The 66,004-nt window shown below is 44.0% G+C and overlaps 2 protein-coding genes across 4 annotated transcripts; one reads left to right on the forward strand and one right to left on the reverse strand.

Annotated features, from left to right (window-relative positions):
* The first annotated feature begins 4,152 nt into the window (after positions 1–4,152).
* On the forward strand, positions 4,153–55,716 carry LOC124003638 (arf-GAP with GTPase, ANK repeat and PH domain-containing protein 1-like). 3 transcript variants are annotated; one of them, XM_046312060.1, is made up of 19 exons: positions 17,803–20,430; positions 38,478–38,536; positions 39,153–39,240; positions 39,548–39,633; positions 39,834–39,975; positions 40,624–40,758; positions 41,033–41,154; positions 41,375–41,539; positions 41,802–41,888; positions 42,102–42,206; positions 44,230–44,395; positions 44,708–44,824; positions 45,019–45,156; positions 45,523–45,582; positions 47,244–47,395; positions 48,291–48,381; positions 49,672–49,894; positions 50,203–50,554; positions 52,048–55,716. In XM_046312060.1, the coding sequence occupies exons 1-19, from the start codon at positions 19,251–19,253 to the stop codon at positions 52,282–52,284; spliced, it is 3,705 nt and encodes a 1,234-aa protein (XP_046168016.1). In that variant the 5' UTR covers positions 17,803–19,250; the 3' UTR covers positions 52,285–55,716. The 3 variants fall into 3 exon arrangements, with proteins under 3 accessions (XP_046168018.1, XP_046168016.1, XP_046168017.1); XM_046312062.1 differs by lacking the exons at positions 17,803–20,430; positions 45,523–45,582 and adding an exon at positions 4,153–4,556; XM_046312061.1 differs by lacking the exon at positions 45,523–45,582.
* Positions 55,717–56,388: 672 nt separating this feature from the next.
* On the reverse strand, positions 56,389–60,720 carry LOC124003754 (G-protein coupled receptor 182-like). The gene is made up of 2 exons (XM_046312306.1): positions 60,184–60,720; positions 56,389–59,139 (listed from the first exon to the last, which is right to left on the reverse strand). The coding sequence occupies exon 2, from the start codon at positions 59,134–59,136 to the stop codon at positions 58,039–58,041; it is 1,098 nt and encodes a 365-aa protein (XP_046168262.1). The 5' UTR covers positions 59,137–59,139; positions 60,184–60,720; the 3' UTR covers positions 56,389–58,038.
* Between the last annotated feature and the right edge of the window lie 5,284 nt (positions 60,721–66,004).

Below are 66,004 nucleotides of genomic sequence, written 5' to 3' on the forward strand. Positions count from 1 at the left end.
ATCGCTGAACAAGTATTTTCAGGTCTCTCCAGAGATGTTCGATAGGGTTCAAGTCCGGGCTCTGGCTGGGCCATTCAAAGACATTCAGAGACTTGTCCCACAGCCACTCCTGCGTTGTTTTGGTTGTGTGCTTACGGTCGTTATCCTGTTGGAAGCTGAACCGTCGTCCCCAGTCTGAGGTTCTGAGCGCTCTGGACCAGGTTTTCATCAAGGATCTCTCTGTACTTTGCTTCGTTCCTCTTTCCCTCGATTCTGACGAGCAGTTGTGTAAAGTAACGAAGTAGAATTACTTGAGTTTTTGATATTTAATACATTTGCAAACATTTCAAAAAACCTGTTTTTGCTTTTTCATTATGGGGTATTGTGTGTAGATTGATGAGGGAAAAAATATTTAATGCATTTTTGAATAAGGCTGTAACGTAACAAAATGTGGAAAAAGTCAAGAGGTCTGAATACTTTCCGAATGCACTGTATGTATGCAAAGACAGACCATCCATGATATCAACACTATAGTTTTAACCATGTTATGAGGCTATACAGTGGTTGTTTACATTTACATTGTTTACAAACATTGAAGTACAACAACTTTATTTTCATATCAGCATGCTGCAATAAACCTAAAGTACAGCCATCATGCTTGTAAACAAACTATAGTGTTTAAAAAAACTTTAATGTTTTGTTGTTGCATTTAAGTGTTCAGCATGTGGGAGAAGTCACGTTATTCAAAATGTTCTGAGTACTTTTGGGTGTCAGGGAAAATGTATGGAGTAATGTATGGAGTACAAAGTACATCATTTTCTTTAGGAATGTAAAAGTTGTCAAAAATATAAATAGTAAAGTAAAGTACAGATACCCCCCCAAAAACTACGTAACAAGTACTTTCAAGTATTTTTACACCACTGCTGCTTTACCGTTTATAAATGAAAGCACTTTATGTATCTATTCCCCCGTTTGAAGGTATTATAAGTACAGTGTCAAGAAAAAGTATGTGAACCCTTTGGAATTACCTGGATTTCTGCATAAATTGGTCATAGATGAAGATCAGATCAAATTCTAAGTCACAACAATAGACAAACACACAAACACAAATAATAACACACAAACAATTATATGTTCTCATGTTTTATTGAACACAACATATAAACATTCACAGTGTAGGGTGGAAAAAGTATGTGAACCCTTGGATTTAATAACTGGTTGACCCTCCCTTGGCAGCAATAACCTCAACCAAACGTTTTCTGTAGTTGCGGATCAGACCTGCACAACGGTCAGGAAGAATTTTGGACCATTCTTTACAAAACTGTTTCAGTTCAGCAATATTCTTAGGATGTCTGGTGTGAAGCGCTCGAGGTCACGCCACAGCATTTTAAATCGGGTTGAGTTCAGGACTCAAGACTGGGCCAATCCAGAAGGTGTATTTTCTTCTGTTGTTGATTTACTTCTATGTTTTGGGTTGTTGTCCTGTTGCATCACCCAATTTATGTTGAGCTTCAATTGGAGGACAGATAGCCTTACATTCTCAAGCAAAATGTCTTGATAAAACTTGGGAATTAATTTTTCCGTTGATGATCTCAAGCTGTCCAGGCCCTGAGGCAACAAAGCAGCTCCAAACCATGATGCTTGCTCCATCCATATCTTACCATTAGGATGAGGTTTTGATGTTTCTGTGTATTTTTTTCTCCACACATAGTGTTCCTTCCAAACAAAGCAACATTAGTTTAATCTGTCCACAGAATATTTTGCCAGAAGCGCTGTGGAACATCCAGGTGCTCTTTTGCGAACTTCAGATTTGCAGGAATGTTTTTTTTTTGGACAGCAGTGGCTTCTTCCATGGTGTCCTATCATGAACACCCTTCTTGTTTAGTGTTTTATGTATCGTAGACTCATCGACAGAGATGTTAGCATGTTCCAGAAATTTCTGTAAGTCTTTAGCTGACATTCTAAGATTCTTCTTAACCTCATTGAGCATTCTGCACTGTGCTCTTGCAGTCGTCTTTGCAGGTCGGCCACTCTTAGGGAGAGTAGCAACAGTGCTGAACTTTCTCCATTTATAGACAATTTGTCTTACCTTGGACTGATGAACATCAAGGCTTTTAGAGATACTTTTGTAACCCGTTCCAGCTTTATGCAAGTCAACAATTCTTAATATTAGATCTTCTGAGATCTCTTTTGTTCGAGGCATGGTTCACATCAGGCCATGCTTCTTGTGAATAGCAAACTCAAATGTTGTGAGTTTTTTTATAGGGCAGGGCAGCTCTAACCAACATCTCCAATCTCATCTCATTGATTGGACTCCAGGTTAGCTGACTCCTGACTCCAATGAGCTTTTGGAGAAGTCATTAGCCTAGAGTTTCACATACTTTTTTACAACCAACCTGTTTAAATGATGTGTTCAATATAGGTCCTTCTGTAGCTCAGTTGGTAGAGCATGGCGCTTGTAACGCCAGGGTAGTGGGTTCGATTCCCGGGACCACCCATACGTACAATGTATGCACACATGACTGTAAGTCGCTTTGGAAAAAAGCGTCTGCTAAATGGCATATATATATATATAGACAAGAAAATCCAATAATGTGTGTGTTATTAGTTTAAGCACACTGTGTTTGTCTATTGTTATGACTAAGATGATCAGATCAAATTGTATGACTAATTTATGCAGACATCCAGGTAATTCCAAAGGGTTTACATACTTTTCTTGTCACTGTATTTGGACAAATTCACTTACTGTATATTCAATTTAGTCAAAAGTTATGTTTGTGGGCCCATATTCCTAGCACGCAATGAATACATCAAGCTTGTGACTCTACAAAGTTGCTGGATGCATTTGCAGTTTGTTTTGGTTGTCAGTCAGATTATGTTGCGCAAAATAGAAATGTATGACAAATAATGTATGGTGTCATGTTGGAACCACTTTTATTGTAAATAAGAATATAATATGTTTTTGAACACTTCTAGATTAATGTGGACGTTGCGGATAATCATGAATGAATCGGGAATAATGATGATTGAGAAAGTTACAGAGGCATAAATATCATATATCCGGGTCCCCTCATTCCCAGCGCACCCTGGAGAGACGCGCTGGGAATGGACAAGTAAAATATTTTGCGCCTCTGCCCTTGACAAAGTGTGCACTGCTTATCAAAGTGTGGCATCAGCACTCACTTAAAAAACCCATATGCCACTGATTGACAAAAAATGTTCATTGTTTTGGGGCAGAATTAAGTGAGGTTTTATGTGTTGTTGTTTGAGGTTCGAAAATGCCAGTTTGGCCAGTTTAGTTCAGAAAATGCTGCCCTTGTCAATCTGCCGCCATAAAAACCCGCCTAATCCTGCCTAATGAGTTGGCTGGCCATGACTGTTCATGACAAAAACTGTTTACACACCTCTTAAAGCTTATTTCCTGCATTTCTATACATTTAGTCATGGGGTGTAAAATGTAAGTGTTCAGAAACATATCCTATTCGTATTTACAGTAAAAGTTATTTAAGATTAATTTATATTGGGCCCAACATAATTCGAAACACTACCAAAACAAACTGTAAATGCATCCAAGAAGTTTGTAGTCACATGCTCGATGTAATCATTGCGTGATAGGAATAGTGAATTTGTATAATTATCTATAACACCTTCAAATTGGTGGACTAGATATAGTATATAAAGCGCATTAGTTTCTAAACAGTGAATCGGATATGTATGAAAATACCCTCAAATATAAGGTGACATTATGTACTTTCACCTAATATAAAACATTCGATCTCAAATCGATAATTCTGGAGTATTGAGACAAATTAAACGTTTTCGCTTCAATGTCCAAATAAATGTTGGGTGTATTTCACTTGTATTGCTACAAAGCCACATACACACACAACCCACTGTGAAAAGACTGGTTGAATCAAAGTTGTTTCCACGTAATTTAAACCCCCCAAAATAAGCGATGACGTTGAATCAACGTGGAAAACAGATTGGATTGGCAAAAAGTCATCAACATAAAGACATTTAAGTCCAATGACATAGTGATTTTTATTTATTTCACAACTCAACCAAATGTACATCCAAATTAGACGTTGGACTGACGTCTGTGCCCAGTGGGAAACACTGTCTCCATGAGGTGTCATATTTTTTCAGAGGACAAAACGAGTCCGACTCATCAGCATTCTTCTTGCAGCTCTTTAAAATAAGGAAGTAGTCGTTGTAAGGCACAAACGGAACAAGAAATTTGCTCAAATGAATAAAGTACTTTTGATTGATGATGTAGGCTACTTTGCAGACAGAAGCTCTTATTAAACTGAATACATAGGTTCGATTAGCTTTGGTTGAACTGTTTGGAGAAGTGCGCGCAGATGGATAACGAATGTCAATCTCGCGCATGTAATCACCAGAGACAGGTGTCATTATGAAGAGCAGCAACAAGTTAGCGCTTTCCAATGCAATTCGGACCGAGGTACGGCGCTATGAAATTGTGAAGAGCAACTTTGCCAAACTTTTTAAGCAGTTGGAGAGCGTCGACGACCTACAGCTTCGCTCTGGTTTAAACGTTCACCTTCACAGCATCCAAGGTAAGCAATTCAATAGGCCTAGCCCCATGGCCTGCCATTGGCTCCCAACCCAGTTTATCATGCAAGGAGTTGTCCTGACAACCAACAAATAGTGGACGCATTTTCATTAAAATCAAATGATAGCCTACCTGTAATTAGAATACACCACTTTAAAACGTAATTTCAAAGTGCTGGCAACTTGATAGGCTATATATGTTCCTTTAGCCTAGTCCAACTGTTCCCAAACTTTTTCACTCGGGTCCCCCTTCCAGCATTGGAGAGCGTCCTGCGCCCCCAGCAAAACTAGAATAGTCCCACGAAGCAAAATTACTTGAAATGACTTCTAAAACATAACTTAAACGTCTGAAAAGACAAGTTCAACTTAGGTTCTGAATGAAATGTGAAAATCTATTTTCCGTATGTTTAAAATACTTATTTTTCAGGATGTTGAAAAGGCATATTTTCCGGACGTTGAAAGTACGTATTTTCCAGATGTTGAAATCGGGTACATTTTCGGTTCTGAATAAAAGTTGAAAATAAGTCATTTGTAGATGTCTATGTTTGGGCCGAATCAAGGCTGGTCAGACCGGACAAAATCTGAACCAAAAATAGACGTCTATGATTGGTTCAGATTTGGTCCGGACCGGAACAAAAAACAGTGTCTGTGGAAATCAAGGCCGGTACGGAACTGCAACAAAAAAATACGTCCAAAAGGTGTAGGCATCGGTACATGCTTACTGAGGTGTAGCCCACAGTGTTGTAGCCCTCATTGTTGTCTGAAATGGAATTTTATGAATGCCCGTCAATGTTATGTTGTCTATAAACACCAAGAAACGATATCCGGACAGGACCAAAAAAAGACGTTGGCTCGTGCATACTTGGGTATAGCCTACCATGTCTGCCACAATGGAATTGTATCAATGCTCATCTGTGTTGTTGGCACACCATTTGTAAAACAGGCCATTGTATTGGCTTTATTAATCTTAATTCCTGTGACTAATCAATTTGGTTACTTAAGTTCTGAATATAATTTACCCAACTTTATCAGGAGTTATCGTGAGCCTATTTGCAATGTGTTTACACAGCGGGAAATGCAGAAGTATTTTCTTTGTCGCTATGAACAACTTTCAACAACTGATCATGACAATGGGGTAAAAATCCTACACAACAGTTGTGATTGTCCATTCCATATTGTCTATTTTATTTAGTGCCATTTAGGTTAGGCTATTTGATCGGAGAAACCTGGACTAGTTGATCTGGACATTTCTGACAAGTATAAAAAGGTATCAAATCTAATTTTACATACACATTTTACATACAGTGGATCAAAAAAGTATTTAGTCAGCCACCAATTGTGCAAGTTCTCCCACTTAAAACGACGAGAGGCCTGTAATTTTCATCATAGGTAAACTTCAACTATAATAGACAAAATGAGAAAAAAATCCAGAAAATCACATTGTAGGATTTTTAATGAATTTATTTGCAAATTATGGTGGAAAGTAAGTAAATATTCATAAAATTATTAATAAATATAATAAAATTAAAATGATCCATAAAATATTTTTGAAAATTAATCAGTATATTTTTTTAATATTTTTTATTTATTTCACCTTTATTTAACCAGGTAGGCAAGTTGAGAACAAGTTCTCATTTACAATTGCGACCTGGCCAAGATAAAGCAAAGCAGTTCGACAGATACAACATTTTTTTTTGTGGGAAGCTTGTGGAAGGCTACCCAAAACGTTTGACCCAAGTTAAACAATTTAAAGGCAATGCTAGCAAATACTAATTGAGTGTATATAAACTTTTGACAGACTGGGAATGTGATGAAAGAAATAATTCTCTCTACTATCATTCTGACATTTCACATTCTTAAAATAAAGTGCCACCTAAGATGACACCTAAGACAGGGAATCTTTACTTGGATTAAATGTCAGGAATTGTGAAACTGAGTTTAAATGTATTTGGCTAAGGTGAATGCAAACTTACGACTTCAACTGTACCAGTCCCGTGTTTACTTTAATTCTACTAACTGTAAAGCTGTAAATGTGGTAGAGGATCTTGTTGAATTTACTATTCAAATATTGTATCTGAATCTAACGTCAAACAAACCTCCATGCCCTGAACTAACAATCGTGACAATATAACGAGCAATCAGGTTGATTGTGCATTTATGCAAGTTGTGGTTACCGATAGCGTGCCCCTTGAGACGTTTTCATGGCAGCGAGACTCGTCATCGTTGGCCCTATTTCCTCTGTCTCTCTGCAAAGCCACTTCCTGCCTCAAGGAGACAGGCTGAGTATGTATTCGTACAGCTTCCTCCCTCCCCTGTACTCTACTTAATTTACAATTCAAAATTTGCCTTACTCCCACAATGTTTATTTTATCACACACTTTTACAGTGTCTCCTCATGTACACTCCCTGGACTTAACCTAAATCAAGCACCTCAAAAATGCTCTCCCGCCCCCCCGTCTTATGTCTATCCTATCTCATCTCTTCTGTCCCTCCACCTTGTGTTGTCATTTAGCCTTTCCTCACAGCAGGTATCACTCCTCGTTAGGAGACACTATTCACCTTCAATAGCATCTCTATGAGACACAGAGGAAGAGACCGAGACCGAACTCACTACAATACACCACCTGGCTTCTCTCTACTGGTGTGGAAGTTAGATGATATCCTAATCTCCATTCCTAATCATTCAGATGCACACTTGTCAGCCTCGTCTAGTTTTTTTCTTTGTGTTATTGCAGATCTAATATTTTGCAGTTACGAGGCAATTAGGACAATTTGAAACACCCCGGATCTTCTCTCAAGAGCTCTGATTCGATTTCTGAACCCACTCACCCTCTCCATCTGTGTGTGTGAGTGTTTCATTCTGCAGTGTCTGTGTGTAAGGTGTGTATGCACATAATTTCTACACACTCATTTATGTGTTTTCCATTATTTCATTTGCATTGCGGAAGAGTCAAGTGGCATTAGTTTTGTATGTGCGTGTGCCCAATTTCTGATTGCCTGCGTAGGGGTCTCCTAAGTCCCACCCATCCCCCTGTCTACTTAACATTGCATACACACACACACACACACACCGCCCACACCCTTCATGGCAGGAGGATGTTAATCGTCATTACGATGTGGCCGGGGAGGCTAAATGTTGATTTAATTCCTCTATGGAAGGATCACATAATGCCCTTGTCACACAGCCGGGCCTAGCCTCCCTTCCAGACTTGGAGAAAAATAAACGTGTCCCTTTAAGAAAGAGGTTACACCTCAGGCCAAAATGAATGTAGTCTGATGCCGGTGATTACACCAGAATGCAGAACATGTGTCAACTATCAGATTAGCAAAAGGAGAGTGGTGGTGTGGCTCTCCAGAGCAGCATTTTAGTTATGCAGGTGGTGTGTTGGAATGCACAGGGCCGTGGTCCCCAGTGGTAAAGGAATGCACTCTTTCTTGGTGGTTGACTTGATAAATGTCACAACAGCATAAAAGAAGAATGACAACAATGGCTTCGTCACCCTTCAGTGGAATGTTTGGATTGTTTGTCTCCTCATTCCAGGGTTTTTCTTTATTTTTACTATTTTCTACATTGTAGAATAGTAGTGAAGACATCACAACTATGAAATAACACATGGAATCATGTAGTAACCAAAAAAGCGTTAAACAAATCAAAATATATTTGAGATTCTTCAAAGTAGCCACCCTTTGCCTTGATGGCAGATTTGCACACTCTTGGCATTCTCTCAACCAGCTTCATGAAGTAGTCACCTGGAATGCATTTCAATTAATATGAGTGCCTTGTTAAGCAATTTATGGAATTCATTTTATTCCTAATGCGTTTGAGCCAATCGGTTGTCTTGTGACGCGTATGTGTGATGGTATACAGAAGATAGCCCTATTTGGTAAAATACCAAGTCCATATTATGAAAAGAAAAGCTGAAATAAGCAAAGAGAAACGACAGTCCATCATTACTTCAAGACATGAAGCTCAGTCAATCTGTAAAATTTCAAGAACTATGAATGTTTCTTCAAGTGCAAAAACCATCAAGCGCTGTGATGAAACTGGCTCTCATGAGGACCTCCACAGGAAAGGAAGACCCAGAGTTGTCTCCTGCCGCAGAGGATAAGTTCATTAGAGTTATCAGCCTCAGAAATGGCAGCCCAGATAAATGCTTCACAGATTTCAAGTAACAGACACATCTCAACATCAACTGTTGTGAATCAGGCCTTCATGGTCGAATTGCTGCAAAGAAACCACTACTAAATGACACCAATAAGATGAGACCTGCTTGGGCCAAGAAACATGCACAATGGACATTAGACCGGTGGAAATCTGGAATTCTGGTCTGATGAGTCCAAATTTGAGATTTTTGGTTCCAACCGCCGTGTCTTTGTGAGACGCAGATTAGGTGAACAGATGATCTCTGCATGTGTGGTTCCCACCGTGAAGCATGGAGGAGGTGCTTGCTTGTGACACTGTCTATGATTTTATTTAGAATTCAAGGCACACAACCTGCATGGCTACCATAGCATTCTGCAGCGATATGCCATCACATCTGGTTTGGTCTTAGTGGCAGTATCATTTGTTTTTCAACAAGACAATGACCCAGCACATCTCCAGGCTGTGTAACAGGCTGTCTCCTATTCTCGCTATACACCAAGTCACTTGGCTCTGTCATAACCTCACATGGTCTCTCCTATCATTGCTATGCAGACGACACACAATTAATCTTCTCCTTTCCCCCTTCTGATGACCAGGTGGCGAATCGCATCTCTGCATGTCTGGCAGACATATCAGTGTGGATGACGGTTCACCACCTCAAGCTGAACTTCGGCAAGACGGAGCTGCTCTTCCTCCCGGGGAAGGACTGCCCGTTCCATGATCTCGCCATCACGGTTGACAACTCCATTGTGTCCTCCTCCCAGAGTGCTAAGAACCTTGGCGTGATCCTGGACAACACCCTGTCGTTCTCAACTAACATCAAGGCGGTGGCCCGTTCCTGTAGGTTCATGCTCTACAACATCCGCAGAGTACGACCCTGCCTCACACAGGAAGCGGCGCAGGTCCTAATCCAGGCACTTGTCATCTCCCGTCTGGATTACTGCAACTCGCTGTTGGCTGGGCTCCCTGCCTGTGCCATTAAACCCCTACAACTCATCCAGAACGCCGCAGCCCTTCTAGTGTTCAACCTTCCCAAGTTCTCTCACGTCACCCCGCTCCTCCGCTCTCTCCACTGGCTTCCAGTTGAAGCTCGCATCCGCTACAAGACCATTGTGCTTGCCTACGGAGCTGTGAGGGGAACGGCACCTCAGTACCTCCAGGCTCTGATCAGGCCCTACACCCAAATAAGGGCACTGCGTTCATCCACCTCTGGCCTGCTCGCCTCCCTACCACTGAGGAAGTACAGTTCCCGCTCAGCCCAGTCAAAACTGTTCGCTGCTCTGGCTCCCCAATGGTGGAACAAACTCCCTCACGACGCCAGGACAGCGGAGTCAATCACCACCTTCCGGAGACACCTGAAACCCCACCTGAAACCCCACCTCTTTAGGATAGGATAAAGTAATCCTTCTCACCCCCCCCCCCTTAAAATATTTAGATGCACTATTGTAAAGTGGCTGTTCCACTGGATGTCATAAGGTGAATGCACCAATTTGTAAGTCGCTCTGGATAAGAGCGTCTGCTAAATGACTTAAATGTAAATGTAAAATGTAAGGGCTATTTGACCAAGGAGAGTGATGGAGTGCTGCATCAGATGATCTGGCCTCCACAATCACCCGACCTCAACTCAATTGAGATGGTTTGGGATGAGTTGGACCACTGAGTGAAGGAAAAGCAGCCAACAAGTGCTCAGCATGTGTGGGAGCTCCTTCAAGACTGTCGGAAAAGCATTCCAGGTAAATCTGGTTGAGAGAATGCCAAGAGTGCTAAGCTGTCATCACGACAAAGGGTGGCTAGAATATAAAATATATTTTGATTTAACACTTTTTGGTTACTACATGATTCCATTTGTATTATTTCATAGTTTTTATGTCTTCACTATTATTCTACAATATAGTAAAAATAAAAAATAAACCCTTGAATGAATAGATGTGTCCAAACTTTTGACTGGTACTGTATGTATAAACAATCCCTTCAAAGTATTCACACCCCTTGACTTTTTCCACCTCCGTGAGAACGTAGGAGCACAGTTAGCAGGCACGGGTTCCCTCTCCAGAGCCTGGCGGATATCCACGTCTATGTCCCAAAGCACAGGGGCAGCGATTCTGGAGGGCAGTGTGATGGGCGCACTCTGAACAGGTACCTCTCCCGAATCGTGTAGACAGGACAGGGCATCAGCTTTGATGTTATTTGAACCTGGGCAGTATGACCGGATGAAGTTGAATCTAGTAGAAAAAATGGCCCACCTGGCTTGGAACGGGTTCAGCCACCTCTCTGTGGTGGCCGAGTAGATCAAGATGTCGTCGATATACACTACCACCTGATTCCCAAGCACCGACGGAGCATTGGCTAATCCATAAGGCATCACCAAGTACTTGTAGTGCCCAGCCATCGTGCTGAAGGCAGTCTTCCATTCATCCCCCCGGATGCGGATCAAATTGTAGCCACTCTGCAGGTCCAGCTTAGTAAAGAAAATGGGATGTTCGGTACTAAACCGGCACCAACGGGAGGGTGTATCTGTACTTGGTGGTGATGGCATTGACTCTGTAGTCAATACACGGATGTGACCCTCCCCCTTCCTTCTTGGCCACAAAGAAGAAACCTGCCGATGCAGGGGAGGTGGATGGGCAGATGAAACCCTGTTGGAGAGCCTCCTAGATGAACTCCTCCATGGCCTTGGTTTCAGCCACCGACAGGGGGGTAGATGCAGCTGCGCAGAGTCTGTAAGCAAGTCGATGGCACAGTCCCAGGGGGCGATGAGGGAGACCGGTGGAGTGGGTCTTGGCGAAAACCTCTGGGAGATCGGGGTAAACCTCTGAGATGTTGGCATGGAGAGCAACCATAAGAATCTTAATCGACGTGGACCCACAGGGTAAGAGAAAGCAGGTCTTCCAACATCAAATCAAATTTTATTAGTCACATGCGCCGAATACAACAGGTGTAGTCCTCACAATGAAATGCTTACTTACGAGCCCCAAACCAACAATGCAGTTAAAAAAAATATGGATAAAAACAAGAAATAACAGTAACAAGTAATTTAAGAGCAGCAGTAAAATAACAATAGCGAGACTATATACAGGGGGGTACTGGTACACAGTCAATGTGTGGGGGCACTGGTTAGTTAGAGGTAATATGTACATGTTGGTAGAGTTATTAAAATGACTGCATAGATGATAACAACTGAGTGTAGCAGTGGTGTAAAAGGGGGGAGGCAATGCAAACAGCCTGGGTAGCCATTTGATTAGGTGTTCAGGAGTCTTATGGCTTGGGGGGTAGAAGCTGTTTAGAAGCCTTTTGGACCTAGACTTGGCGCTCCGGTACCGTTTGCCGTGCCCGTTTACCAGGCAGTGATGCAACCAGTCAGGATGCTCTCGATGGTGCAACTGTAGAACCTTTTGAGGATCTCGGGACCCATGCCAAATCTTTTCAGTCTCCTGAGGGGCAATACGTTTTGTTGTGCCCTCTACATGACTGTCTTGGGGTGTGCTTGGACCATGTTAATTTGTTGGTGATGTGGACACCAAGGAACTTGAAGCTCTCAACCTGATCCACTACAGTCCTGTCGATGAGAATGGGGGCGTACTCTGTCCTCTTTTTCCTGTAGTCCACAATCCTTAGTCTTGATCACGTTGAGGGAGAGGTTGTTGTCTTGGCACCACATGGCCAGGTCTCTGACGTCCTCCGTATAAGCTATGTCATTGTCGTTGTTGGTGATCAGGCCTACCACTGTTGCGTCATCGGCAAACTTAATGATGTTGTTGGAGTTGTGCCTGCCCGTGCAGTCATGAGTGAATAGGGAGTACAGGAGGGGACTGAGCATGCACCCCTGTGTTGTGGATCAGCGTGGCGGATGCATTGTTACCTACCCTTACCACCTGGGGTGGCCCGTCAGGAAGTCCAGGATCCATTTGCAGAGGGAGGTGTTTAGTTCCAGGGTCCTTAGCATATTGATGAGCTTTGAGGGCACTATGGTGTTGAACGCTGAGCTGTAGTCAATGAATAGCACTCTCACATAGTTGTTCTTTTTGTCCAGGTGGAAAAGGGCAGTGTGGAGTGCAATAGAGATTGCATCATCTGGGCGGTATGCCAATTGGAGTGGGTCTAGAATTTCTGGGATAATGGTGTTGATCTGGGCCATGACCAGCCATTTGAAGCACTTCATGGCTACAGACGTGATTGCTACGAGTCGGTAGTCGTTTAGACAGGTTACCTTTAGTGTTCTTGGGCACACACACTATGGTGGTCAGCTTAAAACATGTTGGTATTAAGGACTCGGACAGGGAGAGGTTGAAAATGTCAGTGAAGACACTTGCCAGTTGGTCAGAGCCGGTGTAGTACGAATCGATCTTAGTCCTGTATTGAAACTTTGCCTGTTTGATGGTTTGTCGGAGGGCATAGCAGAATTTCTTTGGGTTAGAGTCCCGCTCCTTGAAAGCGGCAGCTCTAGCCTTTAGCCATGGCTTCTGGTTGGGGTATGTACGTACGGTCACTGTGGGGACAACGCCATTGATGCACTTATTGATGAAGCTACTCAATTCCATTGGAGGAATCCCGGAACATATTCCAGTCTGTGCTAGCAAAACAGTCTTGTAGCTTAGCATCTGCTTCTTTTTTTATTGATCTTGTCACTGGTGCTTCCTGCTTTAATTTCTGCTTGTAAGCAGGAATCAGGATATAATTATGGTCAGATTTGCAAGATGGAGAGCTTTGAATCCGTCTCTGTGTGTGGAGTAAAGGTGGTCCAGAGTTTTTTTTGTTGTTTTCCCCTCTTGTTGCGCATTTAACATGAAATTTGGTAGATCGATTTTAAGTTTCCCTGCATTAAAGTCCCCGGATATTAAGTGCCACCTCCAGGTGAGCGTTTTTTTGTTTGCTTATGGCGGTATACAGCTCATTCAATGCTGTCTTAGTGCCAGCCTCTGATTGAGGTGGTATGTAAACAGCTATGAGAAATACAGACAAACTCTCTAGGTAGGTAGTGTGATCTACAGTTTATCATGAGATACTCTACCTCAGGCGAGCAATAGCTCGAGATTTCCTTAGATATCGTGCACCAGTTGTTATTTACAAAAATGCATACCAGACAAATGGCGGCGTGCCCAGTCAGTCAGTGATCTCCATCCTCGACTAAGATGTGGTAGGGGTCGTGGTTTTGGAGCCACGCGAGGCCAAGTTTGACTTTGTGTACGGGTGCCTAGATGATGATGATGATGATGATGATGAGGAGGAGGAGGAAGGGAAGGCTTTCTTAGTGCAGGGGTCCCACGGTGATGGTGAGGGGTGCTGTGATAGTCGCAGATCCCAGTGGTTTGTTATCCAGCGCTTGAACGGAAATGAGAGGAGTGCAGGTATGATGTTATTTTCAGGGAGGAGTCAAGGGCCTTATCAATAAAATTCCCTGTGGCACCAGAGTCCACAAAAGCTGTAGAAACAACACGAGGGAAAGCCAGCTAGTGATATTGGTACTAAAAAGGGTTTGGTGGAGAGTGATTATGATGATGGAATATTCATACCTACCAGGACACCTCTGCTCTAGTGGCTCCCAGGTTGGGATGTAGCGGACACCGTTGAAGCTGGTGTCCCTGCTGACCGCAATAGGGACAGAGTCCCAGCTGTCTCCAACAGCATCTCTCAGCTGCGCGGAGGCGTTTGGCCCCTACCTCCATGGGTTCAGGCTCTGACTCAGAACTGTCAATGAAGGAGGGAGAGTCGATGGGGGTGCCGACCATCCTGAAGGAGTTTATCCAGACGGATGGCCATCACGATGTGTGTCCAATGAGAGGGTGTCGTCTCGACATGCCAAGTCAGTATGGACCTCTTCACGCAATCCTTTTCTGAATAAGGTGCAGAGTGCCAGCTCAATTCATCCGCTGGATGCTGACACTGTACAGAAGGTGAGGGTGTACTCCGCAGTGGCCTGGCCCTCCTGCCGTAGTTGGAGTAGGTGCTCACCCCCTCTCTGCCCTCCAGTGGAAGATCAAATAGTCCTCTAAATAGAGCAAAGAACCTATCATAGGAACCCAGCTCCTCCTCGCCTCCCCAGACGGCCGTAGCCCACTCCAATGCCCGCCCAGTCAGCAGGGAAATAACCGTGGAAACCTTGGACCTCTTGGTGGTGGGGGCACTGGGTCGACTCATGATATAGGATCCTCTGCTCGTTGGAGGATGCCGCTTGAGGAAGATCTAGATGTTGAAGAACGTGTGGTGTTGGCGAAGTAGGTCTCCCTGTTCGCCGACCATCTGGGAGATGTCTTGGTTGTCTGCTGCTTCCATTTTGTGAGGCATTATTCTGTAACGAAGATGCAGGGAGTTAGGAAGCAGGTGCAGTTGGTGAGTTTAATAAGAACAAACGTAGAGTGAATAAACAAACAAGCGTAGTGTCTGAACATGAACACGGAAACAATACTACCTGATGGGTGATAACAGAGTGCAAGATTAAGGGAGAGTAATCAGGGAAGTAATGAAGTCCAGATGTGCCTAATGATGAGGCGCAGGTGTGCGTAATGATGGGTTACTAGACTGTGCCAGGGAGCGGGAGTAGACGGGACCCTAACATTAGGCTCCTTAAGAGTATTTGTATTAATTATGGAGCCCCATTAGCTTCTGCCAAAGCAGCAACTAATCTTCCTGGGGTCCAGCAAAATTAAGGCAGTTTATACAATTTTAAAACATTACAATACATTCACAGATTTCACAACACACTGTGTGCCCTCAGGCCCCTACTCTACCACTACCACATATCTATAGTACTAAATCAGTGTGTGTGTATGCATGTTCTGTGCCAATATTTGTGTTGCTTCACAGTCCCCGTTGTTCCATAAGGTGTTTGTTTTTTTATCTGTTTTTTAAAATGTAATTCTACTGCTTGCGTCAGTTACTTGATGTGGAATAGAGCTCCATGTAGTCATGGCTCTATGTAGTACTGTGTGCCTCCCATAGTCTGTTCTGGACTTGTGGACTGTGAAGAGACCTCTTGTGGCATGTCTTGTGGGGTATGCATGGGTGTCCGAGCTGTGTGCCAGTAGTTTAGAAGGACACCTCGGTGCATTCGGCAGGGTAGCCTAGTGGTTAGAGCGTTGGACTAGTAACCGGAAGGTTGCAAGTTCAAACCCCCGAGCTGACAAGGTACAAATCTGTCGTTCTGGTTGATCATTTAATAAAAACAAACATTTTGTTAAAGAAAGCTTCAATTCCACCGCATTTCATTGTTGCTGTTCTTGCCAGCTAATGCCATTACTTAGCTGACAGAAACCATCAGAACAGTTCTGAGGGAAAGTTGGTTATGATTCGTAAACAATTTATCAGTCTGTGCTTCCAAAATAAAAGTACAGGTCCAACAGCAAAACATTTTGTGGCATGTGGGCACTTTAGAGCCCTGAAAAAGTCAGTCAAGTAACATAAGTAATAAGAGAGATAGTATGCATTGTAAAAATGGACTGTATTACATTGTATTTACAAATATAAAGTGGGTAGTTACATGGTCAAGCAGTGGCATAAATAGTATATAATAGAACAGCAGCATTTGTGTGTGTGAGAGTTTGTGTGTAAAGGTTGGATGTGTGGGTAGTCAGTGTAAATAATCTCTAAGGAGCAGATGGTGTGTATGTATCTATAAGCAACTGTCTGTGTATATCACAGTAAGTTACACATTATAATTTCAGTTTAGAGGGGACATGATTCATCATACTCTGTGGGTGTTCTTCCTTCACAGATTTCAGCCAATTAAACAAGAGACACAGGTGGGTAACACATACCTATACACACAATGAAGCCCCACCCCCACTGTGAGCACACACAACATACAGCCACATACATTTACACACTCATACAGTACACATGCTGAAAATCACGTGGCATGTATCATTAAGTCATGCGAGTATATTATGGGCTACATTTTGTATTTTTATTTATTTAACTAGGCAAGTCAATTATGAACAAATTCTTATTTACAATGATGGCCTACCAAAAGGCCTCCTGCGGGGACGGGGGCTGGAATTACAACAACAACAACAATGGGACAAAACACAGATCACGACAAGAGCGACACCTCAACACTACATAAAGAGAGACCTATAAGTCAATAACATAGCATGGTAGCAACATGACAACAACATGGTAGCAACACAACATGGTAGCAGCAGAAAACATGGTACAAACGTTATTGGGATAATTATGATAACGTGTTAGTTTCTAATATTGGACCCATGGTTTCTCTTAATTGTGTGTGTCAATAATGAACTAATGATGAAGAAAGAAGGAGCATAACCTTTCCTCATTCAATGTCAATGACACACAAATACACATGTTTGTTTTACTATCATTGTGGGGGCCTAATTCTAACTCTAATTGTAAACCTAACCCCTAAGCCTAAAATAGTATTTTTCCATATGGGGAGTAGCTAAATGTCCCAGCTTGTCAGATTTTGTCTTTGTTTTACTCTCCTTGTGAGGACTTATGGTCTTCACAAGGATAGTGAAACCAAAAAATACACACACACAGATACAGACACGGTATCAGCAGCTTAGCGGGAGAGATGAGAGATGAGGGAGGTGGAGGGAGGTGGTGAATAAGCTGTTGCTACCCCAATCCTTGCTGATTTTAAAAGGGGGGTGAAGGGAGCCGTTCTGGAGGGAGATGGAGCTATTGTGACTGCCAAGGAGAGAGAAAGGGGAGAGGGTAGATAGAGCCTTCCCTCTCTTGTTGTCTACCCTTTTCCAGCTCCTTTTTTCCCTTCCCTTCTCTCCTGCATTCCTCTCCTCTCTTCCACCTTTAGCTACCCTCCTTTCTTTTCGGATCCCCTCTCTCATCCTCACATCCCCTCCCTTTTCTGTGCCCCAAGATTTATCATCATCCATTCAGTTTGTTTTCAAACCACCTTATTTAATTTGACGGTTATACCCTCCCCCTCACACTCTCGTGTTCATTTTTATCCTTTCCTCCTCTCTCTCTCTCTTTCCTCCCTCGCTCTCTCCTTTCATTCATCAGTATGACGTCTGTGGATTTTTTCATCACCTTTCTTCCTCCATTGCATCATCGCTTGCTCCCTCTTTCCTGAAGGGGAGGGGGAGAGAAGAAGGGCGAGAGAGAGGGAGAGTGGGAACTGCAAAGGAGATTGCCTTAAGAAGAACAGAGCGAGAGAGAGAGAGAGCAAGTGATGGGTAGGAGGAGGCAGAGGTTTTTGTCTTGGTTTTGTCTGATCCGACATGAGCCACAGAACGTGAGTGCTTGACCGAGAACAGGCATCTCTCACTGGACGCATCACCCTCACCCTTCCACTCAGTCTGTCTGCCTGCCTGGAGCTGGGGCTGGAGCTGTGGTAGCGACGGGCTATCAGAGAGGCTAGCAGGCACAGTGGCTCTGATGAGAAGAGGGGCTAAGCTGAGCCGGTGGGCTTGCTCTCTGCCTCACAGACACATTTTATTGACTTGCTAATTGCCTAAGACACTCAGAGGAGAGGATGCAGTGACTGAAGGGCGCGAAGGAACCAACTGTACAGAAGAGCGTTACAGGCAGTGGAACAGTGACTGCGTTCTGCCTATCTGACCACCATTTCTGCTTCTCTTTACTGTGGGAATTACAGCAGATGTTTGCAGCCTGCCTTTCATTGATCTGCACAACGTGCATATGTGATTCATGTATGACATTAGTGTGTCTTTGCCTCACATGCAGTCGGAAGTAGACTCTCACCACCACATGCTTTGCAACACGTGAATGATTTCCATATGGATGTTTGTTCTCTTATTTACATTCAAACCTGTTTTTCTCTGCTAGGTCTGCTTAAGCTGTTGTTTACTGTGCTTTCTGGTTTGTCTTTACCACGATACATACCCTTTGGTGTCTGTGACGGTGCTACATTATTTGTTTTATTTTTTTGTCAACCAATCAAATGTAATGGGGATATGAAGATTCTGAAGCATACAATGAATATCCTTCACTGGGAGTGAAGAAATTATCTGAAGAGAAGCTGAAGACTGACTTGAGGCATTTCATCTTGTGGTATTTTGTGGAGTGGGGAACTACGTAGTACAGTCTTGTTGGAAAAATGGACCAGGCTCATTTGTTGACTCTTGCATAATTCCAGACTACCCAGTCACAAACATCAAGATCGAGGAAAGCAATCTCAGATCCCTGGCATCGGGCTGTAGAATTAATCTTTCATATGGAGAGAGAAAGGGGAAAAGAAAGAGAAGACTGTGAATGAACCTGTGGAGGAGACCAGTGATCAGCAAAGAGAAGGTGACAAGGGGATTACAGGAAGGATTCAAATAAAGTACACTAGATTTAAGTAACTCAGCCTTGTTAAGTATGCTCCGCTAATTCTAGGTAGCTCCTACCACCTCTTGACAAAGTTACCATTCACCCACATCAGACGTATCCCTACGCCAGTTAGTTTGACAGTACCTTCTGACTGTTTTCTGGTCTGACTGTTGTCTCTCTGGTGAAGCCTCCAGTTGTAGGTTGCCATGCCTGTTCCCTGCAGGTCTGTCTGGGTCAGAGTGAGGGCTCTGCCGCTGCTCTGAGGTCGGTCTGCCTCCCTGTCTGCCAGCCTGCCGCCCCTATGAGCCAAACAGGCACCCTACCAAGGCGCACCACCTACCTCATCTCCCTCACCCTGGTCAAGGTCGAGGCGGTAGGGGGTGATGGAAGGGCCACCGGGCCCCAGCCACAGCTGGCCCTTTCCCTAGGGAGAGGAGGTGTGGGGGGCCCTGGCTATGAGGAGGATGAGGAGCTGAGCAGGACCACTGAGGATGAGGGAGGACACTCATGTGCCGTGGGGGAGGGAGAGGGGGACACAGAAATGGAGGAAGATGAGCAGGATGGCATTAGCTTTGGGGGGCCTGTTCAGGAGCGGGGGAAGCCTGAGATGAGGGAGAAAGAGAGTCGTGGGCCAGGCTCCTCAAAAGATATCACATTGGGGATTAAGAGCAAGGAGTCTCCCCTCTTACCGAAGAACATGAAAGACCAAGTGAAGGGGCTTGCAGGGGTGTCAGGTGTCCCCTCAGAGGTAGGGCTGAGGAAAGAGGGAACCCGTCCTAAAACCGAACTCTACAGGGAGCCACCCATGCTGTTTCCAAGGGGCGAGGAGGGGATGGGCGACCCAAGCAGCACCCTCTGCCGAGTCAGCGTGCCCATCACTGTCCCTCCCAGGTTTACCCATCGACCCGAGGTCCTGATGAGGTCACATGCCGGGGGGGGGACTGTAAGCCGGCGGGAGTTGAGGGAAGCCGATCAGAGTATGCCTCCATCTGCCAAGAGTCTGGACCGCAAAGACAACCGTATAGGGGATCGGTCGCCTATGATAGGTGCTGCGGCCGCCCTAGGGCCTTACCGAGCATCCTGGGCAGACAGTGACGGCAGGACCACCCTCCTTCACCAGGGGGTCCCAGTGGGGGGAGGGTTTACAGGCGTGGTGACCAGGGAAAGCCCCCAAGGGGACAGGCTGAAGACAGGCTCCACCTCTCTGCCAGCTCAACCCACCACCCAGGTGTCCAAGCCGGCAAGGAAGGGCAAGAGCCGTACCCTTGACAACAGTGACCTGCACTCTCTTTCTGAGGACTTGAAGAAGGGGAAGGATGGCAAGGGCCAGGGTCAGGGAGGAACCACCCAGCGCGCCCGCGACCGCAAGATGCTCAAGTTCATCAGTGGGATCTTCACAAAGAGTACGCCTGCGCCTCCCAGCTCCAACACAACGCCCCCTATTTACACACCCATACAGAGGGGTTCTAGTGAGGAGGAAGGTAAGATATCGCCCACATCCACCTCCCCATAGTTCACCCCAACCAGGTCTAGCTGCATTTTCCATTTCATTTCAGATTTTTCACTATTGGATGCGGTAGGCTACCATCTTACTCCAATGATTTACATTTTTTTTGCCTGTAACATTGGTTAATATAAGATTTAAACCCCATACCCTTCTCCCAACTAGAGTGATGTCGATTGCATTGCTATTCCACAGTACAGTGTATATAGCCTTGGGCTACCCTTCTGAAAAAACAGCATATTCCAGCATAGGTTGGTGACCAACCTTCTTTGTGTTTTTTTGCTGGTGACCAACCTTGGTTGTGTTTTTGCTGGTGACCAACCTTGGTTGTGTTTTTCCTGGTGACCAACCTTGGTTGTGTTTTTAGAAAAGTTTAGAAAAATGTGTTATTTGTGATTAATTCATTTGGATTTTTCTTCAATCAATGTAATGCAAAAACATAGATATAGAAACAAACAATTGAAAAAAAATCTAACCGCAATAGAGCATGATGGGCGTGCTTTTGCAGACCAGCTTAACCAACTAGACCATGCTGGACCAGCATACACAGCATATACTCTAAAAAAGGTTATTGAGGTGTTCTTTGTCAGGGGTGAGAGTGATATTGTACATCTTTATCACCAAGAACATACAGTGCATTCAGAAAGTATTCAGACCCCTTGACTTTTTCCACATCTTGTTGCTATAACGTAGACACTGAGTCAGGAAGCAGGTGCAGTTAGTGAGTTTAATGATAATGGACATGGAACGATACAAATCAAGAGAAGCGTCTGACATGGAAATACAAACAATACTACCTGATGACTGACAAATCAGTGTGCTAGATAAATGGTAAGTAATGTAGTCCAGGTGTGACTGATGATAGGGCGCAGGTGTGCGTAAAGATGGGTTGCCAGGACTGGTGGTTAGTAGACCGGTGGCGTCGAGTGCCAGAGCAGGAGAGTGGCAGTAGACGTAACAGAACCTCCACCCCGGCCCCCCGCAGGACGACACCGGCCAGGGGGACGGCCCCGAGCGCGAGGAGCTGGCCGGTCCGGATGGCGAAGGTGGATATCTTGGATGATGTTGGGATCTAGAATGTCGTCCAACGGAACCCGACACTGCTCCTTTAGAACGTACCCCTCTGTCCACCAGGTACTGGAAGACACCCCCACGACATCGGGAGTCCAGGAGGGATCTGACTGCATAGGCAGGGCTCCCCTCGATGTCTAAGGGAGGCGGAGGGGTGTCGTGGGGGACTGCATCAGCCAGAGGACCAGGAACCACAGGCCCTGAGGAGGGAAACCTGAAAAGATGGTGAGATTCAGTAGTGAGTGGGGAGTTGTAATCTGTAAATTACCTCAATGACCATCCAGAGGACCTTGAACAGCCCCACAAACCGAGGACTTCTTACAGGGCAGGCGGAGCGGAAGGTTCCTGGTAGAGAGCCCGACGCGATCACCAGGGTGGCGCCTCTCTGCAGTGGCAATCCGCCTGCTCTTTCTGACAGCGTACGGCGTGCTGGAGTCTCACATGGGAATCGTTCCATACCACTTCTGTGCGCCTGATCCACTCATCCACAGCAGGAGCTTAGGTCTGGCTCGGACTAAAGACAGGAACATCTCCCGAATCGTTGAGACAAGACAGGGCATCGGCTTTTATGTATTTTTTACCTGGGTGATATGTCAACGTGAAATCAAGTCTGGTGAAGAAAAGTCCCACCTGTCTTGGTTCAGGTTCCAAGTCGCCTCACTGTCCGTATGTACAGTGAGGCAAAAAGGTATTTAGTCAGCCACCAATTGTGCAAGTTCTCCCACTTAAAAAGATGAGAGGCCTGTAATTTTCATCATAGGTACACTTCAACTATGACAGACAAAATGAGAAAAGAAATCCAGAAAATCACATTGTAGGATTTTTAATGAATTTATTTGCAAATTATGACTTGTAGGCCTGTTGTAAGACCGGTACTCACCAGACATCACTGGCAACAACGGCGCCTATGGGCACAAACCCACCATCGCTGGACCAGACAGGACTGGCAAAAAGTGCTCTTCACTGATGGGTCGCGGTTTTGTCTCACCAGGGGTGATGGTCAGATTGACATTGATCGTCGAAGGAATGAGCGTTACACCGAGGCATGTACTCTGGAGCAGGATCGATTTGGAGGTGGAGGGCCTGTCATGGTCTGGGGTGGTGTGTCACAGCATCATCGGACTGAGCTTATCATTGCAGGCAATCTCAATGCTGTGTGTTACAGGGAAGACATCTTCCTCCCTCACGTGGTACCCTTCCTGCAGGCTCATCCTGACATGACCCTCCAGCATGACAATGCCACCAGCCATACTGCTCGTTCTGTGTGTGATTTCTTAAAGATAGGAATGTCAGTGTTCTGTCATGGCCATCGAAGAGCCCAGATCTCTATCCCATTGAGCACGTCTGGGACCTGTTGGATCGGAGGGTGAAGGCTAGGGCCATTCCCCCCCAGAAAAGTCTGGGATGCTGCAGGTGCCTTAGTGGAGGAGCGGGGTAACATCTCACAGCAAGAACTGGCGAATCTGGTGCAGTCCATGAGGAGGCGATGCACTGCAGTACTTAATACAGCTGGTGGCCACAGCTGATATTGACTGTTACTTTTGATTTTGACCCTTTGTTCAGGGACACATTATTCCATTTCTGTTAGTCACGTGTCTGTGGAACTTGTTCAGTTTATGTCTCAGTTGTTGAATCTTATGTTCATACAAATATTTACACATGTTAAGTTTGCTGAAAATGAATGCAGTTGACAGTGAGAGGACGTTTATTTTTTTTATGAGTTTGTGTTCCTTTGTCCAGATGGAAAATGGCATCGATGCGTGTTTGATGGAGCCAATGACTGATGTAGTGTACTCCTCAATGCCATTGGAGGAATCCCGGGAACATATTCCAGTCTGTACTAGCAAAACATTCCTATAGCTTAGCATCAGCTTCATCTGACCACTTTTTTTATTGATCGAGTCACTGGGGCTTACTTTTTTACATTTTTGCTTGTAATCAGGAGGATAGCATTATGATCAGATTTGCCAAATGGAGGGCTAGGAAGAACTTTGTATGTGGAGTAAAGGTGGTCCAGATTTTTTTTTTATAATTAAAAAACAATCTTCCCCCCCTGTTTGCACATTTAACATGCTGATAGAAATTTGGTAAAAACAAATTTAAGTTTCCCTGCATTAAAGTCCCCAGCTACTGGGAGCGCCTCCTCTAGGTGAGCGTTTCCTTGTTTGCTTATGGCAGAATACAGCTCATTCAATGCTGTCTTAGTGCCAGCCTCAGTATGTGGTGGTATGTAAACAACTATGAAAAATACAGAAAACTCTCTAGGTATTTAGTGTAATCTACAGCTTTTCATGAGATACTCTACCCCAGGTGAACATTTAAGCAATTGCTCAACTTCCTTAGTTATAGTGCACCAGATGTTATTTACAAAAATACATAGTCCACCGCCCCTAGGCTTACCAGACGCTGCTGTTCTATCCTGCTGGTACAGCGTATAACCAGCCAGCTGTATGTTGATAGTGTCTTCAGCCACGACTCTGTAAAGCTTAAGATATTACAGGTTTGAATATCCCGTTGGTAGTTTAATCTTCTTTTTTCCCTTTTTTTCCACCTTCATTTAACCAGGTAGGCTAGTTGAGAACAAATTCTCATTTACAACTGCGACCTGGACAAGATAAAGCAAAGCAGTGTGACACAAACAGCAACACAGAGTTACACATGGAAAAAACAAACATACAGTCAATAATACAATAGAAAAAGTCTATATACAGTGTATGAAAATGAGGTAGGATAAGTCGGGTAAGGCAATAAATAGGCCATAGTGGTGAAACAATATAGCAATTAAACCCTGGAGTGATAGATGTGCAGAAAATGAATGTGCAAGTAGAGATACTGGGGTGCAAAGGAGCCAAATAAATAACAGTATGGGGATGAGGTAGTTGGATGGGCTATTTACAGATGGCCTATGTACAGGTGCAGTGAGCTGCTCTGACAGCTGTTGCTAAAGTTAGTGAGGGAGATAAGAGTCTCCAGCTTCAGTGATTTTTGCAGTTTGTTTCAGTCATTGGCAGCAGAGAACTGGAAGGAGGGGCTGCCAAAAGAGGAATTGGCTTTGGGGGTGACCAGTGAAATATACCTGCTGGAGTGCGTGCTACGGGTGGGTGCTGCTTTGGTGACCAGTGAGCTGAGATAAGGCGGGGCTTTACCTAGCAAAAACTTATAGATGACCTGGAGCCAGTGGGGTTTGACGATGAATATGTAGCGAGTGCCAGCCAACGTGAGCATTCAGGTCGCAGTGGTGGGTAGTATATGGGGATTTGGTGACAAAAAGGATGGCACTGTGATACAGTCTATCTAATTTGCTGAGTAGAGTGTTGGAGGCTATTTTGTAAATGACATCTCTGAAGTCAAGGATTGGTAGGATAGTCAGTTTTACGAGGGTATGTTTGGCAGCATGAGTGAAGGATGCCGAATAGGAAGCCGATTTCTAGATTTAATTTTGGATTGGAGATGCTTAGTTGTGAGTCTGGAAGGAGAGTTTACATTCTAACCAGACACCTAGGTATTTGTAGTTGTCCACATATTCTAAGTCGGAACCGTCCAGAGTAGTGATGCTGGACGGGCGGGTAGGTGCAGGCAACGATCAGTTGAATAGCATGCATTTAGTTTAACTTGCATTTAAGAGCAGTTGGAGGCCACGGAAGGAGAGTTAAATGGCATTGAAGCTCGTCTGGAGGTTAGTTAGCACAGTGTCCAAAGAGGGCCAGAAGTATATAGAATGGCGTCGTCTGCGTAGAGGTGGATCGGGGAATCACCAGCAGCAAGAGCGACATCATTGTTGTATACAGAGAAAAGAGTCAGCCTGAGAATTGAACCCTGTGGCACCCCCATAGAGACTGCCAGAGGTCCGGACAACAGGCCCTCCGATTTGACACACTGAACTCTATCTGAGAAGTAGTTGGTGAACCAGACGAGGCAGTCATTTGAGAAACCAAGGCTGTTAAGTCTGCCGATAAGAATGTGGTGATTGACAGAGTCGAAAGCCTTGGCCAGGTCGATGAATACAGCTACACAGTAATGTGTCTTATCGATGGCGGTTATGATATCGTTTAGGACCTTGAGCGTGGTTGAGGTGCACCCATGACCAGCTCAGAAGCCAGATTGTATAGCGGCGAAGGTATGGTGGAAGTCGAAATGGTCGGTTATCTGTTTGTTAACTTGGCCTTTGAAGACCTTAGAAAGGCAGGGTAGGATAGATATAGGTCTAGAGTGTCTCCCCTTTACATTTACATTACATTTAAGTCATTTAGCAGACGCTCTTATCCAGAGCGACTTACAAATTGGTGCATTCACCTTATGACATCCAGTGGAACAGTCACTTTACAATAGTGCATCTAAATCTTAAAAGGAGAGGGGGGATACTTATCCTATCCTAGGTATTCCTTAAAGAGGTGGGGTTTCAGGTGTCTCCGGAAGGTGGTGATTGACTCCGCTGTCCTGGCGTCGTGAGGGAGTTTGTTCCACCATTGGGGGGGCCAGCGCAGCGAACAGTTTTGACTGGGCTGAGCGGGAGCTGTACTTCCTCAGTGGTAGGGAGGCGAGCAGGCCAGAGGTGGATGAACGCAGTGCCCTTGTTTGGGTGTAGGGCCTGATCAGAGCCTGGAGGTACTGAGGTGCCGTTCCCCTCACAGCTCCGTAGGCAAGCACCATGGTCTTGTAGCGGATGCGAGCTTCAACTGGAAGCCAGTGGAGAGAACGGAGGAGCGGGGGGGACGTGAGAGAACTTGGGAAGGTTGAACACCAGACGGGCTGCGGCGTTCTGGATGAGTTGAAGGGGTTTAATGGCACAGGCAGGGAGCCCAGCCAACAGCGAGTTGCAGTAATCCAGACGGGAGATGACAAGTGCCTGGATTAGGACCTGCGCAGCTTCCTGTGTGAGGCAGGGTCATACTCTGCGGATGTTGTAGAGCATGAACCTACAGGAACGGGCCACCGCCTTGATGTTGGTTGAGAACGACAGGGTGTTGGCCAGGATCACGCCAAGGTTCTTGGCGCTCTGGGAGGAGGACACAATGGAGTTGTCAACCGTGATGGCGAGATCATGGAACGGGCAGTCCTTCCCCGGGAGGAAGAGCAGCTCCGTCTTGCCGAGGTGGTGATCCGTCATCCACACTGATATGTCTGCCAGACATGCAGAGATGCTATTCGCCACCTGGTCGTCAGAAGGGGGAAAGGAGAAGATTAATTGTGTGTCGTCTGCATAGCAATGATAGGAGAGACCATGTGAGGTTATGACAGAGCCAAGTGACTTGGTGTATAGCGAGAATAGGAGAGGGCCAAGAACAGAGCCCTGGGGGACACCAGTGGTGAGAGCGCGTGGTGAGGAGACAGATTCTCGCCACGCCACCTGGTAGGAGCGGCCTGTCAGGTAGGACGCAATCCAAGCGTGGGCCGCGCCGGAAATGCTCAACTCGGAGAGGGTGGAGAGGAGGATCTGATGGTTCACAGTATCGAAGGCAGCCGATAGATCTAGAAGGATGAGAGCAGAGGAGAGAGAGTTAGCTTTAGCAGTGCAGAGCGCCTCCGTGATACAGAGGAGAGCAGTCTCAGTTGAATGACTAGTCTTGAAACCTGACTGATTTGGATCAAGAAGGTCATTCAGAGAGAGATAGCGGGAGAGCTGGCCAAGGACGGCACGTTCAAGAGTTTTGGAGAGAAAAGAAAGAAGGGATACTGGTCTGTAATTGTTGACATCGGAGGGATCGAGTGTAGGTTTTTTCAGAAGGGATGCAACTCTCGCTCTCTTGAAGACGGAAGGGACGTAGCCAGCGGTCAGGGATGAGTTGATGAGCGAGGTGAGGTAAGGGAGAAGGTCTCCGGAAATGGTCTGGAGAAGAGAGGAGGGGATAGGGTCAAGCGGGCAGGTTGTTGGGCGGCCGGCCGTCACAAGACGCGAGATTTCATCTGGAGAGAGAGGGGAGAAAGAGGTCAGAGCACTGGGTAGGGCAGTGTGAGCAGAACCAGCGGTGTCGTTTGACTTAGCAAACGAGGATCGGATGTCGTCGACCTTCTTTTCAAAATGGTTGACGAAGTCATCTGCAGAGAGGAGGAGGGGGAGGGGAGGAGGATTCAGGAGGGAGGAGAAGGTGGCAAAGAGCTTCCTAGGGTTAGAGGCAGATGCTTGGAATTTAGCGTGGTAGAAAGTGGCTTTAGCAGCAGAGACAGAGGAGGAAAATGTAGAGAGCAGGGAGTGAAAGGATGCCAGGTCCGCAGGGAGGCGAGTTTTCCTCCATTCCCGCTCGGCTGCCCGGAGCTCTGTTCTGTGAGCTCGCAATGAGTCGTCGAGCCACGGAGCGGGAGGGGAGGACCGAGCCGGCCTGGAGGATAGGGGACATAGAGAGTCAAAGGATGCAGAGAGGGAGGAGAGGAGGGTTGAGGAGGCAGAATCAGGAGATAGGTTGGAGAAGGTTTGAGCGGAGGGAAGAGATGATAGGATGGAAGAGGAGAGAGTAGCGGGGGAGAGAGAGCGAAGGTTGGGACGGCGCGATACCATCCGAGTAGGGGCAGTGTGGGAGGTGTTGGATGAGAGCGAGAGGGAAAAGGATACAAGGTAGTGGTCGGAGACTTGGAGGGGAGTTGCAATGAGGTTAGTGGAAGAACAGCATCTAGTAAAGATGAGGTCGAGCGTATTGCCGGCCTTGTGAGTAGGGGGAAGGTGAGAGGGTGAGGTCAAAAGAGGAGAGGAGTGGAAAGAAGGAGGCAGAGAGGAAAGAGTCAAAGGTAGACGTGGGGAGGTTAAAGTCGCCCAGAACTGTGAGAGGTGAGCCGTCCTCAGGAAAGGAGCTTATCAAGGCATCAAGCTCATTGATGAACTCTCCGAGGGAACCTGGAGGGCGATAAATGATAAGGATGTTAAGCTTGAAAGGGCTGGTAACTGTGACAGCATGGAATTCAAAGGAGGCGATAGACAGATGGGTAAGGGGAGAAAGAGAGAATGACCACTTGGGAGAGATGAGGATCCCGGTGCCACCACCCCGCTGACCAGAAGCTCTCGGGGTGTGCGAGAACACGTGGGCGGACGAAGAGAGAGCAGTAGGAGTAGCAGTGTTGTCTGTGGTGATCCATGTTTCCGTCAGTGCCAAGAAGTCGAGGGACTGGAGGGAGGCATAGGCTGAGATGAACTCTGCCTTGTTGACCGCAGATTGGCAGTTCCAGAGGCTACCGGAGACCTGGAACTCTACGTGGGTCGTGCGCGCTGGGACCACCAGAGTAGGGTGGCCGCGGCCACGCGGTGTGGAGCGTTTGTATGGTCTGTGCAGAGAGGAGAGAACAGGGATAAACAGACACATAGTTGACAGGCTACAGAAGAGGCTACGCTAATGCAAAGGAGATTGGAATGACAAGTGGACTACACGTCTCGAATGTTCAGAAAGTTAAGCTACGTAGCAAGAATCTTATTGACTAAAATGATTAAAATGATACAGTACTGCTGAAGTAGGCTAGCTGGCAGTGGGTGCGTTGTTGACACTACACTAATCAAGTCGTTCCGTTGAGTGTAATAGTTTCTGCAGTGTTGCTATTCGGGGGCTAGCTGGCTAGCTAGCAGTGTTGTTTACGTTACGTTGCGTTAAAAGAACGACAATGGCTGGCTAGCTAACCTAGAAAATCGCTCTAGACTACACAATTATCTTTGATACAAAGACGGCTATGTAGCTAGCTATGTAGCTAGCTACGATCAAACAAATCAAACCGTTGTACTGTAATGAAATGAAGTGAAAATGTGATACTACCTGTGAATGCGACTTTACTACCTGTGAATGCGGTTGTTGAGTTCTATTCAGAAGACGTTGGCTAGCGTTGGCTAGCTGTTGGCTAGCTAGCAGAGTCTCCTACGTTAAGGACGACAAATAGCTGGCTAGCTAACCTCGGTAAATTAAGATAATCACTCTAAGACTACACACTCTAAACCTAAACAACACAATTATCTTGGATACGAAGATACGAAGACAGCAAAGACAGCTATGTAGCTAGCTAACACTACACTAATCAAGTCGTTCAGTTGAGTGTAATAGTTTTCCCAGTGCAGCTAATCAGTGGACGTTAGCTAGCTGGCTAGTGAAGACTACGTTAGGACGGCGAAATACGATAATTATGCAATTATCTTTGATACAAAGACGGCTATGTAGCTAGCTGAGAAGAAATTGCTAAGATTAGACAAATCAAACCGTTGTGCTATAATGAAATATAATGAAATGTAATGAAAAAGTTATACTACCCGCGGGAGCGAAGTGCCTTTGAAGAAGGGGATGACCGCTGCAGCTTTCCAATCTTTGGGGATCTCAGACGATACGAAAGAGAGGTTGAGCAGGCTAGTAATAGGGGTTGCAACAATTTCGGCAGATAAATTTAGAAAGAGAGGGTCCAGATTGCCTAGCCTGGCTGATTTGTAGGGGTCCAGATTTTGCAGCGCTTTCCGAACATCAGCTATCTGGATTTGGGTGAAAGAGAAATGGGGGAAACTTGGGCAAGTTCCTGTGGGGGGTGCAGGGCTGTTGACCTGGGTAGGGGTAGCCAGGTGGAAAGCTTGGCCAGCTGTAGAGAAATGCTTATGGAAATTCTCAATTATCGTGGATTTATTGGTGGTGACAGTGTTTCCTAGCCTAAGTGCAGTGGACAGCTGGGAGGGGGTGCTCTTATTCTCCATGGACTATAGTGTCCCAGAACCTTTTGGAGTTTGTGCTACAGGATGTACATTTCTGTTTGAAACGGCTATCCTTTACTTTCCTAACTGCCTGTGTATATTGGTTCCTAACTTCCCTGAAAAGTTGTATATCACGGGGGCTATTCGATGTTAATGCAGTACGCCACAGGATGTGTTTGTGCTGGTCAAGGGCAGACAGGTCTGGAGTGAACCAAGGGCTATGTCTGTTCCTGGTTAAAAAAAATTGTGGCAGGATTATTTAAGATGGTGAGGAAAGCAATTTGAAAGAATAACCAGGCATCCTCTGCTGACGGAATGAGGTCAATACCTTTCCAGGATACCCGGGCCAGGTCGATTAGAAAGTGTTTTAGGGAGTGTTTGACAATGATGGGGGGTGGTCGTTTGACCGCAGACCCATTACTGAAGCAGGCAATGAGGCAGTGATCGCTGAGATCCTGGTTGAAGACAGCAGAGGTGTAGTTGGAGGGCAGGTTGGTTAGGATGATATCTATGAGGGTGCCCGTGTTTACGGATTTGGGGTTGTACCTGGTAGGTTCATTGATAATTTGTGTGAGATTGAGGGCATCAAGTTTAGATCATTAAGTTTGCAGATGACACAACAGTGGTAGGTCTGATCACCGACAACGACGAGACAGCCTATAGGGAGGAGGTCAGAGACATGGCCGGGTGGTGCCAGAATAACAACCTATCCCTTAACATAACCAAGACTAAGGAGATGATTGTGGACTACAGGAAGAGGAGGACCGAGCATGCCCCCATTCTCATCGACGGGGCTGTATGTAGCCTTTAGCAGACGCTTTTATCCAAAGCGTCATGTGTGCATACATTCTACGCCTTGAACCCACTACCCTAGCTACTGTGCTCTATAGCTAGAAGGACCTCATAGCCTCGGTCCTCACAGCTGCAACATCGAGAGAATCCTGACTGGTTGCACCACTGCCTGGTACGGCAATTGCTTGGCTTCCGACCGCAAGGCACTACAGACGGTAGTGCGTACGGCCCAGTATATCACTGGGGCTAAACCATGCTACGGTTTTGTCTTTTTACTGTTGTTTTTCTTTCTTTACTTACCTATTGTTCACCTAATCTTTTTTTGCGCTATTGGTTAGAGCCTGTAAGCAAGCATTTCACTGTTGTATTCGGCGCAGGTGAGAAACTTTGATTTGATTGTAGGGTGCCTAGGTCATCTATTTTATTCTCCAAAGATTGCACATTTTGCTAGCATAATGGAAGGAAGTGGAGGTTTATTCAATCTCCTACGAATTCTCAGAAGGCAGCCCGCCCTCTGGCCCCTTTTTCTCCGCCTCTTCACGCAAATCACGGGGATCTGGGTCTGTTACCGAGAAAGAAGTATATCATTCCCGTCGGGCTCGTCAGACTTGTTAAAGGGAAAAAAGGATTCTGGTAGTCTGTGGTGAGTAATCGCAGTCCTGATGTCCAGAAGGTATTTTCGGTTATAAGAGACGGTAGCAGCAACATTATGTACAAAATAAGTTACAAACAATGCAAATAAACTAACAAAAATCTGTTTATGGACATGTAAAATATCAGCCTCCTTCTCTGGCGCCATTGTTATCAATGACACCAGGGACTGTAGTGAAACCAGGGACTGTAGTGAAGCCTCTAGCACTGAATGCGTTAGACCGCAGCACCACTCGGGAGCACAGTAAAATTAGCGTTAGGGTATGAAAGAGGTTAAATAAGGGAGAGGACAACCTGCGTATGCTTCACCTACTCCCAAGAGTGATGGTTCCGCCAATGAAAACCTACTTGGCCTAAAAATTTCTCTAACTCCAAGGAGTCACAAGAAAATGTGATCAAGCCCAATGTAATAACATATTCAGATTTCACTATATTTGGTAAATGTGCTATTGTAGACTGATTTTAAGGAGTATGTAAGATTGGTGTAAGTGCTGAATAATTTGTCAGGAGTAAGCGGCACATGAATAATTAAGCATGGGAGTACACAGAGCTGTGTTCTTCTGAGGGATGGATAGGAGGAGGAGTAAGAGGGCAGGGGGTGAGGGATTTGGGACGGAAGGAGTAACTTCCTGCTCTGCTTGCAGAGTCAATCAAAGTCCAAATGGACCCCATTCACTCAATGACTCCACATTACAATTGGGTGAAAAGGAGCTGAAATCTATTTACATTTTGGGGGGCATTTCTATTTTATTTCAGATGGTGCAAGTTATAGTTGAAGTACAGTGTTTTGCAAAAGTATTCACCCCCCTTGGTGTTTTTCCTATTTTGTTGCATTACAACCTGTCATTGAAATGTATTTTTATTTGGTTTTCATGAAATGGACATACACCAAATAGTCCAAACTGGTGATGTGAAAGGAAAAAGTTACTTGTTAAAAAAATAACAAACGAAAAAGTGGTGCGTGCATATGTATTCACCCCCTTTGCTATGAAGCCTATAAATCAGATCTGGTGCAACCAATTACATTCAGAAGTCACATAATTAGTTAAATAAAGCCCAACCGTGTGCAATGTACAGTGGGGAGAACAAGTATTTGATACACTGCCGATTTTTGCAAGTTTTCCTACTTACAAAGCATGTAGAGGTCTGTAATTTTTATAATAGGTACACTTCAACTGTGAAAGACGGAATCTAAAACAAAAATGCAGAAAATCACATTGTATGATTTTTAAGTAATTACTTGTTCTCCCCACTGTAAGTGTCACATGATCTCGGTATATATACACCTGTTCTGAAAGGCCCCAGAGTCTGCATCACCACTAAGCAAGCAGCACCATGAAGACCAAGGAGCTCTCCAAACAGGTCAGGGGCAAAGATGTGGAGATGTACAGATCAGGGTTGAGTTATAAAAAAACATCAGAAACTTTGAACATCCCACAGAGCACCATTTTTAAAAATCTGTTTAGAACATTTTTTTTAAAGAATATGGCACCACAACAAATCTGCCAAGAGGGCCACCCACCAAAACTCATTTACCAGGCAAGGAGGGCATTAATCAGAGAGGTAACAAAGAGACCAAAGATAACCCTATAGGTGCTGCAAAGCTCCACAGCAGAGATTGGAGTATCTGTCCATACACTCCACAGAGCTAGGCTTTATGTAAGACTGGCCAGAAAAAAAGCCATTGCTTAAAGAAAAAAAATAAGCAAACACGTTTGGTGTTCACCAAAAGGTTGTGGGAGACTCTCCAAACATATGGAAGAAGGTACTCTGGTCAAATGAGTCTAAAATTGAGCTTTTTGGCTATCACTGAAAACACTATTTCTGGCGCAAACCCAACACCTCTCATCACCCGAGAACACCATCCACACAGTGAAGAATGGTGGTGGCAGCATCAAGTTGTGGGGATGTTTTTCATTGGCAGGGTCTGGGAAACTAGTCAGAATTGAGGGAATGATGGATGGTGCTAAATACAGGGAAATTCTTGAGGGAACACTTTTTCAGTCTTCCAGAGATTTGAGACTGGGACGGCGGTTCACCTTCCAGCAGGACAATGACCCTAAACATTCTGCAGCACTCGAGTGGTTTAAGGGGAAACATTTAAATGTCTTGGAATGGAGTCAAAGCCCAGAACTCAATCCAATTGAGAATCTGTGGTATGACCTAAATATTGCTATACACCAGCAGAACCCATTCAATTTGAAAGAGCTGGAGCAGGTTTGCCTTGAAGAATGGGCAAAAAATCCCAGGGGCTGGATGTGCCAAGCTTATAGAGACATACTCCAGGAGACTTGCAGCTGTAATTGCTGCAAAAGGTGGCTCTACAAAGTATTTTCTTTGGGGGGGTGAATAGTTATGCACGCTGAAGTTCTGTTTTTTTTTGGTCTTATTTCTTGTTTGTTTTGCAATAAAACATATTTTTCATCTTCAAAATGGTAGGCATTTTGTGTAAATCAAATGATATAAACTCCTCAAAAATCTATTTTAATTCCAGGTTGTAAGGCAACAAAGAAAAAGAATAAGAAAAATGCCAAGGGGGTAAATACATTTGCAAGCCACTGTAAATGTAGCCTAGTGGTTAGAGCGTTGGGCCAGTAACTGAAAGGTTGCTGAATCGAATCCCTGAGTTGACAATGTAAAATCTGTCGTTCAGCCCCTGAGCAAGGCAGATAATCCACTGTTCCCTGGGCACTGAAGACATGGACCTCTCTGATTCAGAGGGGTTGAGAAGGCACATTTAAGTTGAAGGTATTCAGCTGTACAACTGACTAGGTATCCCCCTTTCCCTTTATATTAATTCCATTCATGAAAACGCATTGTTTTAAATTCTGGGCTATTTTCAATGTTGGAATTATATTTAGTTAACTCAGTAGATAATAATATCCATATCATCAATACAAAATGTTGACATTGGAGCATTTCAGCCCTCAGCATTAGCTAGGTTTCCATCCAATTGGCGACAGATTTTCATGCGAATATTCTAAAATCTGCCATAAAAACTATATGTGCATTTTCCCAGAAGATACGTGTTTCCATCATATTTAATTGTTGCAGATAAAAGGCTGTGGGAAATGACAAGTGAGATGGGTTTCCATCGCATTTTCAACTGTACTGATGTTTTTTTCTCAACAAAACAATGTTGTGTTTAATAGCGAGTGTGTCAACTCTGGTATTGGCACGTGCGCTCTAGCCAACAGCTCACAGATGCAGTGTGTCAAATCAAATCAAATTTGATTTGTCACATACACATGGTTATCAGATGTTAATGCGAGTGTAGCGAAATGCTTGTGCTTCTAGTTCCGACAATGCAGTAATAACCAATGAGTAATCTAGCCTACATGAGATTATTATGGACAAAAGAGCGCTATTATTTGCATTTGTCAAGCTGCAGCGATGATCATGTCACCAGAATAGGAGCATCAAGCTCATCACTGCACTTTCACCACCCTGTGAAGTTCATCATAATTTACTTAATCGGTAGTCTAATAAACTGCATGCTTTCCCGACTGGTCGTATTGGGAAGATCACACAACATGTCATTGCGTGACTCCAAGTCTACCTCAATATGATGGTTATTAAATCAATATTTGCGCATAAAAGCGTTTCCACCGACATTTCTCACATAATTAATTTTAACGAAACAAAACGATTACAATGATGTATAACTAAAGCAAGATAGACCACTGACTGTAGTTTCTTAATATATATAATAATATAATAAGTTTCTTATTTGAACAAATTAGTCATAGTGGGCAGAACATTCAAGGACGTGGGCAGAGTCAAGCACACGCTAGCATGATCCTGTTGGCGAGTTCTAGCATCTATCAGCATATTTTCGTTAAGGAACGCCTACTCTGAAGTGCGTGTGTGCAATAACTCAATTCCCTTTGCAATAACTCAATTCGCCGTTGCACTCCTACACAGCGCATTGAAAAAAAACGTGCGAATTGTAAAGTCTACAAAACGTAGTTCACTCTGTTCTTAGCAGATTCTAGTTTTGGTAACTGAAAACTGTATTGAGAGCAAATGTTTCATTGATTAGAAAATTTGCAGAATTTCGGCTAATATCAATCTGGTTCCATCTTGTCCTACTGCCCGCCATGGGCTTCCTCTCTCTACCATATTTGGTAGTGAGCGGAAACGCCAAGCGGATGCTTCACCTTTTATACATCCAGTGAAATAACAATGAGACAGATATTTCTGTGATTACACCTTCTGTAGCTTATTTTGTTGACATTTGGAAAGTTTACCGACAAATGTTTAGTTTCCATCAGGCTTGTTATGACATTTGGTATCCAACATGTACTTTACTCATATAAAAAGGTTAGATGGAAACCTGGTTAGTGTCAATCATTTATTTTTCAGTGTTTTATGTGGGCTCCAGTGTGTGTAGCCTATGTTTGAATGTGTCTCAGTTACAATTGTATGAATGTGTTCACACTGCTGTATGTATGATAGCGTTTGTTGTGCGAAGACCCAGGCAATTTATGAAAGAAGGGTTGCCATGGCAACAGCAAGCGACAAGATGCTATTTGGCCGGTGACGCTGGAGAGAGAAGGGAGGGTTAGAAAGAGAGAGGGAATTAAGGGGGGGGGGGGTGGAGAGAGGGAGTGACTGATAGACAGACTGAAAGAAAAGGGGGTAAGGGATTTTCATCTCCCCTCAGAGTGAGAGTGGAAGGAAGTGGTGGTGGCTGTGTTACCAGGTGTGGCCGGTGCGCACAGCAAAGCACAGGCAGTATATAATGTGTGCCTGTGGAGGCTCCCTCAATGGGGGTGTGTGTCCAGGGAGAAGGGATTCAGTGTATGAGGGATCACATTGTCTGACTGGATTTGACTTCAACACTGCTTTACTCAGACCTCCAAAGACCCTTTTGATTGAGTCAGTGTCATCGTTTGTGTGGCCGTATGTGTATGATGATTGCCTGTTGCCCAAATCAGGAATCGGTTCTCTGAATAGAGGAACTGTTTTACACGATGTATGCATGCGTGCATTGCAGAATCTGCTTGTTAATGTTTTTATTTCCCATCCATCACTCCAGTCTTCTTTAGTATATTGACATGTGTTTAAGTGCCTGTGTTGTGTGGGGCTATGTTCCAAATGGCATCCTATTCCCTGCGCTACTTTTCAACAGGGTGCCATTTGGGAGGCAGCCTGGGTCTCTGGTAGACAGTCTGGCCTTGGGGTGTCTAGTGCACAAAGGTAGCTAGTCTCGTCCTGGAGTGCACACTGGTACATGTACGACCCTCAACCCATCTCAAACCCTTGTCTGCCTCTCAACTGGCTCCCTATACCCTATGGGACCTGTTTTAAAATGTGTGCACTACATAGGGAATAGGGGTGCCATTTGAGATTGACACAAATCCACGTAAAGGATCGTCACATTCATTCTACACGTCTGCTCTCCTGCATACTGCATGGCCATTAGTCTTCAGGTCCACATCTGAACAAATGCACTCTTATTGATTGGCTCTGTCACTATGAGGAATGACATTGGCAGCTACTTTAAGGATGTGACGGTACCTACTAGTCCTCTTCCTCTCTGCTATGCAGTAGTGTGACTTGACTTAATCCTCTTGGACCCTTTGGTAACAAAGGGTGTCCACCATGGCTCTCCATCGCACTCTTTTCTGTGTGAGGGCTTTTGCAGTCGTGTACAAACAGAAGATTGTGACTTTGAGAGAAGTCTATAAAGGAACAGATTGAATTGGCAGTCACCTGTTGTGAAGACTCCTTTCTGTGCTTCTCATATATTATTGGACACCTCTGGGAAATTCGGTGAAACAGTTACCTAGAAATCAGAATGCTTGGGGGGATATCCTTGTTTTCAGTCCGCTGTGAACACAGAAATGATCTCTCTCTCAAAAGTATACCCCCTTTTTTTGGGGCTTTCAAAAATAAGGTGAAAACTGGGGCTTGTATTGAAATTTTGGATGATTAAAACACGAGGTTGTTTGTTAATCATCTCACATACATGCTCAGGCACACACACACACACACACACACACACACACACACACACACACACACACACACACACACACACACACACACACACACACACACACACACACACACACACACACACACACACACACACACACACACACGCGAGCTTTGGGTTCCATCCACAGAGCTGCTAATGAACTTGAGCCTCACCACTGCAGCCCCACTGAGCCTGTGCAATTAATTTGCACTCCTCCTTTGCAGCTCTACCTCATTCTCTCACTCCCTCTCTCCTTCGTCCCTTCCTCCCCTAACTCTATGTTCTGTGCCATCTGGACCTGCGACAGGGCACGTATGGGGGCACACACACTGCAGTGGAGGCAGTGGCCACTTGGAACAGCGCGGCACGCCTCACAGCTTCAGAGTGCTGTGATGCGCGGCGGCCGGTGACTTTGAAAGTCTCCCCTCCTCTAAGCAGAATTTAGGCAGGAGGCAGACCGGGAGAGGGAACACAGGGTCAATGTCATGATCACATGTGTTAATCAGTCTCGCTTTCTTTCTCTCTCTTATAAACTCAGCAAAAAAAGAAACGTCCCTTTTGCAGGACCCTGTCTTTCAAAGATAATTTAGTCGAAATCCAAATAACTTCACAGATCTTCATCGTAAAGGGTTTAAACACTGTTTCCCATGCTTATTCAATGAACCATAAACAATTCATGAACATGCACCTGTGGAACGGTCGTTATGACACTGACATCTTATAGACACAGTTATGAAAACTTAGGACATTAAAGAGGCCTTTCTACTGATTGAAAAACACCCCCAAAGAAAGATGCCCAGGGTCCCTGCTCATATATATATATATATATAGATATCTATATATATCTTCCTAATAATCTCTCTTCCTCTCTTTCTCTATACAGCAGCGTGCACTAACAGTCAAGAATGGACCTTCAGTCGAACTGTCCAAGAGCTCCGTCTGGTGAGAGCAGTGTTATCATTATTGTAGTCATTCCAGTAGAATAGGTAATATGTGTAGGCTTGGCTTCAACAAAGACAGTAACAGTGTATTATAATGTACTTTATAAACTGGGTGATTTGAGCCCTGAATGCTGATTGGCTGACAGCTGTGGTATATCAGACCGTATACCACGGGTATGACAAAACATTTATTTTTACTGCTCTAATTACGTTAGTAACCAGTTTTATAATAGCAATAAGGCATCTCGGGGGTTTCTGGTATATGGCTAATATACCACAGCTGAGGGCTGTACCCAGGCACTCCGCATTGCATTGTGCTTAAGAACAGCCCTTAGCCCTGGTATATTGGCCATATACCACAACCCCTCATGCCTTTTTGCTTAAGTATGCTATGATGACGTTAATAGTAGTAGCTGTAGAAGAGTAGGGCAAACATGTCACTCTAATAGAAAGAGTGGGGTAAACGTGTGTGTGTGTGTGTGTGTGTGTGTGTGTGTGTGTGTGTGTGTGTGTGTGTGTGTGTGTGTGTGTGTGTGTGTGTGTGTGTGTGTGTGTGTGTGTGTGTGTGTGTGTGTGTGTGTGTGTGTGTGTGTGTGTGCGTGTGTGTGTGTACCCAGGGGGTGTTGGGAGGTCTCCGCAGTGGAAAGTCAGCCTTGGTCCACAGACACATGACCGGGAGCTACCTCCCCCTGGAGAACCCAGATGGTGAGTTTGACATCATCTCCACACAGACAAACTGTGCTGTGTACTTAAAGGGGCAATCGGCAGTTCAAACAACAGCAAATCATACACCCTGCCAGTGTTTTGGCAAATAGCTGAGGGATGGGTGTGGAAAATGTATCCACTCTCAAATTCATAGTTAGATCTATGGATTCCTGTATAGACAATACTACTAACACAAAGGGCTTCTTGTAATGATCTTGGCCTCTCTCTCTCTCGCACTCTCTCACGCTCGCTCACTCACGCTTTCTCTCTCTCTCTCGCTCTTTCTCTTGTTCTCTCTGTCTCTTAGAGGGCAGGTATAAGAAGGAGGTTCTGGTTGATGGTAACAGTCACATGTTGCTGATCAGGGAGGAGACAGGACCCCCAGATGCACAGGTAGGTGGAGGCTTTACTGACTACAGACTGAGTAGTGAGTCTCCTTTAAAACACAGAGTTGACAGGTGTTCACTCTGACACAGTGAAATTAACCTATACGTTCTCCTTGTACTCGCTCTATTTCACTCCTTCTCTCCCAATTTGTCTACCTCCTTTTCCCTCTCCCATCCTCCTCTGCCGTCTCACCCCCTCCCCTCCAGATGGCTAACTGGGTGGACGGGGTCATCCTGGTCTTCAGTCTAGAGAATGAGGCCAGTTTACAGGAAGTTTACAGGAACTACAGCGAGCTGGGCTCTCACCGCAACATTGCTGAGATCCCCTTCATAGTCGTGGGCACCCAAGGTAAGACCCTACACATACTCAAACAACCCATGTTATTCTAAAGATAACATCATGTGGACTCTATATGGGTTTATGAAGGTTTCCAATTAGATTTATTGTTGGTGTAGTTTCCCAATGGGGTGTAGTGTTGATGTAACTTGGAATGTAGTGTTTTACTTTTTTTTTTTTAAGTGGACCCCCTTTTTCTCCCCAATTTCGTGGTATCCAATTGTCCCATCGCTGCAACTCCCATACGGACTCGGGAGTAGCAAAGGTCGAGAGCCATGCGTCCTCCCGAAACACGACCCAGCCAAGCCACACTGTTTCTTGACACAATGCCTGCTTAACCCGGAAGCCAGCCGCACCAATGTGTCGGAGGAAACACTGTAGACCTGGCGACCGTGTCAGCGTGCATTGCGCCCGGCCCGTCACAGGAGTTGCTAGTGCATGATGGGACAAGAACATCCCTGCCGGCCAAACCCTCCCCTAACCCGGAGAACGCTGGGCCAATTGTGCACCGTCCCATGGGTCTCCCGGTCGCGGCCGGCAGCGACAGAGCCTGGATTGAAACCAGGATCTCTAGTGACACAGCGATGCAGTGCCTTAGACTACTGCGCCACTCGGAAGGCTCTTGGAATGTAGTGTTGATGTAGTTCCTCCTTCCTCCAGATAAAATCACCAGCACCAACCCTCGGGTGATAGAGGACGCCAGGGCCAGACAGCTGTGTTCAGACGTGAGGCGCTGTACCTACTACGAGACTTGCGCTACCTACGGCCTCAACGTCAACCGCGTCTTCACCGAGGGTGAGGACATGCGTGCACACACACACACACACACACACACACACACACACACACACACACACACACACACACACACACACACACACACACACACACACACACACACTGCTCCTTTTCAGTTCTTTCAGTACAATGTTGCTGCTTAACTTGGAATTTGACTGAATCAACCAATTAAATGAATTTCATATTCATCTATAGGAGGATCTAGAAAGATGACGGTCTGACGAGTAGTGTTTGTATTTGTCCTGTCTCTATCTCTCTCTCTCTACCACAGCTGCTCACAAGATCATGGCAGTGAAGAAGCAGGCAGCTCTATTGGCCTCCTGTAAATCCCTGCCCAACTCTCCCAGTCACTCTGGAGGCTCTACGCCAGTGTCAGGAGTCTTTCCTGGGCAGGTACAGCAACAACTTTGGCCTCTAGTCCTCCATACTGGAGATGAGGTACTGGCCCAAATCAATAGGATGTTAATAATGTTGGACTGGTAGTGTTCAGATCAGGGCCTAATCAGATATATAGATTTTGTTTCCATATTTATTTCAGATCTTCAGACATCATTCTTTGCTCTCTGTAATCTCTCACTCTCTTTTTTCAAATTTCCCTCTCTCTCTCTCTCAGGCCAGTAATGGTGGTCAGAGCAGTGACTACTCGTCTTCTCTGCCCTCCACCCCAGTGATCAGTCATAAGGACATCGGTGGGGCAGCAGGCGGGGAGAGGCTGGGCAGCGCCACCCCAGGGTCTGTCCGCAGCGCCTCCCGGCGACGCACCGGCTCCCGCTTCACGGTAACATATACACACGCAAGCCCCCCCCCCCACACACACACACACACACACACACTTTCACATTTACTGACTTTAGTTTCCTCATCGACCAATCCATACTCCTCTCAGGGGCCCTGTGCTTTCTTTGAAATGTACTCTTCTTAGCTCTGTTCATGGATTATAGTCCCTCTCCTTAGCCTCTCTGTCTTTATATTTCTCTCAATCTCTCGCACTCTGTTTTCTCCTGTTGATTGTTGTCGTTTGTCCTGTGCCTTGTTTGCAGGGCCGTAGGGGCAGTGACTCGGAGAGGAGGAGTACAGACAGTAAGACAGGAGACCTGGGCAGTGGACGCTCCATCCCCATTAAACAGGTGGGTGACAGTACATCCTGTAGGAGCTGTGTAGAGGGGAACTCACCGCAGTCTTTTGGAGCTCACCACAAACAATGAAGTAACCTCATGGAGCTAGGAGAGGGACTCCACTTACCTTTGAGAATTTCTAGGCTCTTTTGGCATAAGAGTGACGAACGATAACAAAGAACAGATCAAGAATGAATGTTATCCTTGTCTCCTCTCCTCCACCAGAGTGTCCTGCTGAAGCGCAGTGGCAGCTCCCTCAACAAGGAATGGAAGAAGAAATATGTCACGCTGTCCAACAACGGCATGCTCTCCTATCACTCAAACGTCAATGTGAGTCAATGCACTGACACACAGTGCTACACTATAGTCTAGCTGTTTGTATGGACACATCCCTAATAACCTCACATATACTGTAGCTGATTAGAGACACACACTTATGATAGAGCTTCCTTAGATTGAGAAAAGGAGTTTGTCTTTTTGACCACATGACCTGACAGGGAAAACTCTGGGCTCTATGACAGGGACTTCGGAGTATGGTTGGATAATGAATCCCAGAGTTAGCTTAAAGAGTATGGTTTGTGGGTCGTTCCACGAAATGAGAGCAATTGATATTTTAAGTACAAATATTTCATTTTAAAAGCCTTTTATATTCAATTGATTGCCATTGCATTTTTTTATATGAATAAAGACAGCATTTTGACATGTTTCTCTGTGCACCCTCTTTGACTTCTAGGAAGATGTTAACCCACTTAATCCCAAAATATCACCAAGTTCTCACCATCATTGTGAATCCCTAGTTGTTATGTTGCTTTCAGTCATTTTTGGTGATGTATTATTTATTTAATGTGATTTAGTGACTCATTCTAAGGTTAAAAAAAACTACATTTCCCTAATTTTAAGGTCAACCCTGTTACGTGAACTAAACTCTTGTTTTAATATGGTCAAACTATTCCTTTTTCATAACATTTTTCAAAAGAAACATTTGACAACTTCTAGTCAAACCCTAGTGTAAAAGCAGGTGAGCTGGTTCTACTATTTTTGGCAATTTTCTGGTGGTTTTGGAGGATAACGGAGTTGGTCGTGCGTAACACACCAACCCTGTTACCCATAGATAGACAGGCTAGAATAACACGTCAACCCTGTTACCCATAGATAGACAGGCTAGAATAACACACCAACCCTGTTACCCATAGATAGACAGGCTAGAATAACACGTCAACCCTGTTACCCATAGATAGATAGACAGGCTAGAATAACACGTCAACCCTGTTACCCATGGATAGACAGGCTAGAATAACACGTCAACCCTGTTACCCATAGATAGACAGGCTAGAATAACACGCCAACCCTGTTACCCATAGATAGACAGGCTAGAATAACACGCCAACCCTGTTACCCATAGATAGATAGACAGGCTAGAATAACACGTCAACCCTGTTACCCATAGATAGATAGACAGGCTAGAATAACACGTCAACCCTGTTACCCATAGATAGATAGACAGGCTAGAATAACACGTCAACCCTGTTACCCATGGATAGACAGGCTAGAATAACACGTCAACCCTGTTACCCATAGATAGACAGGCTAGAATAACACGTCAACCCTGTTACCCATAGATAGACAGGCTAGAATAACACGTCAACCCTGTTACCCATAGATAGACAGGCTAGAATAACACATCAACCCTGTTACCCATAGATAGACAGGCTAGAATAACACGTCAACCCTGTTACCCATAGATAGACAGGCTAGAATAACACATCAACCCTGTTACCCATAGATAGACAGGCTAGAATAACACGTCAACCCTGTTACCCATAGATAGACAGGCTAGAATAACACGTCAACCCTGTTACCCATAGATAGACAGGCTAGAATAACACATCAACCCTGTTACCCATAGATAGACAGGCTAGAATAACACGTCAACCCTGTTACCCATAGATAGACAGGCTAGTTTTTGGGGGAAGCTTGCATTCAATTGCCCCTCCCTGTTGCACACAACAAGCTTGTCACAAAGGGATTCATGGCTGATTTAAGATGAAATCGTCAACCGTGTTATGGTCAACCCTGTTACTTTACTTGCACTTATTATTTTTATTTAACCTCCTTGAGATGTTTATTTTTATTAAGTTGAACATGTGCTCTTTTTGACAGAATGTAAAAACTATGTGAAACAAAATGTTTTTTTTCCCTCCACCAAGTTACACTGCTCAAAAGGCAGCCAATTGGTGTAACGACCCTTGTATAACCTGCTGAACACTGTATTGAATCCCAGAACGGATTGAACCATGCTACAATACCACTATATATTTTCTGTAATGGTTGACCTTTCCCCCTGACCTGGCAGGACTACATGCAGAATGCCCATGGGAAGGAAATGGACATGCTGCGGGTGACTGTGAAAGTGCCAGGGAAACGCCCGCCTCGTGCTGGTGCCGTCCCTTGCTGTGGCCCTCCTCCTGGCCTCAACGGCCTGGTCAAAGACGTACAAGTGCCTGAGGGGGCCAGTGCAGGTAAAAGGGGCCCCAAAAGGACAGCCACTCTCTCTTTATCACTCTCTCTCCCCTTTCATTATCCTTCTCTCTGAATCTAATCTAGAGCATATTCTCTCTATCCATCTTGATGTCTCACTGTTTTGCCATTATTCTCCCTCTCTCCATCCATCTCTCACCAGATTTGGAATGTAGAAAAACATTGCACTTATATAATAGAACATAAATAAGCACTTGACAACTCTTTGAGTGATCTACATTCTTTGATCACTGAATTGTCATGAGTGTCTTTATGTAATATTTATTTTAAATGTATTTCTCTCTCACCCATAGTCCCTGGTAGTGGCAGTAACCTCCTGCCGGTAGAGGAGGGGGCGGGAGGGTTGTCAGAGGGGTTCAGAGGGGTGCAGCTCTGTCCCTCTACTGTCTCCTACAGGGCCCAAAGTGTGGGTACGTACACCCCCCTCATCCTCTGGACTTTGTTTATTTATTTTGTCACTTTTGAATTTGCTTGCTCCTCTAGAGTACTCTAATGAGCTATTGTGGATATGATTCTCCGCTAGATTCACATACCCCGCGAGTTTTTTTGTACTGTTATACCATATGACACAAACTTATTTCCTGTGCTTGTGTGCCTGTGGCAGACACTGCCATCGAGGGTGTGTCCAACCCCTCCTCCTCTAAAGACACAGGTCCCGCCTCCCCGATGGTTGACAGGAAGAAGCATCGCAAGAAGAAGAGCATGAACCTGAAAGGAGACACAGCAATTGGCCAAGCAGATGGTAAGCTTCCAACAGTAGTGCATTCAGTGTTTAGTGAGGTTAAACATTCAGAACATTGCAGATAGAACTGCATGAGATTCAATAGAATGTGTTTTACACATGACATTTATCTGAACATTGCATCCTCCGTTTCAAATCTTTGTTGAGGAATTTTAGACTTTGTGTAGACTTCGTTTGTGGATATGGATCAATACTGAACAGACGTCTAAAGAAAAACATCGCTCTCATCTGTTATTGCCCTGCTGCTTGAAAATGTCTACTTATTTTCTCCAAAATATCTGCCGTTTTTCCTGTGCTCCTTCATTCTCTCTCTCTCTCCCCTCTGCTTTCCTGGGACGTCTGATCTGCTAATCTCATACCCTGTAGCAAAGCGCAAAATGTGGAAACTAAAAAGCTTTGGTAGCTTAAGAAACATAAACAAGACAGGTAATGAGGGTGTGTTTCTGTCTGTCTGTCAGCCCTGCTTTTCATCCTGTCTGCATGTCTCTGTCCTCCCGTCTGTCCATCTGTCTTGTATGTCTGTCCTGCTGCCTGCTTTTCTGTTTGTCAATTTCTCTGTCACTGTGTCTGCTTTTAAGATGCAGTAGCACCATATTGAGTTCTCTTTCGAGCAGTGTTCATTTTGGCAGCTATTTTAGATTTAGTTTGTCTTAGTTTCAGTCTTAAAATAGCTTTTAATCGTAGTCACATTTGAGTAATTTCATCGTTAGTTTTAGTTATTCTCAGTCGCCTAAAACTCTGGACAAATTTAGTCTAGTTTGAGTCACAGACATTTTAGATACATAAGTCAGTGTATTTCTATCTATTAAATAATGAATATTCAGGCTACCTTGTACTTTCATCATGTGCACATTCAGACAGCCTTGTCCAACTATGCCCCCGTATACCTTAGCTGGCAACATTGATATTGTGGCAGATTGTAACCAATGCCAGCCATAATTAATAATATAGGCTGTACAGCCTTGGCTACAGGTTAAACTATTTACAGCTCTGATTTTCTCCCCGTACAGTAGTTTCCTTGAAAATAAAATAGTTTGAGCTTTACAAAAATGCCAGACGTATTACTGTACTCCTAATATTCAACAAATAGCATTCGTTTTTTCCCCATAGGAAACACAACTCGTATTTGCGGACCGCGGCGCGGGAACGGCAACACAGATGAATGAATAACAGTGCACGTGGAAAAATAGAGCCTACGTGAATGTAAGAGAGAGGATAAAACATTGTTTCTAGTTGAGGTCAGTTACAAGTCAAATGTCCTGGTTTCGCATCAGTTCAAAAGATTGACGAGTGATTGAAGTGACCGACTGGGATCTTTGCGGGAGTGCTGAACAGATCAGCTCAATCAAACTAGACTAAATTTGTCCAGAGTTTTAGGCGACTGATAATAACTAAAACTAACGATGAAATTACTCAAATGTGAGTAGCTCAATCAGACCACACAACTGAAAGATGACAATTCTGCCAATGAGAGGATTGCATAAAATATTCTGCATGCATGCTTATGATTGGACAAAACAGATGAAAAGGAGCTTCAAATGAAATGTACATTAGTCTCAGGTGGAATTCTCGTCTTGTCACATTTTCGTCGACTAAAATTTTCGTCGACTAAAATGGAAAGTAATTTGTAATAGTTGTAGTTTTTTCCCCAGGGCATCTCATCTCGTTATCGTCATAGTTTAGTTAGCAAAAATAAGCTGTTGATTAGTATTTTTCATCATAGTTATTGTTGACGAAATTAACACTGCTCTTGAGTCTCTCGAAGAGAAAGCGCCTATCTCCATTCAGTAAGTCTTCTCTCCATATACTCCATGCATCTTCATTTGTCTACCATGACAGCAATGCAATAATGCATGCCGATGTCTACTTAGCAGATAAGTGCTGTTTGGCGATCCACCACCAATCATCATTGTGATGGAGGAAGAAACCCTCTGAATCCACTGTATGGTAATTTGTCATTAGGGCCATGAGTTTAACCTGACCTCAGGCCTAATTGGACCAGCTCATGTAGTCAACTCAGGGTCCTATTTATCATGTTTTGCCTCTCTCTAATACAAGCCTATATATTGTCTGTGTTCTGTTATCAGACGAGGATAACTTTGACTTCCTTATCGTGTCAAGCACGGGCCAGACGTGGCACTTTGAGGCCCAGAGTGTGGAGGAAAGGGACGCCTGGGTGACTGCCATCGAGAGCCAGATCCTGGCCAGCCTGCAGCTGTGTGAGAGCAGCAAGAACAAGGCAAGGATGCAGACGTACACACACAAATCAAATCCCATTGTGTTGGTCACATGCACATGGTTAGCAGATGTTATTGCAAGTGTAGTGAAATGCTTGTGCTTCTAGTTCCAACAGTGCAGCAATATCTAACATGTAATATAACAATTCCACAACAACTACCTAATACACACATCTAAGTAAAGGAATGGAATAAGAATATATACATATAAATATATGGATGAGCAATGACTGAGCGGCATAGGCAAGATGCAATAGATGATATAAAATACAATATATACATATGAGATGAGTAATGCATTATTTTATTTTATTAAAAAAATTTTTTTTTAACCTTTTATTTAACCAGGCAAGTCAGTTAAGAACATATTCTTATTTTCAATGACGGCCTGGGAACAGTGGGTTAACTGCCTGTTCAGGGGCAGAACGACAGATTTGTACCTTGTCAGCTCGGGGGTTTGAACTCGCAACCTTCCGGTTACTAGTCCAACGCTCTAACCACTAGGCTACACTGCCGCCCCGGCATAACTGGCATTATTAAGTGACTTGTGATCCACTTATTAAAGTGGCAAATGATTTCAAGTCATTATGTAGGCAGCAGCCTCTCTGTGCTAGTGATGGCTGTTTAACAGTCTGATGGCCTTGAGATAGAAGCTGTTTTTCAGTCTCTCGGTCCCAGCTTTGATGCACATGTACTGGCCTCGCCTATTGGATGGTAGCGGGGTGAACAGGCAGTGGCTCGGATGGTTGTTGTCCGCGCGTACACAGAGACACACAGGCACCCACATGCACTCACACACGCATTACAAGAAAATATCATCTGCATCTGGCAAAGTGTTTGTCTAGGAAACCAGCTATTACTAAGGAGAAACCAATTGTGTGTTTGTGTGTTCTGCAGGCTCGTAAGAACAGCCAGAGTGAAGCTGTGGCGCTGCAGGCTATCCGTAACGCCAAGGGCAACAGCCTCTGTGTGGACTGTGAAGCACCTAGTTAGTCAACTCATTCATTACTGTTGGTTGTATCTCACTTTTCTGCTCTCTTTCTGCTGGTCAGGGATAAGTTGGAGAAGGTCTCCGGAAATGGTCTGGAGAAGAGAGGAGGGGATAGGGTCGAGCGGGCAGGTTGTTGGGCGGCCGGCCGTCACAAGTTTATTCAATTTCTCTTTCCTTTCGTGCTCTACTGCTTTCTCTGCTGTCTCTTCCATCTTACTGTCCAGCTAGCGCATAACGTATTTCACTAATATAACAGAATTCCTAAAAGTTCAAACATGATTACATTTACCTTTGATAATGTTCTTATCAAACTTTCTCCAACTGGTTTGACATTGGGAATGTTTTCAAATTGTTTCTCAATATTCTCTGTTCTCAAATTGTTCCAAGAACATTAACCATAAAAAACAAACTTTTGTAACGTTCAGACAACCTTCTTAGAATATGATTTAAAAACATATATATTCAGTTCTGAGAATGTTAAGAAAACGTTCTATAACGCATTATTAATGCCTAAAGAAATTCATTTCCATGTGTCCTATCTACACTTGGAGTTTAAAAAAGTTAACCCAAAATAAGCAATTAGTGTTGTTAAAAGTCTTATTGAACATTCAGTGAAGTTATTCAAAAACATCCAAATAACCTAGAATTTAAATTCTCAGGGTGTTAATAAAACCTCCCAGGAAAACTTAAGTAACTATAGTTCAACATTATCAGAACATCCCTGCAACCTGAAAATAATTATTCCCAGAAAAGGCTAAATATTCACTTCTGTTCTCAGAACGTTTAAAATTCTTTCAGTTTTACTGGTCAGGAAACGAATGGCTTTGTTCCCACAACCAATGTGAAACCAAAAACATACGTTGCCACAACTTCCATAGAATCAAATGTGTAACCGGGTGATCTCATTGAGCTTGGTTTTCAGTGGGGGGAAACGTTCTCCATCAGGGTTGGGGTCAATTCCATTTAAATTCCAGTCATTCCATTCCAGTTCTCTTCAATGGAACAATTGAAATTTTAAATAGAGTTTGGTTCACTTTTTGAGGTGATGAAAATTGAAATTGACCCCAACACTGTTCTCCATATCCTTCCACTCTTTCTCCAATGTAAATCCTACTCATGTAGTTGCAACCCAGAATAGAAATGCATTGTAATACCAGTAATCTAATCCCATCTCTGTATTTCCTCTCTGTTTATCCTATGCATGCAGTTTCAGGCCGGACTAAAACTGTACACATTTTAGTCTACTATTTAGTGTGATCCCAGAACCTGCTGTCTCCCCTCTCTCAGACCCAACGTGGGCCAGTCTGAACCTGGGGGCTCTTATCTGCATTGAGTGTTCAGGGATACACAGGAACCTGGGCACCCACCTGTCCCGTGTCCGCTCTCTGGACCTGGACGACCTGCCCAGAGAACTCACCCTGGTGCTGGGCGCCATTGGCAACCACCTGGCCAACAGCATCTGGGAGGGACGCACACTGGGCCGCCGGAAACCAACACCCAACGCCACCCGGTAGGAGGACTATGGATACTAGAGGACATGGGATAGACACTGGGAAACAGGGGATAGGATGGGGGAAGGGGACACTTAATAACATGTGAATAAGTGGCAAGTTTGCTGGACTGCAGTTGTGGTATGAGTTATTGTTGTTATTGTAGTAGAGTTGCATTGATAGGAGTGTTAGAGCTAATAGTAGTAGAAATAGTAGTGTGTGTGTGTGTGTGTGTAGATTCTGACTACATAAACACGCCTGTTCACACACTCTGTTCCCTTGGTAACTGTGTGTGTGTGTGTCTCTAACTGTGTCTGACTGATCCCAGAGAGGAGCGGGAATCGTGGATCCGGGCCAAGTATGAGCAGAGGCTGTTTGTGGCTCCGCTGGTCCCGCCTTCCCCCTCCATGTCCCCCAGTCAGGGGCCAGAGGTCAACACGCTGTCGGCCTGTCTGCTGGTGGCCGTGATGGAGAGGGACCTCCCCCGCCTGCTCCTCCTCCTGGCCCACAGCACCAAGGACGACATTAATGCCCCACTCCGCCCAGGGGGTCACCTCTCTCCTCAGCCCCCTGCTGCATTCCCCAGCTCTCCCATGGGAGGATCCCCCCTGCCGCCCCACTCAGCGCTGCATGCCGCCTGCCAGCTCGCCGACGTGGTCATGACCCAGTTGCTGGTCTGGGTGAGAAAACGTCCCTCCTTTAGTCTCTTCATCCTTCTTTTCCATGTTTTGTAGTATCATGAGTGGATACTCATGATACTACACCCAAAGGATGGCAGAAATGTCAAATAAAATGTTATGTTACATGCTTTGTAAATAACAGATATAGACTAACAGTGAAATGCTTTCAAGCCCTTCCCAACAAAGCAGAGTAAAAAAAAAATATGAAGAAATACAATAGAGGAATCATAGAAAGATAATTACACAGTGAGTAATGACAACTCGGCTATATACCCCGTGTATACCATATACGGGGTACCAGTACCGAGTCGATGTGTACGAGGTAGTTGAGGTATATATGTACATATAGGTAAGGATAACGTGACTAGGTAACAGGATAGATAATAAACAGTAACAGCAGCGTATGTGATGAGTCAAAAGAGTTGGTGCAGAAAGGGTCAATGTAGTTAGTCCGGGAAGCTATTGGTTAATTATTTAACTAACTACAGTACTTAGCAGTCTTATTGCTTGGGGGTAGAAGCTGTTCAGGGTCCTGTTGGTTGCAGACTTGATGCATCTGGATCGCTTGCTGTGCGGCAGCAGAGAGAACAGTCTATGACTTGGGTATAGTAGTGTGACACTTTCCGGATGTACTGTATAGCTATTTTTTATAGCTAAGTTTTCAGACCCCTTCCCCTTTTCCACATTTTGTTACGTTACAGCCTTATTCTAAAATTGATACAATAATATTTTGTCCTCATCAATCTACACACACTACCCCATAATTACAAGGGAAAACAGGTTGTTAGAAAGGTTAGTAAATGTATTAAAAATGTAAAAAATACCTTATTTACAAAAGTATTCAGACCCTTTGCTATGAGACTTGAAATTGAGCTCAGGTGCATCCGGTTTCCATTTATCATCCTTGAGATGTTTTTACAACTTGATTGGAGTCCACCTGTGGTAAATTCAATTGATTGGACATGTGTATGTCAGAGCAAAAACCAAGCCTTGAGTTCGAAGTAATTGTCCGTAGAGCTGAGACAGGATTGTGTCGATGCACAGATCTTGGGAAGGGTACTAAAAGATGTCTGCAGCATTGAAGGTCCCTAAGAACACAGTAGCCTCCATCATTCTTAAATGGAAAAAGTTTAGAACCGCCAAGACTCTTCCTAGAGCTGGCCGCCTGGCCAAACTGAGTAATCGGGGGAGACGGGTCTTTGAGTGCCCTAGCTAGAGCCCAGATTTGAGCCTGATCGAACATCTCGAGAGACCGGAAAATAGCTGTGCAGCGACGCTTCCCATCCAACCTGACAGTTTGAGAGGATCTGCAGAGAAGAATGGGAGAAACTTGTCATCAATTTTAGAACAAGGCTGTAATGTAACAAAATGTGGAAAAAGTCAAGGGGTCTAAATACTTTCCGAATGCACTGTACATGTCTTTTTTATCCACGACAAATTTCAGCTGAATCTTATTGCCCGTTCTCATTCCCCCCCTCTCTCCCTGGTTGCAGTATGGCAGTGATGTGAGGTGTCGGGATGCCCAGGGGCAGACCGCCCTCACGTTGGCGCGTTACGCAGGAAGTCAGGAGTGTGCCGACATCCTCCTGCAGTACGGCTGCCCCAACGAGCCGCCTCCCTCGGTTGCCACAACGCCCAGCCTCTCAGTCGCCACGACAACCAGCCTTTCGCGCAAGAGCAGCGCCACCAGCCTGAGCCGCAGCAGCAGCTCCAGAAGAGCAGTGTCTTAATGTGACAGGGGTTAGAGCACACTGTGTGAAAGTGTAAGTGTGTATGTACGTGTAAAAGTGTGAGTACATGCAATATGTGTGTGTGTGTGTGTGTGTGTGTGAGAGAGACAGAGCTTGTGTGGGTGGTGCATGTGTGTTTGTGACCATATGCATGCCAGGGTAGCTCTAGTTGAAGGGGGAGGCTGTGTCATCAGTGTCCACTAAAATAAACCTATAAAGTCACACCAGGACGTAGTCCCAGACCAGAAGGACTGAATGAACAAGCAGCCAACACCATCACCACCCTTAGTGGTGCACGGGTCAGCTGTTTATTCACCTACACCAGCCCGCAATTGCTAAATAACCCATCCGCAACTGCCCGACTATATGTGATAAAGTGAAAATCTGAGGCCTGACCCTAACCCGCAAATATATAAAATGTTAAAAGCCGTAAAAACTACCCAACATGTTTCTGGCAACATTTCAGCTTGGCTTGGATGCATATTTTATGTGACTGAAATAGGCTACTATCATATTTTCTGATGCTGATAAAGATAGGAACTTTACAGACGGTCCCTAACCACACATTCATTCTCTAAAGATGCTGAAATAAATAATATTTCTCCATTCCAGTCAAAATGTACATTTGGTGTATAATTTCACAAGTTAATATAATATTAGGTGGTAAGAGCGTCTGCTAAATGACTTAAATGTAAATGTAATAGACCTATATTCAATTAACAATTAAGTACTTAAGTGTGAATTTTTTTCAATGAAAATGGTCAAAAATAAACAAAATTGACTTCTTAGCAAAGAGCAATTTTTCAATAAGAATTTAGCTAAGACTGTCTGGGAGTGGTTTGAATGGGGAGGTGAAAACAGAAAATGTGCTCTTATTGGCAGAGAGGTTTAGAACTCTCTTGTCTATTAACTAATTTACCACATGATGATGTCACCATGGAAGGCCAAAACTCCCTCCCACCAAATCAGGCTGTCTTTTCAAACAGAGCTTACACTAAAAGGGCAGTATCATAATTTTCTAAATTGTACAGTATTATTCCAAACTCAGTGTGGAAATATATATATATAACAAATCATGTTTTTTTAATGTACTGGGCCTTTAACCCATCTGAACAGTAGCCTATAGTTCCCTTGATGTACCATTTTGAAGTCCTCCTCGTGTGACTATCAAATTTGTATAGTGCCTCACAATCACACACAATAGTTGGCACTGCTATCATCCTCTTTTACCACTTCACCAAATCTTTCCCAAACATCAGGCTACTGTTCTGGCGCTTCTATTTATTTTCAACTCTCCATTTTGCAGCTCGTCTCTTATTTAATTAAACTCCAAAATTGTCCTTTTTCCTCAGTGGATCGACGTGAACTTTTCTGCATAAGTTCGTAAAAGCAATTGACGATTGCTGTGTATTCAGAGAGTGTACAGTTAGGCCCTAAAGTTTAGGCTTAGACTACACTCTAGCACCAGATAAAAAATAATACAAATAAATGTAGCCTATAGATATGAATTGCACAAGAATTATACATTTATGGATTTTTTTTAATGCATAGTTTATTCAACCCACCTGCCCGCCATTCAGCCACACACTATTTAATTGCCCTAAACTGCAGGGACTGCAGGTTATGAGTCAACCCACACATCACTAACCACAGTAAAGCCAGGAGGCAGAACTCCCTCTAACTTGGCTCTGTGCATGCATGTTTGAACGAGAGGGACTGGTCTTGTCAGTGGGGTACCTTGTCCCCACTATGGCGCTGATAATATATACTCTTCCAGGCTCACCTCACCACTGCTCTGCTCTGTTGGACCTTTTTACCTGCCAAAAGGTGTGCTACTGCTTCACCAGTACCCCGTACCCTGAGCCTCACTAACACATATTGACTGACAGACAGGGATAATGTAACGTCAAGCTCTGGGGCCAAATTGATGGCCTGTCCTGTATACTGACTTGGGTTCATGCCCAATCACATCTCTCAGACCACAGGGTTGGGAGAAGAAAACAAACCGGAGGTACAGAACTGCAATAATTGAATTACCAGTGTTAGACAATGGATGTGTCCTTCTCGCCCTTCTGTACCTCTGGATGCTTGAAGTACCATGATAAGACTATAGTATGAAGATGGTTTCCGGCTCTCAACAGCGGAGAATGTCAGTTTAAAATTCATGATGAAGATTTCTCCCGTGCTTTGATGGTTATGGTTGACGTGGAGCAGCTTAACTTAATGCAGCTACATCTATAAAGATGCTTCAATGTGATGATAAAAGGAGTATGATGGGGCTCATTGAATACTCTGGATGACATTGTACTTATACAGAAACTTAACAGTGGAGTCAAGACCAACAGCAATGGCCAGTGCTGGAACTATAATGACCACAGTTAAAGTATCACTGTACCACGGTCAGACAAAACGGTCAGTTACTGAACAATGCTCAGCTGAGATCAAAGTCAAAAGAAATACTGTCCAACAGATATATGATTTGTATTTTAAGAATTTACGGTCAAAATAATAATTGTATAGAAAGACATATGAAATTGACATCATTACTATACTTGTCATAGTTATCAATATTGAGAAGTAATTCATGGACAAGAATGTTAATGTGGGTTCTGAAGTTTGTATGGTAGGTTATTGTTTAATACACACAGGGGTTACTCTTAGCTGTTCAGAGATACAAAACTGTGACAGATTTGGTGATTATTTTCTTTGGCAGTCCGCTATCTAGCTCCCTGACGTCACTTTGACATCCAAGATGGAGACTTGTAATGTGTGTGAATAATGTGCGTTTTGGAAATGAGAGAGACCCACACACCCACTAGGGCCGTTTCTATATGTCCTATTTTAGCTGAACAGTGTTACTGCCAGACACCATTGTATTGTGAAACAAATGAAATGCCTTCCAGTTTGATTGAATGTAATTGCAAATATTGGGAATGTTTTGTGTGCACTGCCACACCCACAAAAGAAAAAGGGGTTCAAAACCAAAACTCAAGACGTCATTCTCGATTATTATTCCAACTGTACAAAATTATTATTAGTAAGGGAAATTAATTGCCTTGTATTGAGAATGAAAAGTTTGCTAGTGGCCACAATAGAGACCATTATCATAACACCACAAGGACCATGTTGCTTTTATATTGGGACTTATCAATCTACTGCAGTATGATCATACCTCTTTTTTTTAAATTACTGAAAATGAACATTTGTCTGTAAATTGTGTATGCTTCTTTTGTTTTGCAGTGTTTTTCTACTCCTGTATATGATTCATGGCTCATTCAAGTTAGCTGTCAAAAAAATTACTGTCAAACCTGTGGTTTTATTTATATATTTGGGAGTGTTTCATATTTTAATGTGCAACTTTTATCTGCTTAAAACAAATAAGGAAAGGAAAAACAGTATACAACAAAGCAACAATAAAAATGTTGTATTCTGGGTATTTTGTCATTTGAGTGAATTGACATGAAGAGATATATAAAGCTGAGGAATGGATCGGTCTCTCTACATCTATAGTTTTTTTCCTATGCAAGGTGTGCGTGTGTGTGTGTGTGTGTGTGTGTGTGTGTGTGTGTGTGTGTGTGTGTGTGTGTGTGTGTGTGTGTGTGTGTGTGTGTGTAGGGGGTGAGGGGGGGTAAATCAACAAGTGAACCTGAAACACTCATTTCCAGTGTCGGCCATGGGGAGGCAGATATGTATATTGTAGAGATCATTCAAGAGTTCTGTGTAGGCTCAGGCCAAGCCACAGAAACCTTCTAATTAATCCTGGTTTGCGTCCCAAATGACCCTTTTCCCAATGTACTGCACTACTTTTGACGGGGCCTATAGAGTATCACGGTGTTTGTCATAATACCCATAAAACTTACCGGTCAAACAAGGAAATGGTTCCAATTGATTTTCCACCATTCATTTTTCCCGTAGGAGATTTTAGAAACACTTAAAATAAGGGATGTGTTTTGTGTAGGCTTACCTTGGCGTGACGTTTTGATAACCGTGTAAATCTTTCCAGGACAAGGTGCCTTGTCAATATAATCAACTGTATTTTTGCCCCCCCCCCCCCCAAAGGTAAGAATCTCTGGATTAACAATCTGTAAATTAAATGTAATGACATTGGTTACATTTCTTTAAATTGACACAATACCTGTTAGCAAAGGTGTCAGAGATGGCTTGTAGGAATTTGTAGTCTTGTATAATGTCTATTTTGATGCTAAACCTGACCTGTACCAAAACGACAAGGCACCTTGTCCTGGAAAGATTTACAAGATTATCAAAACGTCACGCCAAGGTAAGCCTACACAAAACACATCCCTTATTTGTCATCTTTATTTTCTTGTGGTTGGGAGAAGAATGTGCACCTCATTTTGAGGTTAATAACTTGTTTGTTCATATGGAAAACAAGAAGACTGGGATTGAAAACCAACAATTTCACAGAAAAGAAGAAAATTGGTATTTTATATATCCACATCCTGAAGCTGGTTTATCACATATGTTCAGTAGCTTGTTCAACACAGTGTTTTTGAACAGATTATAGCAGTAGGATAAAATATTACAACCAAACATGTAAAGGAAAAAAGTGATCTATCAAAAAAGCATTGAGTGAGACTGTCAAAATAAGCTGTCAATTATTATTAATCTAACCAAACTTGACACATTTTGAATTAGTTACCACTTTCTTGATCTGTGCTTAAAACCATCTCTGCATGGGGGTGGCAGGGTAGCCTAGTGGTTAGAGCATTGGACTAGTAACCGGAAGGTTGCGAGTTCAAACCCCTGAGCTGACAAGGTACAAATGTCATTCTGCCCCTGAACAGGCAGTTAACCCACTGTTCCCAGGCCGTCATTGAAAATACGAATGTGTTCTTAAACTGACTTGCCTGGTTAAATAAAGGTTAATAAAATAATAATAATTTCAATCAGTGTTTATGGACATAGAACATGGAAGATTCCCTTCCTGGAAATGTCATGCCACTGGGGGGCCCTTCATTAAGGAAACAAGAAACAGGAAGTGTGTGTGGCAGGATGCAACCGCTAGCTAGGGTGGAAGGTAGCCTAGCGGTTAGAGCGTTGGGACAGTAACAAAGGTTGCTTGTTTAAATACCAGAGCCGATGTGCCCTTGAGCAAGGCACCATTTGTTCCTTTTTTTACGGGGGTAGTCAGCTTTAGTATTGCAGATAGATTGTAATTGTCTGCAATTCCAATACTCCATTTTTTTGAAATACATAAAATAGATGCATTTAAACAAATATATATATTCCTTTATTTTCCCCTACCTCCCCTAATTGGAATAAACTAATGGAAAACAACATTTAGACTTCTACATCCAGCTTATACATACTGTACTATATACATTCTACAATAGTTATAGTTAGTTTGTTTTGCAGTCCCATCCTTCAGCTCCACTCAACCACTCCCATAAGCAAGGAACTTAACCCTAATTTGCTCCAGGGGCGTCGTACTACTATGGCTGACCCTGTAAAACAACACAAATCACTGTGGTCCTTTGTAGCTCTGTTGGTAGAGTATGGCACTTGTAATGCAAGGGTATTGGGTTCGATTCCTGGGACCACCCATATGTAAAATGTATGCGTGTATGACTGAATAAAAGTGTCTGCTAAATGGCATATAATATTATTATATATTACTGCACATATCTGGTGTATGTGACAATAAAACATCCACTATTGCCAGTGACATGCGGTAGAATGTCCCTTTGCCATGCTTGATGAGTTTTTGTTCCCCCTCTACAATGGTCCCTCTCTTTAAGAGTCCACATCCGATTGGCTGGTGCTGGCGTTACTCAACTCCTTTGCCTTCTCATTGGCCGCTGCCCTTCCATTACCCACACGGTTGCCATGATTCTCGTCCCTTCCCCTGGCGACAGCGTCTCTGGGCAGGTGGCGAGTCAGGTCGGCGATGAGGTTTCCGCGGAAACTTCTGCTGAGGAAGTTGTAGAGGATGGGGTTGGCCACACAGTGGAACAGGGACAGAGCCTTGACCACGAAATAGGAGAAGTAGATCTTCTCCATCGTCTGGCAACTCAGTACCCTTGGGTTCAGCTCATCCACTACCAGCAGCATTAAGACAATGTGTAAGGGTAGCCAGCACAGCACAAACACCAGGGAATACAGATGAACCAGCCACAGCTCCTTCCCCCGCACCGCCCCCTCAGGTCTGGCCCGCACCGCCCGCAGGGTCAGCAGGTTAAAGGTCACAATGATGGCTGCCGGGCCCAGGAACTGGAAGATAAGGTTGAGGAAGGTGTGGGCGGTGTTCCAGTCTATAAAGTTGTGCTCTGGGTAGCTGTAGCAGCCTGGCTCGTCCCACTCCAGCAGTGTCACATGGGCATTCTCCAGCAGGCCCAGAACCACGGACAGTACCCAGAGGAACCCACAGAGAAGGCATCTGAGCCTGGCCTGCTTGGGGCCCCAGGGTCGGGGCCCGGTGCGCACCACGGCCAGGTAGCGCTCCACCGTCATGTAGGCCAGGAAGAAGGAGCTGCTGTAGAAGTTGATGCCATAGACGAGGTTGGTGAAGCGGCACAGAAGGTATCCCCACACCCACACGTACTCCATCATCGCCTCCAGCATAAAGAAGGGCACCATCACTGTCATCAGTAAGTCCGACACGCCCACGTTGAGTATGCAGAAGAGCACGCCGTTGCGGCTGCTGCGCCGGTGCCAGTTGACCCACACCACCAGGGCATTGAGCGTGAGGCCAGCCATGAAGAACAGCAGGTAGAGCAGGAAGAGCGCCACGCGCCTCGAGGTGTTGTCCAGGTCCACATGGCACTCATGGATGAACCAGGCAGAGTCTGTGTAGTTGTTGTCGTTTGAGGCAGAGCTGGGGTGTTCATCCATGACCTGTAGGTGGACAACGGTAGTGTATCCAGATGAAAAAAACTAATAAATACAGTGTCATAAGGATTTCTATGACAAACATCAGGGGTGACCACAACTACATTACCTTTTGTGTGTGTTTGTAGCCAAGTTCAAAAGCCCACTGAGGACGTCATTACACAAAGGATGTTTGTGTAAGATTGCATCTCAGAACTCATCCCAAATTACATTCCCTTCCAAATAACCATTATCTATCCTGATTACCTCGTCACTTTTACCCCTACCTACATGTACATATTACCTCAACTACCTCGAACCCCTGCACATTGACTCGGTACCATTCCTATATCTCATCCCGGAACTTTGGGTAGGAGGCAGTTACAGAATGGACTGAATGCATGTGTTCCCCAGGGCGAGGATCAGAGGAAGTGTTTAAGAATATTAAAGGATCACAAGAGGTCTTGACTGTTACACATATCAAACAATCCTATGAAGAACATTAGATCCAGATTAAGTCAGACCAGAGACTTGACTGATACAATGCTGCAAATCTGTGGTACTTCTAATCTATAGATGTTGCTGTGGATATCATATCTAAACGTAAGTTTAACAGCTAACTAACAATGGCTGGATAATTACCAGACCATATGGAACGAGCCTATATGAGAAATAAGTCATAAAAAGCTCTCTCTTACTACTACTGAATGAAGGAGGAAAGCTAAGAGTAAGTCCCAAATGGCACCCTATTCACTACATAGTTCACTAATTTTGTCCATAGCCTGGGCTCTAATCAAAAGTAATGCAATATCTTTTATATTTTTCCTTTATTTAAATAGGCAAGTCAGTTAAGAACAAATTCTTTTTTTCAACGATGGCCTAGGAACAGTGCCTTGTCCAGGGGCAGAAGAGATTTTTACCTTGTCAGCTAAGGGATTCGATCTTGCAACCTTTCGGTTACTCGTCCAACGCTCTAACCACTAGGCTACCCTGCCGCCGGGGAATAGGGTGCCCTTTAGGAAGCAGCCTGAGAGATGAAAGTAAGAGGGGACTTCACATCAGGAGGCTTACCTTGAGCAGTGATGAGAGGACAAGAACAGGAGCAAGAGAGCAGAGCTGTGCACCTGTAGGATCCACTGCAGCTGAGCAAGATCAAAGTCCTGGCTGCACTGGCTATGTGTGTTCCTCAATGACCACTGTACTGGTAGAGACATGAGCCTCACAGTTAAAATCCTTCCACACACCCACCTCCCCAGCCCTGACTCAACATCGCCCAGCTAGAGGAGGACAGGATATCCTCGCTGGAGCGGGAGGAGAGGGGGTTTGGGGGACATTCTGGCAAAAGGATGAGCAGACCAACATAGAGGGGGAGATAAAAACGTGACAGATTAAAGAAGCCTCCAAAAAGAAGAAAAACAGACAATTGCACATAACTGAGCCACCCTGAGTTCATTATTATGATGTCACTAAAGGGGCTAAAATGAAATCATTATTAAGACTTGAGACTACCAGGAGTTGTGAGCAAGACCCAAAATCTATCATAGAAAGGTGAGGGTCAGAGGTCACTGAAGGTCAACGTCACCTTAATCAGGGAGGTCAGGGAACCAAAACAGATCCAACACACTTTTCAACAGTTGCAAGATTAGGCATGGAACATATGGAGTCCAAGGTTTATTTTTCACCCCAGGATTATCAGTCCCTATCTGAGATTAAGTGAGCCCTGAATAATTTATAATGGTCATGTCAACTCATAATAAACCATCCATAAAAAACAACTATACAGTGTGCCCCAAAAGCATTGGGACAGTGACACAGCAGACAGTCAGCTTTCATTTGAGGGTATGTTCATCCATATCGGGTGAAGCATTTAGAAATTACAGCACTTTCTGTACATAGTCAGTCCCCCCCCCCCATTTTAGGGGACCAAAAGTATTGGGTAATTAATGGCAAATAATGTAGTGTCATTTTTATTGTAAATAAGAATATCATGTTTCTAAACACCTCCACAATAATGTGGATGCTAACATGATTACGGATAGTCCTGAATGAATCCTGAATAATACGTGAGAAAGTTAAAGATGCACAAATATCATACCCGCCCCAAATGCTAACCTCCCCTGTTATTGTAATGGTGAGAGGTTAGCATGCCTTGGTGGTTTGATATTTGTGCATCTAACTCGGTCATCATTAGTCACAATTCATTCAGGACTATACGTAATCATGGTAGTATCCACATTAATGTAGAAGTGTTTAGAAACATGATATTCTTATTTACAATAAAAGTGACTCCAAAATGACAACACTTTACCATTCATTTCTATTGGGCACAAAATAATCTGAAACACAACCAAAACAAACATCCAACAAGTTTGTAAAATCACAAGCTTGATATAATCATTGCATGCTAGGAATATGGGACCAAATACTAAACTTCTGACTACTTTAATACACATAAGTGAATTTGTCCCAATACTTTTAGTCCACTAAAATGAAGGGATTATGTACAAAAAGTGCTGTAATTTCTAAAATGGTGCACCCGATATGGATGGAAATACCCTCATTAAAGCTGACAGTCTGCACTTCAACCTCGTAGTCATTGTATCATTTCAAATCCAAAGTGCTGGAGTACAGAGCCAAAACAAAATGTGTCACTGTCCCAATACTTTAGGAGCTCACGGTATATATAAACATGAATAATTTGGCCCTTTAAGCATTGTGTAATTAAATAAATCCTCAGTCACATAAATAATTTACACTTAAACTCATCCATGCAACTACTACGATTGAGGGTCAATCACAATCTACAAAGTTGTACTGTTCATCTGTCATCACTGAATACATGCCTGCTTGCTGCTACACTGTGTTTGTCAATAAAGATGACAAGTAATAGGTAGCAGGGACATTGAGCAGCCAGGTCACGATCAGCTTATCAAGACACTGGTGAGTGGTGACGTGTGTGCTTCAGTGCCGTTTAAGTTTTTCTCACTATCTATTACCAGTGTGTGCATCTGTCTGGCTATGTTTCATAGGGAATTGTTACAAGACAGGTCGGGACACACACACAAGATACTCACGAATAGGTTTTGGAATGTTGAAAATTTGGGATATATTTCAATTCGGACAAGTTTCTCTGATCGTCACAATTCAAATTTTGCCCCAAAGAGTGGCAGACTCGAGTGATTGACGCCATCACACACACCAGCAAGTGGCCATTCCATAAAGGGCTTATTTTATTATTATTTTAACATAGGTGATGTATAGTCTTATGTAACCAAGTCTGAGGCACTGCGTAATGGGCAGGTCTGTCTCCCTGTCTGGAGGATCTGACTGCTATGATTGAATAGAGCACAATCAGCACAGCTGCTTCTCTCGTGTTAGTTGGCACTGTGCCAGTGGGCATGATCCTAATCTATTCCCATCCCTTCAGCAAGTCATGACAAACTCACAAAGCTCAGCTTTGGACGAGATGGACTTTGTAGTCAATTCTTACACTGGAATTTATGTTTCTGACTCTTATCGATGCCACAAAATCAGAAGTTGGTTCTAAGGGGAGGTTGACCTTTAACAGTGCTTTCAGAAGAGAACTGTGCTGAGTGGGCAGAATCAGGGGTTGAGGAGATACTCAGCATTTTCAAAAGACTGTCACCCTAACCAAGACTGCAACTGAGTTTGAGAAAATAATGGAAGAAGCATCTTGAAATTCTACAGTCATTACCGGTGTCTGCATCAGGAAAGACAGTGCTATGGAAGTTTTACATCCACAAACCAATTTACCCAGTACATAGTAGCTACAGTATGTCTCACCCCAAACCACAAGATTCTCTAAGACTTCTCATCTTACTATTATTCCACAGCTACGTTAGGCTATTTCAGATCCTGCCATACCCAGTTCAAATACTGCTGCCCTCTATTGTTGTCTTCTATAAGCCCTGAAATAATGTTGCCACCTAAACATCTATAACAATTAAATTGTCAGTTTTACAGAATGCATTCTGTAGTTTCAAAACAGCATTTTATTTTCAGTTTAAACTGACAGCAACCGTAAAGAGTATACACTTTTTCTTTCAAGCACAAGTTTCTGCTGCAACTTGATTTTTTACATTACAATAAAGCTTGCACAATGATAGACACCAGTGCTTGTTTCTTGTTAAGTATACTGAGTATATCATGTATATTTATAATTGGCATTCTCTGTTTAACTGATTGAACAAGCTTTATTTGTATATTGTTTTTTTGTGGTGTGGTTTTCATATAAGCCCTTTTGGGTTTCCAACTTCACCTGCACACCATTTTAACCTGTTTATCTGTACGGTTTTGTCTTTCACTTGTTTTCTTTGGTGCGAATAAATTAAAACAGTGCTTGTTAGAGAGTAACAAAGTTAGTTCTCATCCCTTATCTCTCTCAGGTCAAACAGATGTTTATCTTGTATTTGTTTCACTCACCTTTTCAAACCCCTGTGTCCCTCTCGGTGTTTACTCAGCAATTTCCTTTGTTCCCCGTACCAACTTATTTTGTTGATCTTCCTTATTGCAACAGGAAAACGTGTCAGCAGATTTATGATATACAAGGTGAGGGCAATAAAAGCTGTGACCTCTGACCCTAGGCCTGCTGTTCTGAGGAGAATGTTAAAGGAAATACCCCCTCTAAAAGGATGTTACACTGAAGGACTAAAAACCATGAAGGCGTTTGTGTGATGTCTGTCAAAGCACACAAAAACAATGTACATGTAATGGAAAGTGTTTGTGAGACAGATGACCTTAGTTCAAGCCCAGTCGAGAGGCAAGTTGAGTCGAGAAAGCAAATCTGCTAAGGAAGCACTGGGACACTGGTTACATGCACACACAAATACACAATGAAATCATTCTAGGAAGCTTGAGAGGGGAGGGGTATCTGGGGAAAGGACATGGTGAGTCAGTTTGACTCTCTGTCCAAGCAAGCTTTTATGGCTCAATGTGTGTATTCCATCCATTTAGTGGTGCCTCCCCATTCAACACTATGCGTGGGTGGTTAATGCTTTGGGTATGAAATGTCTGTCCATCCTTATTATCCCTGTAGTAAATCAGACTGTTACACTGTTAATCAGATTGCGCTGTGATTGCCTGCCATGTGGTATTTGGTGGTTTACTGGAAGGCATTAACATGTTAATGACATCCCTAGATGTTCAAGACCATTATTTTCCTCCAAACAGAATATTGTCCAGTGTTACTTAGTGTTTATTTTTCAGTATAAACATCTCTATTGTTGACTCCGGAGTTATATCAACTTTGTAAATATGAAATTAACACTCAGTGGTGTAAAATAACCCCTGTGTTGGTGTTAATAACCAGTGTTGAGTGTGAGAGTGTCAGTTTTACTCTGTATAGAGTATAACGTACCCATCAAAACCACATCCACCATTATCAGCATGCTCTACTGCAGGTGGAAATGTTAAGGATTGTTCTTAAATTTGTGTTTTTGAATGCACATTGATTGATTGATTAATCTTATGCTACAATGATAATTAACCTATTTTTCTAAACTAATCCAATCAGATTTATTGCAGGTGATTAAACAATTCCAACTGTCGGATGTCCTAACGCTGGCAGGATTCCAAAAGGAATTACATTCTGAACAAAAATATAAACCCAACATATAAAGTCTTGGTCCCATGTTTCATGAGCTGAAATAAAAGATCCCCAAATTCTTCCATACGCACAAAAAGCTTATTTCTCTCATTGCGCACAAATTTGTTTACATCCCTGTTAGTGAACATTTCTCCTTTGCCAAGATAATCCATCCACCTGACAGGTGTGGCATATCAAGAAGCTGATTAAACAACATCATTACACAGGTGCACCTTGTGCTCAGGACAATAGAGAACGGGGAGTACGTCTCAAGGACAAGGTCACTATCTCTGTTGGCTGGGTAGTGAGACAGACAGTGTGTGCGTAGCAGGACATGTGTGTGCGTATGTTTGTGTGTGCATATGTTTGTGTGTATGTGTGGGCGTGAGAAGTCAGTAAAAATGAATTGTTTTGTATTCTTGACTTTAGAATGTTCCCGTGAATAAACATTTATCTGTGGTAGACTGGGCCTCCGTCTGTTTTCATTTCTATCAGTATCTTACAAATCCTGATATAGCAGACTGAGTAATTACAATTGAATTGGGTTATGTACCTGGAGAACATAATTCTCTTATCACAACCGCAGACCACGTGTTACCACCTAGGACCTCCACATCCGGCTTCTACACCTGCAGGATTGTCTGAGACCAGTCACTCGGACAGCTGATGAAACGGAGTAGTATTTCTTTCTTTAATAAAGCCCTTGTGGGTAAAAAAAATAATAATAATTCTGATTGGCTGGGCCTGGCTCCCCAGTGGGTGGGTCTATGCCCTCCAGGCCCACCCATGGCTGCACCCCTGCCCAGTCATGTGAAAGATAGATTAGGACCGAATTAATTAATTTCAATTGATTGATTTCCTTACATGAACTGTAACTCAGTAAAATACACTGCTCAAAAAAAGAAAGGGAACACTAAAATAACACATCCTAGATCTGAATGAATGAAATATTCTTATTAAATACTTTTTTCTTTACGTAGTTAAATGTGCTGACAACAAAATCACACAAAAATGATCAATGGAAATCAAATGTATCAACCCATGGAGGTCTGGATTTGGAGTCACACTCAAAATGAATGTGGAAAACCACACTACAGGCTGTTACATTACTTTGATGTAATGTCCTTAAAATGAGGCTCAGTAGTGTGTGTGGCCTCCACGTGCCTGTATGACCTCCCTACAACGCCTGGGCATGCTCCTGATGAGGTGGCGGATGGTCTCCTGAGGGATCTCCTCCCAGACCTGACTAAAGCATCCGCCAAGTCCTGGACAGTCTGTGGTGGATGG

This window comes from Oncorhynchus gorbuscha, linkage group LG18, assembly GCF_021184085.1.
Source record: "Oncorhynchus gorbuscha isolate QuinsamMale2020 ecotype Even-year linkage group LG18, OgorEven_v1.0, whole genome shotgun sequence".
NCBI classification, from domain to species: Eukaryota; Metazoa; Chordata; class Actinopteri; order Salmoniformes; family Salmonidae; genus Oncorhynchus; species Oncorhynchus gorbuscha.

What these genes read in the sequence shown, in the direction of transcription:
- LOC124003754 (XM_046312306.1), bottom strand. Translation starts at nt 59,136, where the DNA reads ATGGATGAACACCCCAGCTCTGCCTCAAACGACAACAACTACACAGAC.
- LOC124003638 (XM_046312060.1), top strand. Translation starts at nt 19,251, where the DNA reads ATGAGCCAAACAGGCACCCTACCAAGGCGCACCACCTACCTCATCTCC. An exon ending in CAACCGCGTCTTCACCGAGG is followed by an intron (nt 40,759 to 41,032) that starts GTGAGGACATGC and finishes TCTCTACCACAG; the next exon opens with CTGCTCACAAGATCATGGCA. An exon ending in CAGGAGTCTTTCCTGGGCAG is followed by an intron (nt 41,155 to 41,374) that starts GTACAGCAACAA and finishes TCTCTCTCTCAG; the next exon opens with GCCAGTAATGGTGGTCAGAG.